Source organism: Lygodium microphyllum, chromosome 16 (assembly GCF_053477565.2).
Source record: "Lygodium microphyllum isolate KBCC chromosome 16, Lygodium_microphyllum_v1.1.10, whole genome shotgun sequence".
NCBI lineage: Eukaryota > Viridiplantae > Streptophyta > Polypodiopsida > Schizaeales > Lygodiaceae > Lygodium > Lygodium microphyllum.
Window position 1 is genome coordinate 144693012 of NC_141150.1, and position 72089 is coordinate 144765100.

The following is a 72089-nucleotide window of genomic DNA, read 5'->3' on the forward strand; positions in this document are numbered from 1 at the left end:
TTTGGCAAGTGATGTAGTAGTAGTAGTAGTAGTGTAGCATATATTTATTTGTCACAAACACATCACATTTGTTATGGACTATTTTATCTCATGTTTTCATTCTAGAATATTTTAATGATTTGATTTATTTGTTATTTGGCAAGTGATGTTGTAGTAGTAGTAGTAGTAGTAGTAGTAGTAGTAGTAGTAGTAGTAGTAGTAGTAGTAGTAGTAGTAGTAGTAGTAGTAGTAGTAGTAGTAGTAGTAGTAGTAGTAGTAGTAGTAGTGGTAGTAGTAGTGGTAGTAGTAGTGGTGGTAGTAGTGGTGGTAGTAGTGGTGGTAGTAGTGGTGGTAGTAGTGGTGGTAGTAGTGGTGGTAGTAGTGGTGGTAGTAGTAGTGGTAGTAGTCGTGGTAGTAGTCGTGGTAGTGGTAGTGGTAGTGGTAGGTAGTAGGTAGTAGGTAGTAGGTAGTAGGTAGTAAGTAGTAAGTAGTAAGTAGTAAGTAGTAAGTAGTAAGTAGTAAGTAGTAGTAGTAGTAGTAGTAGTAGTACAATAACACATTACTCTTGCTCAAAGTCAAATAGTATGTCAAAGTTTACCCAATTTCACCAGAAACACATGAATTTCTTAGTTTGTGAATTATGTTTTACTCTTAATTTGTGAACAATGTTTTATAGTAGAGCTCTCCATTCAGATTAAAGCTTTGTAATATTCAAGTTTTTCATGGTTATCATTGAATTAACCTCTACAACTCTACATTGTAAAATAATGAGGTTCCATCTATTAAAAGAACATAGCATTGCACATTAACATTGTTCAACACTCATCTTAAATAGACATGACAACGTTTTAAAAACTAGAGCTGACATAACACAATCTTCATGTGTGTGTGTGTGGATGGATCCATCATGAGAGCTTGCACATCGAGATGAAATACCTCCTTGAGCCACTTGCCTAGGAATCAAACTCATGGGCACACACAATCTACCCAATATTTGCACAAATTGAGTCTTCTTATCTTAAAGATGACCATTTGAATTTTAATGTCAATTCAAATCTTTTTAAGATAGGGACTAGACGCTTCGCGCCTAGCTTCTCTTGGTGCTTCACACTAGTACAATGCTTTGATAACATTACACCTGGAAAAAGGGAAAGGCCAAAGTGAGAGGCTTGAAGTCCCTTTTTGTTGGCTTTAGTTTGAAAAGAAAATCATACAAAACATATTGTAGCTTTAGGCTCATCTGATGAATGAACATGCACGTTATAAGAGAGAGAGAGAGAGAGAGAGAGAGAGAGAGAGAGAGAGAGAGAGAGAGAGAGAGAGAGAGAGAGAGCCTGTATGGGTCAAACCCTCACACGGTAGCAAGTAGTGGTGAATTAATGATAGAATCTAAACATCTACACTCCCAAATAGCATAATATATAACCAGATGGCTATTGTAGAGGAAGATAAATTGAAAACTACATTTATTATTGTCTTTAGTACCTTTGTGTATCATGTGATGGCCTTTGGTCTATGCAATGTGCCTAGGTCTTGGCAACGAATAGCTGATAAGACCTTTGGTGATTTCTTCCTAGAGGAATTAAAAGCCTTTATTGATGGTCTGGGGGCAACCACCACAAGGGGGCGGCAACTGATTATTTTGAGGAAATGTTTTGAGCATTGTAGACAATTCTACATTGCTCTTAACCCTAGAAAGTGTGTATTTGGAGTGCCCTATGTGGATATGGTATTTTATGAGCAATATTTTATGACCATTGCCTCATGATTGAAATAATTAGTGTCACTATTCAAGTTACCAATAATATGATTGCGCCTATTATTGATATTAAAACTTTATTTATAATGAAGCACGAATTCTCATTAAAGAAACTCAAATTAATAAGGCAAGACAAAAGATCCTCTCTCAATTGACATGCATGCATAAAATAGCAAAAATATTATTTGATAATGTCAACATGTAAAGTAAGTTCAACAAATTCACAATAAGCTAGGTATGTGCTTGAACTAACAGTTACTATCAACGATTGAATCTCTTTTGGTGTTCATTAATTACATGAACTACTCAAATGTTTAAATATTGTGTATGCGATACATATTCAACATTTTGCACACATTAATGTTAACACTTTGATGCATAAGCTAGGCAATTCACATTCCTTGGAAAGCAACACACGTATGGATTGGATGCACGAATCGCCCCTACATCCACATTATACTCTAAATATACTTTTCATTCGAAAATCTTTTAGCTTTTGCAAGATAGACTAGACCGCCTTTTCTTTTTGTTAGAATTATTGTGGTTAGTATGCATAAAGATGGAAAGATAAGGTGTATTAAGACCACACACACACACACACACACACACACACACACACACACACACACACACACACACACACACACGATAGTAAAGGAAAAAAAGTGAAATGGTAGCTACCCATGATGAATGAAACGTCTTTAGATAATGCCCAAAAATCTTGAAGACAAATATGTACATAAGCAATAGTATGAATGCATAAAATAAAAATACATTTGGAAGATGTGTGCGCATATTAGAGGAAGAGAAAAATTTGCAGGTTACAATATTTCACTTCCAAGCCCAAAATTCGTCTTGTGGACTTTGTAGGGCATGTTTTACCTTCTAATAATTAGAGAGGGGTGACATAGTTTTGATGTTAAAGATGGACCATCATCGACCATAGATTGATTGCCTTGTAGCAACCAGTTGAGCTCCTATTCCCCTCATGTTCCCCCTTTCCTTTTCATTAACAACACAAAGAGAGAGAGAGAGAGAGAGAGAGAGAGAGAGATGCATTTTTAAAGGGAAAAAAAAAACGTTTTCTTTAGTCTGAACACTATTTTTTTTTCTCAAGAGTGTTCTCCATTTAATTTCTAAATTTGGATAGAGTTATTGTGAGTATTAGAAAGTGCAATAAAAGTCGAGGGCATCCTTTTAGGTTTGGACTGAAATATGGAACTTTGTTGTAAGAATCTTTGGTTCGAGACAACCAAGCCAAACCTTCAAATCATATATATAGAAAAGATGTTATTTTCCTATCTTAAAGAGATAAGAGACATAAACCTTCAAATCATATAGAGAAAATATGTTATTTTCCTATCTTAAAGAGATAAGAGACATTTTAATTTGTCGGTTTGGCCATTTTAAGAAAGGCATGCTATTTTCCTATCGTAAACTGACAAGAGCCATTTTAATTCGTGTGTTTGTCGTGAGTCCTCTGTTTTCTCTGCCGTTTGTCCCTGATCGAGGAAGGCGCCCATCGATAAAACATTGCTCTTTGCCTCGCAAAAGTGCAGAGGGACTGCTGCCATCGCCAATGTATCGACCTCACCCGTAAGTTCACTTGATGATCGCGTGCTTTTTCCTTCTGTATAGTCGAAGCGGGTCAATTGCTGTCACAGACTCTGCCGTGCAGCCATTTATGCAGCTGTATTAGGGCCGATTGGGACCTCCCTGCTCTGCCTTTTGCTAGTTACACGTCGACCGGGACCATGTCATGCGTAAATGGCTAAATGAGCCGCCATTTCTGCAATCATGTGCAGAACGAGAAAGCTAATATGTGCTCCTTATCTGGGATGGATTACTAACTGCAGGCAGCTGCCTCAATATTTAGATAGTCTTTTGTAGCTCCAAGTGGCTTTAAGTCTGTTCTAGAAGGCCCAAATTACTTGTCTTCTTCTCGATGAAAGACGCCTGGATAAATATGGTGGGTACTAGGAACCCTCCCATATTCAAAAAGATCCGGTGTAAGAGCCAAATTGCTAGGGCACTTTGAAGTAGATCTAAATTTTTTTAAATCAGCAATAGGTGTTACTCAAGAGCAATTAATGATAGTTATGGCATCATATGGAGAAGTGGGTAGAGAGGGCTAGCTGATATGAAGGAAGGAAGGGAAGCCAATGGCGGTGAAAGTACAAGATAATCTATGTTTCTCCCTATAGACATTACTATTTCTGACATGGCATTTGAGCATACTATTTTGTCTCTTAACATGGTATCATAGTAGAGGTACTCAGAGAGCTAAAAAATCTCTTTATCAGTAAAAATAAAGTTTGTGGGATTGGCAATGCTTTTGAATTCTAGATTATTTTTGCAAGATTATTTGGGAGATACCATTATCTTATTCCCCCTTCCACCCTTCCTTTACAAGTTTGATACACCTATGCTATGGCTTCTCCAAAGACAAAAGCATGGATCATTGGGTGCTTCTACTATGGCAAGACAAGTCATTCCATTGGAGACTGTTGTTGTTATCGGTCTTTGCTCTCTATTCCATTCGTGTCATGGGCATGTGAAATTTTAATATGTTGTAATCTTACTAATAATATTTGATTAAGTTATTATTCAAATATGCAAGATTATTTAGCACATGTGATGCACATGGCAATTATTTCATGGTAACAGGCCAAGGACCTTGAGGATGCAGTGGATGCCACATGCAAAAGTTGTAATAAGTTATACTTGATAAGTACTAGGTGGTACTCGGTGTTAGATTTGGATCTAGACTAATTTATTGGCCACTAATGCCAGTGGTGATATTAGACACTAGGCATTAATTAATTAATTAGTTGGTATAGGATAATAATTGCTTAGGAATACTAGGAGGACAAATTAGTGTAGCTAATTTAATTACTCGCTAATAAAATTAAGTTTTGAGTATTAGAATAATTATTAAATTAAATTTTAGCGTTAATATTTTGAAAATGAATTTAATAAGTTGGATATTGTTGAAAAATAGAATTAGAAGGCTATCACTTGGTAAAATTTGCCCATGTAAGTGGAAAAAACGTTTTTAGGGCTAGTGAAAGACTATTCCAGCCATTGTGAGAGAGAATGAGATTGTTAGAGAGCAAGGAGAGGTTGTCAATGCGATTTAAGCCAACATGGACCAGTCCTGCAACAAGTGATAGCAATTTGGAGTCCTCTAGGAGTAGGTGACAGCAACCTACGGCCTTCCCGTGGAGGCGACAACATATAGGAGGGGGCACGTCTTTTCGATAGTCCTAAGTTGTAGATGATAGCTTCCATGGCTGTTTGAGCAAGGCAGCAACAAATTTTCAGCATTTCTCTTGATGAGACTTTGAAATTTCTCTATCTACAGCATTCTCTTACATACCCTAGCTATCTCTTAAGTTATCTCAACATTTTCTAGCAGTTTGAGCCATGAGAGGAAGAGATTTCAGTCCATCTCTGTTTAAATCCTAATTTACATAGCAGAAATTAGGGTTTCGATAGCTGCCACGGGATGCATGCTTAAAATTGAGGGCCTAGGACTTGAATTCTAGCAGTTGAAATCGAGGAATTCGAGGGGGATTTAAGAGGCTAGCCAAGCAATATTAGATTTGGAGATAAATTTGTTTTTCAAGGAGTAGAATGAAGGCCAATTCCCAAGCAAACCAAGGGACAAATTGGTTTGGAGGCTTGCTGGTTAGTTTTGACAGTAAGAGGCACTTGGATTAGTGGAGAAGATTAGAGGATCTTAGTTGTACTTTTTTCATTTGCAATATAAGATAAAGAAATACTGTAAGGGGTGTTGGTTTTGGGTACAACAGGTGTCCAAAGTTAAAGTAGTAAAGTGTGCATTTTTAGTTTATGTGAATTTTATGCTTGTTGTTAGTGTTAAATTAAGTTATTTAGCACTCTATCTAAAAAGGAAGACTGGTTTCATGGTTCCATCACTGAGATACCATCAATTCTCGTGACTTAGTAGGCGTGAGATACTTGATTGAAGGATAGAAGCTTTGCTCTAGTGCTAAAATTTTATTCAGCTGGTTTCATGATTCTATCATTGGGATACAATCAATTCCCTTGACTTGGTGGATATGAGACTCTTGATTGAAAGTCAGAATCTTTGCTCTAGTGCTGAAATTGTATTCAATTGAGTATTACAGCAAGAATGTCTTCAGATAGTGAGATTGGATTAAGTAGGAATGATGCTCTTGATCTGAAAATTCATAAAGTGTTGGGGAAAATGCAATGCCTGATCTTAAAGAAGGCACACAACATGGATAGCAAGCTGATAATGTTGGTTCGATTAAAATGTGGGTTCTTCTAGGCCTTTAAAAGTTAATGATTAGCAAGAGCAAGAGGAATTTGTTGATTAGTTTAAAGATCAGCTAAGAACAATAGCTGAAATGTTTATGTAATTGGCAAATGATCCTCAGTTCATGCGCTTTTGAAACGCTTTAAGGAGAGAAGCAAGGGCAAGAAAAATAAAGTTATCTTCTAAATCTTTAGAACAACAAGGTGCATTGAAGAAAATGCCAAAGCCTTCATTTAAAACTCCCAAAGATGCTATGGAAGGAAAACAATTAGTACGTTCGGGGCAAGGAATGTAAATACAAGGCCATCATGGAAGTGCTTATCCAATGGATTTTGGATAGCTGAGCATGCATGCTATGATGGGATAGTAGGATACTTTGGTGGTAGCACGATTTTTCATGCTACGGTTAGATAGGGATCGCATATGGAAATGCATGGCACAAATCCCTATGGTATGCAGCAGCCAATGTATGGCGCGCAAGATCCAATGTATTCGGGTATGATTGAAAATATGCAAAACCCTATGTATGACAACATTGGCTTGATGTGTGGGGCACAAAGTAGCATGTATGGTAATGTATTTGTACCTCTGAATGCTTATGGGACTCATGGTATTAATGTTGATTAAGAAAATGCTACATATAGTGTTTATATGAAGAAAAATGTAGCTAGTAATGTATGCAATGTATGGGAAAATATATATTGGTATAGTTGGTAGCATGCAAAGTCCCATGCATAGTCACATTGCAATGGTTGAAGGTATGCAAACAAGATTATTTCTTAATGTATCTGGTGCTACTAGCATGTGAGATAGGGCTAGTCAATTGGATGCAATGTTGCATATTAGTTAAGTTGAAATTGTAACAGTGTGAAAGTATAAAGCATCACAATGCTTAAGGGGAAGAAAGGCTATAACCTAGTGGAGGTTTTGAGGCAAGTAAAGTTAGAGGTAAAGTTTCCATATGCTTATTGGTGAAGCTTTAGCATTGTTTCACTAATAGATACAAAGTGGATGAAAGAGGATGACTTGGTAGATCATCCTCAGTTGTTGTAGCTTTATCTAGATGGCTTTCAATTAGAGTCAACTTTGGTTCAGACCGAGTCATGTTTAGTAGAGTAAGGATCCGGAGCATTATTTGATGCTCAGAGGGGGGGGGACTTCCACTCCTCCAGTTGTGGATAACTCGTATGTAGTGGATCTTAGATGTATTCAGTATACATCCAAGGTACTGTGTTGATAGTATGTTTGCCTTGGGGTCTCTAGGCAGTGTACTAGTCACTGTGAGATGTATGCAAATGAGTACGGTTGTTATTGTGGCTTTGAGACTATACTTTTGCATCGGTTTGGGATCAGTTCATGATCAATTGGGCATGAGATTTTGCCTTAGTTTTGAATTCAAAATTCTAATTAGTTTTAACTTGGTTTTTGATTAGTTTGAGAACCGTTATAGTCACTTTTGGGATTGTTTTTGCATTAGTTACTAATCAGTTTTGGGCAGTAGTATGTTAGTAAATGTGATTGATAGTTTTAGCCATGTTTTATACTAAGAATATGCTTTACTATGGTTCTGAAGCTAGAACATATGGATGTATCCAATGGGTTTCTAGCAACAGTTCTAGATTGTTTTTCAGATTTATGTAATGTTTATACGGGTTGGAAATTTTCAGCAAGGTTTGCGGCATGTGGCATTGTTAGTCAACAATGGCTAATATTGTGATTGTGATGCCTTATGAAAATTTCAGTGCATTATGCTTTTTCTTTGGCACAAATGCAATGTAATCGAGGATGATTGCAGGGTTTTCAAGGGGGAGGTCTGAAATGAGATGCTTTAATCTTGCCGATAACATTTGATTACGATTTATCAAATCTGTAAGGTTGTTTAGTACATGTGATGCACATGGTAGTTATTTCATGGTAATAGGCCAAGGATCCTGAGGATGTAGTGGGTATCAAGAGCAAAAGTTGTAATAAGTTATGCCTGATCGGTACTAGATGGTACTCGATGTCAGATTTGGGCCTAGTTTAATTTATTGGCCTTTAATGTCAGTGGTAACATCAGAGACTAGACATTAATTAATTAATTAATGCCGGTCTAGGGGCAATAACTACACAGGGACACTTTGAAAACAAATTGGCCTAGTCAATTTAATTATTCTATGTTGGTAAAATTAAATTTTTGAGCACTATAATAATTATTAAATTAATTTTCAGAATTAATGTTTTGAAAATAAATTTAATAAGCTGGATAATGTTGAAAAATAGAATGAGAAGGCTGTCACTTAGCAAAACTTGCCTATGTAAGTGGAAAAAATATTTTTAGGGATTTGTGGAAGTTTGTCTTAGCCATTGTGAGAGAGAAGACTGTTAGAGAGTAAGGAGAGGTTGTTGATGTGATTTGCAGCCACCATGGACCAGTCCTATAGCAAATGATATCAATTTGGAGCCTTCTAGGAGCAGGTGACAACAACCCAAGGTCCTTTTGGTATAGGTGATAACATACAGGAGAGATAGCAATCTTTTTGGTGGTCCTAAGCTGTAGGTCACAACTTCCATGGCTGTTTGAGCAATGTAGCAACGGTTTTTTAGCATTTCTCATAGTGAAACTCTAAAATTTCTCTCTCTACAGCATTCTCTTACATCCCCCAGCCATCTCTTAAGTTATCTTGGTATTATGCAGAAGTTTGAGCTATGAGAGGAAGAGATTTTAGTCAATCTCTATTGTAAATCCTAATTTACAACATAAATTAGGGTTTTAATAGCCGCCTTGGGATGGGTGCTTAAAATTGAGGGCTTAGGACTTGAATTCCAGCAGTTAAAGTTGAGGAATTCAGGGGGATTCGAGATTCCATTCAAGCAATATTAGATTGGGGGCTAAATTTGTCTTTTAAGGAGCAAGATGAAGGCCAATCCCCAAGCAAACCAAGGGGCAAATTGGTTTGGAGGCTTGCTAGTTAGTTTTGACAATAAGAGGCACTTGGATTAGTGGAGGAGATCGGAGGATCTTAGTTATACTCCTTGCATTTGGAATATAAGATAAAGAAATACCGCAAGGGATGCCGGTTTTTGGGCCAACTAGGTGTCCAATGTCCAATATTAAAGTAGTAAAGCGTGCATTTTCAATTTATGTGAATTTTATGCTTGCGGTAATTAGTGTTAAATTAGGTTATTTACAATCCTATTCGAGGAGGAAGGCTAGTTTCAACCAAAGTATATGCATCTAGCTCCCCACACTTGTTGTGCTACCTCATTGTTCTGGCGACAGAGATCAATCTGCACTGGCTATTAAAGCTTTATACTCAAGGCACTAAAATGTATACAATGTGTACTAAGCCCTTGTGAGTAGAGGGAGGCTCGAAGATCTCACAAGGCAATAAGCCCTTGTGGAGACTATCATAATGATTTACAGATGTTTTCTCACCTACTTTCGAGTCTAGTGGCTTCCATGGTCCATGGCTCCATAGTACATTCCATCGAGAGACAAAGGTTGTTGAATACTGTCTTTTCGACAATTTGCTCCGCCAAGAGATAGAGGCTGTTTGACTCCTTTGGCTCCGCACTTTGCTCCACCAAGAGACAAAGTGTTATTGCCCATCCATGGTTCCATAGGAGCTACACATTTCCACTTCTTCCTTATATGGTTTTAAAGACATTGATTTTAATGAGAACATCAAAGGAGATTATTTATAGTACATTTCCCTTCCATCCTTCTTCTACTAAGTTTTGGAAGGCCACCTGTGGGTGTTGTTTGGCCTTTGTTTCATTGCAACCTTAGATACCTTCTTCAACAATTGTGATGGTCCTTTCTTCATCATTAGATGCTTTGAAGGCCGTGATTCATGAGTCTTTAGATTCTCTATCTCCATCAGAGAAGAATTGAAAGGGGGCTTTAGAGGCGGATCCATGTTTCACTTTTAGATTGTGCATATAGATGGTAAGAAAAATGTGGTGGCTGATATACTGTCAGGGAAGCCCCAAATTTCAATGGTTACAATGATTAGCTTTGCAATGGCTAGAGACACGAGCATTATGCACTTTGTAACAGCTTTCGTATGATACATGGATGATTGTGTGTCACAAAGCAGTTGAGACCAAAGGTGATGATTGAATGCCATGCTTCTCCATATGCAAGGCATAGAGGGATTTGATGCAACAATCAAGATAGGGAAGCATTTCTTTTATCGGCCAGCTTTGTATCAGAGAAGAATTCAAAGGGGGCTTTAGAGGCAGATCCATGTTTCACTTTTAGATTGTGCATATAGATGGTAAGAAAAATGTGGTGGCTGATGTACTGTCAGGGAAGCCCCAAATTTCAATGGTTACAATGATTAGCTTTGCAATGGCTAGAGACACGAGCATTATGCACTTTGTAACAGCTTTCGTATGATACATGGATGATTGTGTGTCACAAAGCAGTTGAGACCAAAGGTGATGATTGAATGCCATGCTTCTCCATATGCAAGGCATAGAGGGATTTGATGCAACAATCAAGATAGGGAAGCATTTCTTTTATTGGCCAGCTTTGTGACATGATATAGAGGATTTCATTCAAAGAAGGTCAAGTATAAAAGGCAAAAGTTGTAAGATTGTTTGTACCCTTGCCTATTCTGGATAGATCTTGGTAGAGTATTGCAGCAAATTTCTTTTTTGATCTTCTATATACACCTACCATGAATGATGGGATATGGACTATCATAGATTCATATGCAGGTTCAACAAACATGCTCATTCTATATCTGTTCGCAAGAAGATCAAGGCTGATCATATGTTATAGATTTTTATGCAGCAAATCTTTAAGTATCGTGGCATTGTCAGAATCCAATGTAAGTGATATACTCGTATGGCCATTTTATTTGGGAAAGGGCTGTTTGGAAATATGGATATCGTGTCAAAATTTTCGGTGTCCTTTCATTTACAAAGTGATGGGTAATTAGAGGGAGCTAACTCCACAATATTGGATCTCTTGACGTGTTATTAGCTATCTATCAAATCATAAGTTGGAGTGAAACTAGTCTTCCTTTGGGAAAAGGGTGGTAATAGCTTGATTTAACTCTTAATCGTAGCAAGCAAATGAATTCATATAAACTAAAATGCAAATGTTACCACTTAATTTTGGACATTTAACACTCAATTGGCCCGAAAACATGGCACCCTTTGCGGCATTTCTTTAACTTGAATTGCAAATGGAGGGATCACACTAAGATTTTTTGATGTCTTTTTCAAATCCAAATGCCTCTTGTTGTCACAAATGACCAGCAAAACTTTAAACCAATTTGCCCATTGGTTTGCTTAGGAAATTAGCCTTTATTGTGGTGGATTTAGCCCCAAATTTAGTGTTGCTTGGCTGGCCTTCTCTTGAATCTCTTGAATTCGTCAATTTTACTTGAAAGTTCAAGTCCTAGGCTTGCAAATCTAGGCACACTTCTTGAGGTGGTTGTCAAACCCTAATCCCTGCTGTAAATTAGGGTTAATAGCAAGATTCTTCAAAATCTATGCCTCAAATGGTTGGAATTTGTTGAGGAAAGATGATAAATGGTGGAAGGATGAGAGAGAGTGCTGAAAAGAGAAAATTTTGACTTTTATTGTGAGGAAATGAAGATCAACAGTTGTGCTGTCTTGACAACCAGTGAGTTGCTATCAACTGCCAAGCACTCAAAATATGCTGTCGCTTGCTCCTACAAGGACTTGGGATGTAGTCACCTAGCTGCAAGTGTCTCTTGGTGGCTGCCAATGATCTCCCATAGTTGGTAGCTTGATCACACAGCCTCCTCTTAGCTTCTCCATTACTGTAGAATGACTCTTTCTCCCCTCTCCCAGCCTTCCACTAGTCTTTTCTCACTTGTATGGGCAAGTTTTGCCAAGTGGCAGTCTTCCTAATCCATTTTTCACCATTTCTTGCATTATCAAATTAATTTTCAAAATATTGATTTTGAAAATTAATTTAATAATGATTTCTTGCACAAAAATTTGATTTGACTAGCCAACAATTAAATTGGCTAGGCCAATTTATCACCAAGTATTCCTAAGTACTCATTAGCCCTTGGATTGGCATTAATTAATTAATTAATACCAAGTCTCTAGTGTTACCATTAACACTTATGGCTCATAAAGTGATTTAGGCCAATTTTTGACACTGGGTACTACCTGATGTCTATTAAATGTAGCTTGTTATAACTTTTGCCTTTGACACCCACTAATTGTGATTTAATTTACTTGTATGACACGCGCACCTCACATTTGCACATTTGATTAGTAACTTTATCAAATGCTAAGCAAAGCATAAAAAAGTCATGTCCTTGTGAGTGTTTCTACTGTTAATTGAGTTTACATACAATAATATGATACATAGTTCCATTGATAAGGCACCTTTTAAGATTGTGGAGGATGGAAAGAAAGTTCCACCAATTTTGCATACAAAGGATAAGATCTTTGAAGTTGGTAAGTATATTGAGAGCGTGGATGTAGCTTATCAAAAGGATAAGCAGGCACTCCAAAGGTTTCAAGAAAAGCAAAAGAGAGTAGGTAATTGCTATAGGCGTGCATTAGAGTTTGTTAAGACCGATTGGGAATTTCTTGGTTTTGAAAAGGCAAGGTTGATAAAGATGAAAGGCAAAGAGCATTTGCATTTTAAGATGAATGTGTGTTATTATGGGCTCCGTGTTGGAAAAGTTAAGTGATGTGACATATAGGTCGGAATTGCCTTCACAATGGAGGATACACAATGCCTTTTATGTGAGTCGTTAGGGTTTTTTCAAAGGATATATCTATTGAAATTCGGCCAAAGATTGAGGAGCTGGGTGAGATTTTGGTACTGGAGTAGATGTTGGCACATAAGAAAAAAAAAGGTAAGAGCTAAAGTTTCTAGATACTGCTTGTAAAAGTTTCGGAATTATTCACCAAGGGATAGAAAATGGATGGAAATGGGTGACTTGGCAATTCACCCTTGATTGTTGCAACTTTACCTTGACGCATTTCAGCTTTAGCCGATCTTAGATCGGACTCCTTCATGTTAAATAGAGTAGGAGGTCCAGAGTAGTGCCTGATACTCAAGGGGGAGGTAACACTTCCACTCCTCTACTGATGGACAGCTCATGTATGTAGTGGATCTCTGATGTACTCAGTTTGTATCCAAGGTACTATTTGTTGACAATGTCTCCTATGAGGTCACCATTTACTGTGTTAGTCATTATGGTTGGTATGCAGATGGGTATAGTTTTTACCATGGCTTTGAGACCATACATTTGCATTGGTTATCAGTAGTTTTCAGCTGATGTATGCTGCACGAGTATAATGAGATGCAACTTTTTGGACATGCATTGTTTATGCTTAGTTGATATAAATTATAACTTGGTATTGCTAGAAAATTTCAGTATTTGTGTTTGTCATGGAGTTGGTTATAAGCAATAGCTACAAGTATTGTTTAACTATATGATGCCATATGCTTAACTAGTAGAATACTTATGCTTTTGCCACAGAGGTGCAATTGGGGATGGTTGTGTTAGAGATATGGTCATCCCCAAGACAGGGACAGGCACGTACAGGGAAGTTTAGGGCAGTTTATGCACTAATATTTTGTTCTAGAGCAGGTTGAGGCAGCAGTTTTGCAATTGCCAGCATGTTGGGTAGGGTTTCAAGCAGGTTAGATAGGGTGGACAATCATTGCCACATGGCATGCAGCTGTTTGCTGCATTCCCTGCATTATTTTATTAATTTGTGTGCAATTGGCCATATTTGGCAGCAGTTGGCCAGATTTAGCTGGCCGACCTTGTCATTTTCTTATATTATTTTCTGCCAATATAGCCCACTGGTCACAATTGCTTGAGTTTCTTGTACTCTGGCTGGTGATACTCTGGCAGCCTGATGTGTATATTTGGTTAAGGCATGTGAAGGAGGAGCGGTGGAAGCCCTAGCAGGCCACCTTTTCGGAGTTAGAGGGGGCTACCCTTTGTTTGGTGCAGGATATTCAGGAGCCATGTTGCCAGAAATCAATGTGGAGTTCCATGCGATTATGGACCAAAAGGTCTTGGTGTTACCTGCTCTTCCACAGAATCAAAAGCTAGATGGGGCTACATTTGGTGGGTGATGATGCTTGCCATCTTGGGGTCTTATGATTTGGCAGAGCTCGTAATGGAGACCATTGATCGTCCATCGACCTAGGATCTTTCCAAACTTTCTTCTTTGAAGAAAGTGGAGTTGGTGAATGTACATGCACATTGGGACAAGTTAAATGCTTGCATCCGTTCTTTCTTATTTCTTTCCTGTACTCTAGCCGTGATAGCCCATATTAGGTATCTTACCAATGCTCGGGAGATATGGCTCGAACTGGATCAGCTCTATAATAGGATGATTATCATGAAGAGGGTCTCTTTGGAGGTGTAGATGCACACTTTGAATCCAACCAAGTCTACTTCCATGGGGGAGCATATGAACAAGCTTCGACAACTACAGATGCAAGTTTAGAATGCAAGCAAGGTGATTATCTCCAAGGATATGGCGACTCCTTTGTTGTCGTAGTTGCCTCCTAGATTTAGTGCATTCTATTTTGCCATGATTGCTTCAGGGTGGATGGAGACCCTTAAATGGAAGAGCTGATTCCTATGGTCTTGGACCAAGAGGAATAATTGAAGGATACAAATTCCTAGAAATTTGAGGCTTTATAGGTCAGGCTTCCCAAAAGAAGGGGAAGTAAAAGCAGAAGAAGGAAGACCAGAATAAAAAGGACCAGTGTCCACTTGGCACATCTGTGGAAAGAGATTTCATTGGAAGAAAGATTGTCTTGAGAAGGATAAGGGGGACACTAAGAAGGAGAAGAAGAAGACTACAACAAACTTAGGAGCAATGGCTGCTCCTTTATCAGTAGTGTTTTTACATTTGAAGGTTATTGAGCCTTTTTCACAGGATCCATTTGATGTAGCATTGATGGGCAATGGTCAAGAGTGGATTGTGGATAGTGGTGCTTTTCGCAACATGACTCCTCCAAATGGCATCATCCACATGCGTTTGATGCATGGGAATATTCTGATTGGTGATAGCCGTTTGCTCACTATACAAGGTAAGGTGATATGTAGTTGATTCCAGATGAGCATAGTGGTGCTCACACTTTGAAGGTTCTTTATGTTCTAGACTTGGGCTATCATCTTGTTTCGATGAGCAACATTTGTGGACTTAGCCTTGTTATGCTAAAAAATGCACTTAGCTACTTAAACAGTCCCAAAACATACTTATTTTAAGTTTATTTTAGCCAAAACCCTAAAATGGGGAGCAGATCGAGAGAGTTAAGTGGGAGAGGATCTAGAACCCTAATTTTCTATAAACAGGTAGGCAGCCCTCCACTCTTCTATAATCTCGTTTTTGCAGATTTCAGGTGTTTCAGCTTGCTGCCCACACCCCGTTCATGGAGAACATCTTAGCTGAAGCTGTCCATTGCTGTCTCCATCAGTTGGCGCCTAATTTCCAGCCCTCTTCACGTAGTTTGGAGCTGATTCTAGCCAGGCGACTACTGTTTCTGTGTAGACTTGTTGCCGTACAACTTGCCACATCATCACAGTCCTGCTGCTTGCGATTTTAGTCTTTCTCTCTCCTGCAGGCTGTTCTACCTACGTTTTTAGTATATCTCTCTCCTCAGGCTGTCTTGCTTGCGTTTTTAGTCTTTCTCTTACCTGCTACTAACGTTTTTAGTCTTTCTCTCTCTTGCAGGCTATCCTGCTTGCGTTTTTAGTCTCTCTCTCTCCTCACTGCTGTCTGTATGAGATCCAGCTTTTCACTGTTGCATTTGCTGGTGTTCGACATTCGAAGGCTGCCTTGCTGCGATTCGGGATCCGTTCGGAGTACGACACACTCTCCAGCTCATTATCCCTGCCTTGATCCTTGAGATACAGGAGTTCAAGGTTCAGTATTCATTTACTGCATAGTGTGTTTGCTGTATGAGCATCGTATTATTCAATAGTTATATCACTTCATTTATTTACTGTGTTCATTGTCTCTGAGTTACCCTAATCCTAACTGTGTTCTTTTATTAGTCTGTGCTTTGTCGTAGGGTTTCCGTTTATGTTTCTATGTTAGGGCATTTCTTTACATGGTATCAGAGCCTAGTACTCTCTGAGAAACCTAGGCCTTTCATTTGAAAGCTACACAAGAAGCAAGAACTACAGTAGGTTCAAATGACTTCAAACACAATGCCGATTCAATCTTCAAAACCAACTATGCCGAGAACCGAGTGAGAGTGGGCCGATCAACTTGCTCCACAAAGTTCGGACATGGTGGAAGACACTTCTGATTACATGGAAGAAAAGCTAGGCAAGTTGACCTCTGAAGAATATAAACTGATCATAGCTTATAGATGAAATAAGATTGAGGAGCTCGATCGAAGGATTGCCCTTCAAGAAAAGCTTCTGAATGAAGGTATGCATGAATTTCTCTCTTCAGATGTTGCACGTAAATCTGATGATGTTGCAGGGCCGTCGAGACCTCCATCAAGGATGGGCCCCCCTCTTGGAGAACAAGACTCTGAGTATGTTCCTTTCTTTCATCCTCTTCCGTCCACTCCAGTGCAAGGCACTTTAGATTCGTCTTTTGTTCCTTCTTCTTTTACCTCTTCTGCTTTGCAATATTATGGTAGAGATCATGTGGAAGAAAGAGTCCAGTCTGTTGACTACAGAAAAGGTCCTCTTGAGGACCATTTCCTGTATGTTAACACACGTTGTGGAGACTATAAGAAAAAGCCAAGTACCTCCTTTTCTACCCTTACTTCTTTTCCGTCTACTTCACAAAATCAGAATGAATTTGGTGTTCATTTTTCTTCATTGTATGATGCATCATCATCTTTACATTTTCATTTCCAATCATTAAATAATAAAAATGAACAAAATGCATCTGCATCTCTTACACCTCATTTTCAAAACCCACCCATCCCACCACATTCATTCGTTGCTTCTCCACTTTCATTCACACCATTCACTTTTTCATTTCAGACACCTTATGTCGCACTGCACATCACACCGGGGGGTTATGTAAACCGAGGTGCATTCGTTAGGACCTCATCCTTATCTCTGCCTAGTGGTGTTCCACCTATTTCACACACACTTTCAGGATCATTGCAGCTTGGGTATCCCCCCCAGTCTCTCCCAAGTGTGAATTAGTTAACTCCATAGTTTGCCTCCATGGTTTTATCTAGTGGACCTTCTGGTCATACTATTGTGCCCTAGCCTCACTTTGGACAAGGCTTCTGTGTCCCTGTGCCTCCACCTACACGGGCACCTTATGAAAACATTCATGTTCCAGTGCCTCCGCCTCAGTCAGTACTCATTGGTCACTCATAGTCTACTTCTGCCTACCCATCTTTGCTTCCTCTTTCTTCTTATCAGACACATCCACATCCACCTCCACCATCTTACCCTCCACAATCTTATCCCCCACATCTATCTTACTCTACCTACTTGACACCTCATGGTTTTAGTTCATCTTCTGCCAAGCATGCATTTAATGACAAGACTCGTTTTAACGGGTCAAACTTTACTACTTGGTCGAACTTGATGAGACATGTCCTTGACTCCTAGAACCTATGGGATCTTGTGCAGGGGTTGGAACCCCAACCCGATCCCGCACTTGTTCCATATGAGGTTGTCCGCTCATGGAAGGCTAGGAATGCCTCCGCTATTGTCGAGCTGATACAGGGCTTATTGCTTGAGTTTCATTCTCAGCTTCAATATTTTGACTTAGTGTCAGAGCGATGGGCACACTTGACTGACCACTATGCGGCTCGGGATAGGACCCGTCGTATTAATCTTGACCATGAGCTTCAACTTTTAAAAATCATTGACGGGGATGACTTGAAAGTCAAGTTGGCTGTGTATTGACGTCTCCTTGCTGAATTCTCCACTACGGGGACTTCTAAGTCCTCTGACGATCAGATCAGATTGTTCCTAAATAAACTCCACATGAAATACTTCAATTTTGTGGAAGACAGTTTCAAAACCTACCATGCCTACATTCTATGAATTTGAGTGTCAGCTGTTGCGTTACGCATAGTTGTTCAATCCATTTCATACGAATTCCTCTTCAGAGAGGGCTCTTATTGCTCATTCTCAAAAAAGGCAACAAGGGAAGGGCAAACAAAACTAAACCTCCACTCAAAATCAAAATGAAACTCAAAAGCAAAATCAATCAGGAGACTCACAAGGAACATCCCAATCCCTCAAACCTGGGTGGCAGAATATCCCTAAAAAGAATAAGTATTGTCAACATTGTCAAAAGGCTGGTCATTTTGACGACAAGTGTCGATCAAAGGCAAGAGGCACAGCACCAAAATCTAAGTCTCAAAACTGTCTCAGTCGAGCAACCCCCAGCAGGGGAGGTAGGGTGATGGCAAGGGGCAGTTTAAAGGTCAGACTCATACTGCCACTGCTCAGCCATCTCAGTCGACAACGTTCTCAACTCCAAAGGGCTTGTCTGACTGGTCTGCAGAGGCCCAGATAGTTTCCATAGAGACATTATATGCGAGTCTCGTCCACATCTGTGAGTTGCCTCCTGATGAGGTTACTGTAGAGGCCCACTCGTTACAGCCAAACACTTCAGCTCCTGTTTGGATTGTGGACAGTGGAGCTATACATCATATGACTTCTATACCAGACATTTTCCGTTTCCAAGCCCCTGCAGCCGTAAGGGTCCATGTAGGAAACAACTTCTCGGTCAAGATTCAAGCTCAAGGTTGCGTCAGTTTTGCCACTGACAAGGGTCCGGATCTAGCTACGCTGGACAATGTATATCATGTCCCTCAGCTTGGGGTGAACTTGTTATCTATTTAGCAGCTTTGCCGGTTGGGGCGAGCGGTTTTCTTTACAGCGACCACAGTCGAGATGCTTGACTCTCAAAGTGGTTTAGTGATTGCTCGCGGTGACAGCCGAATGGCCTATACTACGTGACTCACTTTCAGACCGAGCTGACAGTCTACGAACAATGAGAGTCTTTGGCATTTTCGCTTAGGGCATCTTGGTTATGACTCACTTTATGAGTTGTTACGTCGTGAGTTGGTTGAGGGCCTTTCATGCTTGAAGCTAGCTCAAGATGTCTATAAAGCTTGTTAGCTCGGGAAGCAGCACCGTACCCCATTTCCTCAGTAGAGCTCATATAGAACTGAGGCGCCTCTTAGATTGATTCATGTTAATCTTTGTGGGCCAATATCCACTGCCGCCTTGAACGGTGCGTTGTATTTCTTTTTAATTGTGGATGATCATTCTAGATACATGTGGATGTACTTCCTGAAGCATAAGTCGGATGCTTTCATATACTTTTCTTCTTGGATGTTGCTGGTTCATAACTAGACTGGTCGTCGTGTCGGTTGCATGAGGAGTGATACCAGTGGTGAGTTTATCTTTCACGAGTTTTCCGAGTTTCTATAGAAGTATGGCATCTCTTGCCAGTTCACCTCTACTAACTCCCCCTCTTAAAATGGAGTCGTAGAGTGTAGCTTATGGCCTGACATATGGTTTTGGTTTATGTTTGTAGGGGTACACTGATTCTGATTGGGCAGGAGATCTTGACACCTGGGGTTTCCATGGCGGCTACCTCTTTACCTTGGGCACGGCTCCCATTTCTTGGTCTAGCCGTAAGCAAGAGACGGTGGTAGCTTTCTCGGCCGAGGTTGAGTACCGGGCTCTCTTCGATGGCACCACTGAGGCCATCTATCTGAGGAGTTTACTGGCGGCACTTCATTTTCCTTGTATCTCTCCCATAATTGTCTACTGCGACACAACTAGAGCCATTGCCTTTGTGGGCAATCCGATTATCACACCACGAACGTGGCATATGGGAGTTCACTTTCACTTTTCCCGAGAGCAGGTTGAGCTAGGCACTATTCGCCTAGAGTTTGTACTTTCATCAGATAATTTTGTAGGCATTTTGACCTAAGCGGTCAACCGGCTGGTTCTTCAGTACGTGCTTCCCAGGATCGGCTTGGGTATACCCTTCCCTACTTCTTTAGCTTAATAGGGAGAGGGTGCTTCTCTCTTTCTTTCCCTTCCAGTTTGAGAGGGGGCGGTTTCTACTCTTGATCATGACAGTGATGATGCTTACAGTTTTTAGACATAACATTCATTTATTCTTTTGTATTGTATTATGGACATTTGTAACTTCATCCGCACTGTCAGGATGACCTGATTGTAAAAGGACACTTGGATAAGTGAACAATTCCCTTGCAAGGGCACTGTCGAAGTGGCACCATTGCATAGTATATTGCATGAGCATGACATCTTCCATCTCCCTTTGCATTACCCCATGCATTGGCATTCTGTTCATGTAAACATGCATCTGTGCACATTTATCCCTCTTCGGTCTTTTGAAGTGGTCGACTCTAGGATCCACCACATTCGTGGCATACACATGGCAGTTTTCCTAAAGAGAGTTTCTCTACCCTTGCTTGCTTTGCTTATCTTGCTAAGCTCACCATCATCTTTTTTACTTCTTCACATATTTACCACATGATTGGCACACACACACACACACACACACACACACACACACACACACACATTTATCATCCTTAGGCACTTATCCTAGTCAATGTGAGGGATTGGCTTGTTAGTTTTGTGAATGACTTGGGTTAAAATATTTTCCTATCTGTCACGTAATCGATCGTTGCCCCTACATTATTTATGTATTTTCAAAACACTTTTCAAACCACCACAAAAAAAAAAAGTTCATTATTGTTTCTATCCGCCTTTGTAGGACTTGGTAGGCCCTTGGGCAGTCGCCGAGCACCCTTGGTCCGATGCCTTGGCCTCTTTGGGATGATCACTTGGGCTCCCTTGGTAAGATAATCATCGCCTTTGTAGTCTTGGTAGGCCAATGGGCAACTGACGTGCATCCTTTGTCCGATGCCTTGGTTGCTTTGGGGTGGGACGCCTTGGGGTAAATTAACATTTAGACTGGCCTACTTTTCTAGCCCTATTTTGGGCGTGAGAGGGGGGGTTGTGCTAAGAAATGCACTTAGCCACTTATTCAGCCCCAAAACATGCTTATTTTAGGTTTATTTTAGCTAAAACCCTAAAATTGGGAGCGGATCGAGAGAGTTAAGTGGGAGAGGATCTAGAACCCTGATTTTCTATAAATAGGCAGCCAACCCTCTACTCTTCTATAATCTTGTTTTTGCAGATTGCCCTCTACACCCCATTCGCAGAGGACATCTCAGCCAAAGCTGTCCATTGCTGTCTCCATCAGTTGGCGCTTGATTTCCAGCCCTCTTCACGCAGTTTGGAGCTGATTCCAGCCAAGCGATTGCTGTTCCTATGCAGACCTGCTGCCGTACAACCTGCCAGGTCATCACAATCCTACTGCCTGCGTTTTTAGTTTTTTTCTCTCCTGTAGGCTATCCTGTCTACATTTTTCGTCTCTCTCTCTCCTGCAGGCTGTCTTGCTTGCGTTTTTAGTCTTTCTCTCACCTGTTGCCTGCTTTTTTAGTCTTTCTCTCTCCTCATTGTTGTCTGCATCAGATCCAGCTTCTCACTGTTGTGTTTGCTGGTGTTCGACTTTCGGAGGCTGCCTTGCTGTGATTCAGGATCCGTTCAGAGAACGACACACTCTCCAGCTCATTACCCCTGCCCTGATCCTTGAGATATAGGAGTTTGAGGTTCAGTATTCATTCACTGCATAGTGTGTTTGCTGCATGAGCATTGTATTATTTAGTAGTTATATCACTTCATTTATTTAGTGTGTTTATTGTCTCTGAGTTACCCTAACCCTAACTGTGTTCTTTTATTAGTGTGTGCTTTATCGTACGGTTTCCGTTTATGTTTCTATGTTAGCACATTTCTTTACAGGCCTCACGGTTTAGTTTGATAGGGACTCCTTTCGGGTTCTTGATGGAAAGACAAGATGGGTGTTTTGCCAAAGGGCACAAGGAGAATGATGTCTATAAGATGCGAAGATCTTTAGCCCTTACTTCTCAATCTTAGTCCGAGCTATGACATGCTTGGTACAACCACCTTAACTACAAGTACCTTAGGAAGGCAGCTCGTGACTAGCTCGTGTGTGGATTGCCAGATGTTGGGTTAAGTCATTTGCTGTGTATATCTTGTATCCGTGGTAAACACCATAGAGATGCGATTCTCAACAAGGCTTAGAGATGGGCAAAGTAGCCCTTGGAGCTTGTTTCTATAGATTTGTGTGGACTATTGAGGATGAAGTCCCTCAAGGGGAGTCTTTACTTAACGTTGATTGTGAATGATTACAATAGGATGACATGGGTGCCAAAGTGAAGCAGTGCGGAAGTGAATGACCAAGACAAAGAGTGAACAGAGAGAGAAGAGAGAGAGAGAGAAAGAGAATGAAATGCAGGAAATCTGCAGTAAAGAATGCTGTATAAGGATGCAGAAATATATAGGGTGCAGAGAGAATGTTTGCGTATGTCTCCACCTCGAAGATCTCAATCTCCATGAACCCCGAGGGCAATCTCCATGGTTTGCAACTTGAAAATTGGGAGCACAACTAACCAAGATTGTGAAGACTGAGGCCAATAAATAGGCTAGCAGGAAAATGCGAAAAATAATAGGTCGGCTGCATTTAATGCAGCCGACTGGACAACAAAAATGTTCGACCTGCCGTCGATTGCAGTTTGCCCGCTTGACATGTGGCTGTTGCCATGTGGCACTCTTGTTGTACCAATTGTTACCTGCTGTACCTGCTTGTGTCAGAGTGAAGCAATGCGGAAGCGAATGACCAAGACAAAGAGTGAACAGAGAGAAAACAAAGAGAGAGAGAAAGAGACAGTGAAGCCTAGAAAATCTGCAGTGAACAATGCTGAATAAGGATGCAGAAGTGGGTGCACAAGAATGTTTGTGTATGCCTCCACCTCGAAGATCTCAATCTCCATGAACCCTGAGGGCAGTCTCCATGGTCTGCATCTTGAAAACTAGGAGTACGACTAAGTGATACTGTGAAGATTGAGGCCAATAAATAGGTAAACAAGAAAATGCAAAAAATAATAGGTTGGCTGCAAACAGTGCAGCCAACTGGACAACAAAAATATTCGATCAGCTGTCCGTGCCCGCTTGATACGTGGCAGTTGCCACGTGGCACTCCTGCTATACCAATTGCCGCTTGTTGTACCTGTTGTACTTGCTGCACTTGCTTATCCAAGGCTTCGTTCCTCCGAGAACGCCGCAGCCCATCCTACAACTGCCACTCCTTAGGGATCCCCTCAATCCCTACATCACGAAGTGTGTCACGAGCCCAACGTGGAGGAGGTCGGAGCTTGCCTTGTTGCTCAACATTTGCCGAAGTTTTCAGGAGGTCCATTGATAGTTGGGGAGCAATTGGTGAATTGGCTGGTTGAGAACTAAGCTCCTCATCCGAAGAAGAGTCCTCAAGAGGCACAGGCCCAGAGGAACAGTTGCTGGCGCCTAGCTATCACTGGGATCTCCAAGATCAGGGTGTTTCTCACTCCCCTCTGAGGTGGAACTTCCATGAACCTAACATCACGGCTCGTGTAGACATTCTGCTTAAGGGGATCATACAATTGATAGCCTTGAGATTGCAAGCTATAGCCCACAAATACTTATCTTTTGGAAAGCGCTTCAAATTTGTCACGATATGTCTCCAGAATGTGAACATAGGCATCATACCCAAAAACCTTGAAGTACGAAACATCTAGCTTAGACCCAAAGTACGCCTCATAAGGGGTTATATCAACAACAACGAAAGTAGGGGAGCGATTAAGGATGTGAACGGTAGTAGGCATAGCCTCAGTCCATAGACACTGCTGATGATGCTCCATCATGGTATGGGCCATCTTGATCACATTGCGATTCTTCCGCTCCAATTTGCCATTCTCCTAAAGGGGTGTTTGTATTGGCGAACTCCTAGTGAATAGCATGATTTGCATAAAAACAAGCAAGCTCATTAGAAACAAATTCTCGGCCCTTATCGGATCGTAAGGTCTTCAGCTTTCGGTGGGATCAATTTTTCTCAAAGAGCAACCAATACTTAAATTTGGAGAAAGCCTCTGACTTCAGCTTCAGGAAACAAGCCATGTCATCCTTCTGTATCATCCACAATTAGCATGAAATACAAGCTCCCTCTAAGGGACTATGTCCTCATTGGTCCACAAAGGTCGGTAGAAACAAGCTCCAAGGGCTCTGAAGACTGTCTCATGCTGGGAACAACATCACAAGTTTGTTTCCCACGGATGCAGGATACACAAGGCTGCTGGCTCACTACAATATTCGGCAAACCTCAAACCAGCTGTTCTTTTGACGCCTTCCGAAGGTAATCATAGTTGAGGTGGCCAAACTGAGCATGCCAAAGCTCGGACTGAGTTTGTGAGATAAGAAGAAGAGAAGTCAAGGCAAAAGAAGATTGCAACTTATAGACTCCATTCTTCTCATAATTGAAAGAAAGGACTTGTCTCCATCCACAATCGAAAAGAATCCACATCAAATTCGATCAAGAGGCTGAGGGCACAAATCTTGTGCACCGAAAGTAGATGGTATCCCAAGGTTGGCACATAAAGCACCTCGAATGTATGGGCACCACTTCGCCCATTTGGAATAAGATGCAGGTCTCTCTATCCATGTATAGGAATAGAAGAACTATCACCAATGAGAATCTGGTCATGCAAAGGCCGCAAATGAGCAAACCCTATGGAAGGAGTCATGTGCCATGAGGCACCACTGTCAACAATCCACTCCCAAGTGTATGGGGCCGTCAACGCAGCATAAGAAGCTGTCAGGGTTGAATTCTCAACTACCTCCAAGTGGAGGAAAGCAGTTGATGAGGGAGCAACCATCACTTCGGAATCCTTTGAAGATTTCTCATTTTTCTCTTTGTCCTGCTTCTCCTTGTCGGGGCAATCCTTCTTCCATCCTTCTTCCATTGGCCTGTCTTGCCACAGATGTGACAAGTGGACTCCTTTTCTTTTTCCTTCTTGGATTTGTCCTTCTTTTGGTCCTTCCCCTTCTTTGAGAGGATAGACCAACCAATGCCTCAGATTTAGAAGCATTGGTCCCTTTCAATTGCTCCTCTTGGTCTAAGACTATAGAACCAACTCTTTCCACCAAAGAGTCTGAGACTGACTTGAAGCAATCAAGGCGGAATAAAAGCCACTGAAACGGGATAGTAACTGTGAAAGAAGGGTTATTGCCATGTCTTCAGAAGTGATCACCTTCCTTGCGTTTTGTACCTGCATCTGAAGTTGCCTTAGCTTGTTAATATGCTCCCGCACAGAAGATGACTTGTTGACACTCATGGTCCTCTTTTGCACTTCCAAAGAAACTCGTTTCATGACAGTCATATGATTGTAAGTGTGATCAAGCTCTAGCCATATCTCCCGGGCCACCGTCAAATGCTCAATATGAGAGATAATAGCTGTAGTACATGAGAGAAATAAAAACGAGTGGATGCGAGCATTGAGTTTATCCCGATGTGCTTGAGCCTTTGTCAACTCCACCTTATCACTGAAAGAGAGTTTGAACTCGTCTCGCGAAGAAGGACGATGAATAGCCTCCGTGACAAGCTCCACCAAATCATAGGACTCCAAAATGGCAAGCAAAAGAGCTGGTAGGTCCATGATCACTTGAAACTCTGTCTCAGCCTCAGAAGTCATCTTCACCTACAATGCTTGCATAAAACACAAAAGGAGCCCTCTCTAGTTGTGAGAATGCAGCCTGCTAGGGCTTTTCGCTGCTCGTCTCGCTCCTTCTTCACCCATCGGAGGTGATGAAAAGGTAAAATCTGCACTTGAAGGCCCAAAACGCAGCCTTCTTCCCTCCTTAACAGCAAAAACCAGCAGCAACTTCAGCAAATCTTCTCCTTTCTCGCATGCCCACACTCGCCTCAGCCTTGTTTTGATGCACAGCCCTCCTGCTCGCCCTTGAATACTGAAAATGCAGCCTTGTGTTGCGTTGAAATCTCCTCTTCAAATAGGTCCACCCTAGGTCAATCCTTCAATGCTCTGATACCATGTCAGAGTGAAGCACTGCGAAAGCGAATGACCGAGATAGAGTGAACAGAGAGAGAAGAGAGAGAGAGAAAGAGACAATGAAGTGCAGAAAATCTGTAGTGAAGAATGCTGTATAAGGATGCAGAAATATACATGGATGCAGAGAAAATATCTACTTATGTCTCCACCTCAAATTTCTCAATCTCCATGAACCCCTAGGGCAGTCTCCATGGTTTGTAGCTTGAAAACTGGGAGCACAACTAATTGAGATTGTGAAGACTGAGGCCAATAAATAGGTCAGCAAGAAAGTGCCAAAAATAACAATGCAGCTGACTGGATAGCAAAAATGTCGGACCAGCTATTCGACTACTCGCTTGACACGTGGCAGTTGCCACATGGCACTCCTGTTGTACCAGTCCCTGCTGCCTGCTGTACTTGCTGTACCTGCTGCACTTGCCTGTCCATGGAATGTCCAGCTTTCTCACACTTTTAAGGATTGGTTCACTTTCGAGGAAAATGGTTCCAGTAGGAGGCTAAATGTCAGATGACCCAGAAGAAGACGATGAAGCCAGAAGAAACAATCCCAATCGGTGAGCACGAGTGATTCCTTTCACCTCCCAGCCTTGCCTAGTATGTTGCTGGCCAGACCATCGTGATCCGATTGCCAGCCGTCAAACCTTGGTGAGTCCTACTATTCTTGGACTCTCTTTAGTTCTAGGCTCCCCTTAACCCTGTTCGGGCGCCCAAGAGCCCGGACGGTCATCCTCGTGCGTGTTCCCCTTGATTTACCTTAATGTCACATTCAATGTTTGTGACCTTAATGTCACATTAAATATCACATTAATGTCACATTAATGTCACATTTCCTTCCCCTTAAGAATCGGTTTCGTCCTCGAAAACGATACTTGGAAGGTCTAACTGTAAATCGGGAAACCTTTTCTTTAAAGTACTTACTCGCTCCCATGTTGAGCTTTCTTCTGAACAATCTTTCCACTTAACCAAACATTCTTGATAAATAGTATTCCTCGTTTGTCTATTACGAACATTTAATATTCTTTCTGGTTCATGTGGATTAGATTGGTCATTGAATAGCTCCTCAATGTCATCATTTAAGATTAGATTATCCAAATCACCCAGTTTTTTTCTTAATTTACTTACATGAAAAACTGGATGTATTTTACTACCAGCAGGTAGTTGGAGCTTGTAAGCCAATTCTCCCACCTTTTTAAGTATTATGAAAGGACCACAATACCTTGGTGAAAGCTTTGGACATTGTTCCTTTTTCATAGTTTTAGTTTGTTCATGCACCTTAAGATAGACCAATTCTCCTTCTTAAAAGGAAATGTCTCTTCGGTGAGGATCTGCATATGCTCTAGTTTGATTTTAAGCCTTTTTAATATTTTCTTGAGCAAATTTTAACATACTATTCATATCCTCCAAAAAGTCTTTAGATGCCTGAACCTTTTCCTTATGCAGTCCTACTGCAAAAGGAGCTTTGGGCTGAAACCCATACATTAACATAAATGGACTATATCCAGTGGAAGAGTGCTTGGCACTATTATATGCAAACTCTGCTATCGGTAGATACTCTTCCCAATCAGTTTGCCTTTTACTTACATATGCCCTAAGCATATCTTCAAGAATTTGGTTAACCCTTTCAGTTTGCCAATTTGTTTGCGGATGATCCGCCGTACTCATGCTAAGTTTAGTATTCAATTTCCTAAATACCGCACGCCAAAATTGGCTATCAAATTTTCTATCCCGATCAGAAACTATATTTGCCGGAAGGCCATACAATCGGTATATGTTTTCTACAAATAATCTAGCCAATTCTGGTGTTTTAACATCAGTTGAAGTTGGAATAAACCTAGCCATTTTGGTTAACCTATCCACAATCATCCACATAGAGTCGTGCCCCCTCTGTGTTCTGGGTAAAGCAACAATAAAGTCCATGGAGATACTCTCCCATTTTTCCGAAGAAATTTCTAGTGGATGGAGAAGTCCTTCCATTTTTAATCTTTCAGCTTTATTAACCTGGCATTTATTACATTTGACCACATAGTCAAGGACGTCCTTATTCATTCCAGGCCAATAGAATTGCCTTTTAATAAGACTATAAGTCTTATTAACTCCTGGATGTCCCGCGCTAGGGGTATCATGACACTCAAAGAGTATCTGGCGCCTTATTTCTGTATCTTTCGGGACACATATTAGGCCTACCCTTGTAGAGTAAATAACCATTATCAATGGTAAAATTCTTCCACTTGAAACGAGTTTGAGCAACCCCTGATGCTCCATTTCCTAGTCGAACATCCTCAGATATTCCTTCCTCAGTAGAAACACTTTCATTTGGATCCCCATTTTTTATTGCTTCCCATATGTTGGAATATGCCGGATCAACCTGGCATTTTCCTTTTAAAGATTCAAGCAAGTTGGAAGTGAACTGAGTAAAACTCAATTCATTAATGATAGGCATTCTGTTGAGTGCATCAGCTACTATATTATACTTTCCTTTTCTATATCTTATCTCATAGTCGAACTCTTGGAGGAGTTCGGCCCATCTGGCTTTACGCTCGTGTAAATCCGGTTGATCATTAAGCCACTTAATGCTTTCATGATCCGATAAAATCAAAAGTTTGGCACCATACAGATAGTGCCTCCATTTTTTCATTGCATGTACTATTGCATACAGCTCTCTCTCATAAACAGAATCATTCTGTTTTGCACGGTCTAATTTCTTGCTTTCAAAAGCAACTGGTCGACCTTCTTGTAATAAGACCGCGCCTATCGCCTTATCACTGGCATCAGCTTCAATCACAAACGGTTTATTGGGATCCACAATTAATAATACTGGAGCTGTAGCAATAGCTACCTTAAGTTTTTGAAAACTTTCATTTTGGTCTGTTCCCCAATTAAAACTTTTTCCTTTCCCTTTAAGTTGGTCTATCATTGGAACAACTATTTTGGCATAATCTCGAATGAATCTACGATAAAATCCAAATAAACCTAGGAAGATCTGCAGCTCTTTCAGGTTCCTTGGAGATGGCCATTCAATAATTGCCCTTATTTTTTCTGGATCCATGTTGATTCCCTCTTTCGAGATAATATGTCCCAAATATTTGACCTCTTGTGCAAAGAATTCACATTTAGTTTTCTTTGCATAAAGGGAATGTGTTCTTAACAGTTGGAATACTAATTGTAAGTGTTCCAAATGTTCTTCTCTTGATTTAGTAAAGATCAAGATATCATCCAAGAAGACTACTACAAAATGTCCTAGATAGGACCGTAAAATACTATTCATCAGCTTCATAAAGGTAGTTGGTGCATTAGTGAGGCCAAAGGCATCACCAAAAAATCATAATGCCCGTATCTAGTACGAAATGCTGTCTTGGGAACATCTTGTGTCTTAATTTTTACTTGGTGATAACCTGATCTTAAATCTATCTTTGTGAAGAATTTTGCCCCTTGCAATTGATCAAAAAGATCTTCCATTCTGGGCATAGGAAATTTATTCTTCACCGTTATTTTATTAAGTGCTCTATAGTCAACACAAAGTCGCATAGAACCATATTTTTTCTTTACCAATAAAATTGGTGAAGCCCAAGGTGAATTACTGGGTTGTAGAAACCCTTTATCAAGGTAATCCTTAATTTGTCTTTCAACTTCTTGATGCTGTGTTTCACTTAACCTATACGGTGGTTTAGAAATAGGGTGTGTATCCTTATTTATATCAATTGGGTGATTTATATCACCCCTATCTGGTGGAAGGCCACTTGGTAAATCAGAAGGAAACACATCTTTAAAATCATCTAACAAACTACTTAATTCATTATTAACATTCAACTCATAAACATAAGAAAATTGTTGTTTTATATTATAGAAAGTAAAAGTGTTCTGTATAGGAAGAGACCATAACATATATACCTCATAAACTTTCTTCTTTATCAGCTTCTGAACTTCAGTAGAACACATCAAAGGATTATCAGATACTTCATGTTCACCTTGAATGACAAAAGTTTTACCATCCCTTTCAAATTCCAGTGTATTATGGTGATAACTACGTTTTAAGGATGGTTCCAATCCCCATAGCTACTCCCTCCCTAGAGCAATATCAGCTCTTTCCATGTTAATAATTTGGAAATCAAGTTTATCTTTATATCCTTGAATCTCAATTTCCAAATTGGATACCATTGTATCCCATATTTTATTGTCTTGGCCTTGCATCATACGAACAACATATTGATGCCCACTCTTTTGTTGGGGAAGTTTCAATTTTGTGACAAGTGCATAATTTATAAAATTATGTGTGGCAGAGTCATCAATCATGACTCTAACCCTCTTTTCAGCTATCAATCCATGTACTCTAAGTAAATCATGTGGCCCAAAAGTAGGCTGCCACATAGAAGTTGACATACAACACTTATGTTGTACATCCATGTGCAAGACCTCTAAAGATTTGTACTTTTCATGCCCCTTTAATTCTAAGGTCTGCACTACATGGATTTGTTTTTCTTTTTCCTTACCCTTGTCCTTATCTTTTCCTTTGTCTTCTCCCTTTTTCTTTTGAGGGCAATTCCAAGCAGCATGGCTAGGGGATAGGCAATTGAAACACAACTTTTCTTTTTTGGCCTTATCAAAGTCATCAGGACTTAACTTTGGCCTCACATATGGTTTCTTTTCAAAAGGTTGTTTTTTACCCTTAAAGAACGATATTTTCCTTTTAAATTTGCCCACAAATTTTGAGGTTTCCAATTCCTTAGACTTGGGCTCCGTATCAGTGAGACTAGTGAGTGTACCTGGACGCATACTATCTTCATAAATTAATGCAAATTTAATTGTCTCTTCCAGCGTCTTAGGTGAACTCCTTTTTACTTCCTTTTTACAGGCTTTATCTAGTCCCCTAATGAATCCTCTTGTTTTTTGAAATTCATCTATTCCTTCCAATTTGAGGATTATCTCACGATATTCCTCCAAATATGTCAGCCGGGGTTTTCCCTTTTGTCTGACATAATCCCAATCTTCCCAATTTCTTTCCATTTCATTTTCAGGAAGGAATTCTTTCCAAAAGACGGATTCAAATTGAGCCCAAGTTTCAGGGATTTTATTTGCCTCCTTTAAAGTTCGCCACCACTTATATGCTTTGGGCCCCAAAGTTAAACTAGCCTCTAGTGCTTGGAGATGTGGTGGGGTATTCTTAAGTTTATGTAAATCTTCCCACTTTTGGAGGAAATTAAAGATTGTATCTTTATTCCTATCTTTTTCCTCCCCGTGAAATTGAGGGGGTTTCATATCCTTTAGAACTGGATTATCCCTCAATTTATGGTGGGGTTCTTTAGGATCTCGCATAGTCACATCTAAATCTTTCGATGAAGATGGGACATCCGAGGTTTCTATCTTATTTTTATCTCTTTCTAACAATAAAGTTAATTGAGATTTTATTTCAGTGAGTGTTTGGGTTAAAAATTCCATTTGAACCCTCTAAGCTTGCACACGAGCAGTAAGATCAGCAAATTGCTCTCGTGTAGCAAAAAATTCTTCCCACTGTTCTTCTTGCATTTCTAGTTCATGGGGATCTACCATAGGGTGGTCCCTAGAACTAGAACCTTCCATTACTCTCTCTTTCCCTTTTTCTGCCATTAATACACTGGAATTGGAAAGCAAAGATAAGAAATTTGCATACAAAGTAAAGTACTTCCCTGATTTTAATGGCAGTCAGTTGTTGCTTGTTTGTAAATAAACCCAAAGAGTAAGGAACAAATTTTATCGCCCGAACAAAGTCGGTCACGCAGGGAATGGAGCTTCTTTGCAGAAACGACTAGTATTCAGCCCCCTTCTTTAATAATCACGCAGGCCATCAATGCCCCTTTCTTGAACTTGCTCTCTGTTGAGCTTGTACTTGTGATGCAAGTGCAGTCGAGGCTGATAAGAAAAATTCCAAACGCGTAGTCAACTGATCAGACACACATCAGAAAATAGCTTCAGCTTCAGCCTGCGAAAAGGGAAAAGAATGTGTGATTCGTTGGTGCGTTCACGGACGGGCGTGAGCCAGGATTCGGCGGCCCACGATTCAGCCTATGGCGTTCTGTGTAAAAGGTAGCTTCCCCCTCCATAAGTTACGTGACGTAGATACATGTCACGTCAAATTTTATGTGACGTGTCACCCAGCGCTTTTGACCAGCGACTTCACGGATCCTTCACGGGTCGACGAGGCAAGACCCGTCGACTGAAATGGATAACGTGACGAATGAGACCCGTCGGCTGATCCGTCGACTGAATGAATAGCGGGATGACTGAAACCGTCGTTGAAAAACTCCACAAATCCACACGACTAAACCTGTCAGCTCTGATACCAATGTCAGATGACCCAGAAGAAGACGATGAAGCCAGAAAAAACAGTCCCAATCGGTGAGCACGAGTGATTCCTTTCACCTCCCAGCCTTGCCTAGTATGTTGCTGGCCAGACCATCGTGATCCGATTGCCAGCCGTCAAACCTTGGTGAGTCCTACTATTCTTGGACTCTCTTTAGTTCTAGGCTCCCCTTAACCCCGTTCGGGCGCCCAAGATCCCGGACGGTCATCCTCGTGCGTGTTCCCCTTGATTTACCTTAATGTCACATTAAATGTCACTTTAATGTCACATTCAATGTTTGTGACCTTAATGCCACATTAAATATCACATTAATGTCACACTAAAGATAGTTGAGATTTAGTAAGGGTGGAGAGTTGTCTCCAATGAATTAGCTCGGTTCTATGTGGATTGTGGGATTCATTGGGAGTTTACTAACACAAACACTCCTCAAGAGAATGCCATTTTGGAGTGGAAGAACAGAGTGTGATTGAGATGGCTCGAAGTATGAGGGAGCAACAACACACACCTCCATGTCTTTGGGCCAAAGCAATGGCCATTGCATTGGATAGGGTGGTAAAGATCATTGAGCACTAATTACAGCAAGCTGAAAATTCACATAAACTGAAAATGCAAAGGTTACCACTTCATCTTGGACATTGGATGCTGGGTTGGCCGCAAAATTGGCGCCCCTTGTTGTATTTCTTTAACTTGTATTTCTAAGGATTGAAATACACCGAGATCCAGCTTGATCTCCTTCAATCTTCAATATCCCTTGCAGTCCATAGCAACTGCAAGCGGCAAGTTTCAAAACAATTTATCCCTTGGTTTGCTTGGGAATTGGCCTTCAATTTGCTCCTTGGATGACAAACTTTGCCCCACTTAATGTTGGCTGACTGGAAATTGGGGTTAGCAGTAAATCTTCAATTGCACCTTCTTGCGATTGAATTTGGCTGAGATCTCGAGGGAAGCTATGAATTGGCTGAGAGATTAAAGAGGAAGTTGGAGAGAGAGAAATTGCAGAGTTTCAGATGCTGCCCGCTATAAGTGGCTGATTGACTGCAGCCCACTATCAATAGGAGCCTCTGTAAACGCCCCGAACAACGTAGTATGCTTAACAATTATGATATTCGCTTGTTTTCGAGATTTAATAAAAAAGAGAATGAACACTTAAAGCTGAAAATGAAAATTACTCACAAAATTACAGCCATGAAAAATGTAAAAGTAATGGAGACAAGATTGAGGGTTGAGGATGGGCAACCCCCCCCGAAGGAATGTATTTCTGCTCAACCCAAGTCCCTTAGGGAAGAGCTCAGTTACAATCAACCTGAGAGTGAGGAGAAGTAATTCTCACTCTCACAAGATCATGCAAAGATGTACAAACACACATGCATTATCTATTATGCAATGATAAGAAGTGATTTCTTTACAGTATGAGAGAAGAAAGAGGGGAAATCAGCCTTTCTCCATCGTTGAACAGTAGTACATGGATAGGGCTTGCTTCTTGTTGCTAAAATGGAAGAAAGAGCTTGAGAAGGAGGTGCTGTAATGAATTTACAGGCTTGCTGTCCTGTAAAACAGCAGTGATAGAAGAGGGAATATGGAGGAATTTGATAATGGAGAAGTGGGGGATGATGATGGGGATGGATGGGGCCAGTTTCTGGCTATCTGTGGGTGTTGTACATGAGTTTACAGCAAAGAAAAATGATGCTAAATGAAGAAAAACGAGCTCTTATTTATAGGAGAGGGAAGAGCTAGTACAAAAGGGAAAAGTGGAGTAGCACAAGACAAGTGTCCAGCCACATGTCATGAGATGTGACAAGTGGTGGGACACTTGGAAACTTGTGTGACAAGTGTCTTGACACTTGTCTCTTCTCTATGGCCTTTCTTTTTGGGCTGAATACTGTCAAGAATAGAAACAACCAAATTTAGTAAGCACAGTCAGAGTACAAAACTTACTATTTTTAGAATGACATCCCTATTTTTTAGGACTAGCATTTTTAGGTTAATTCGAGGCTCCTAAAATTTAGGGATCTCCTAAAATTTAGGGACCCCCCCAATATGGGTGTCATATGAAAGCTTTTTTCGTGTACATCGCAAAAACGGTATCAAAATCTTCATGTGACTTTCCTATGCAAAGAAATGTGCATTTCAAGCTTTCAGTCCACACATGCACATTATATAAGCATTTCATGATCATGCCATCTTGTTGATTGTAACTGTTTGTTCTAGTGGATCTAGCCCACACTTCAAGGCATCAATCTTTTCTGTGTGCGAGTCTAACCCTGATATGCGTGAGTTCTGGTCATAGGCGCCCAATCGAGCCATATAGATGGAAGTGTGAACTATCTTTTCTCTAACCCACCGCGTGGGTCCACCATAACCTGTGACTACTCATCAGTGGCCAGCTCCAATGCACTTTTCTTTATATCTAATTAGTGCAAAGGAAATAAATTTAATAAATCATTATATACACAAATTAATGAAAAAGGATACAAATTCTGTTTCTATAGAGTTGTGACAGCCTCACATGTAGTCACTTGCCCTTGTGGGCCCCAAACTTGTTGTCACTTGCCTGTAGACAACTGATAGGGGCTGTCACTTGCCTTCAATCCAATTGTGATTAGTTGGGGGAAGCTCTTTGACAGCTCCAATGTCTGGGTTGATCACCAATGGCTGGAATATTGTAGCAACAACTCTCTCTCTTCCTCTCCCAACTTCCACAATATTGGAATGAAGCCTTAACAATCTCTAATAGTCTTTTCGTCACTTGTATGGGTGAGTTTTGCTAGGGTGGCAGCTTTCTAATTGTATTTTTCAGCAATTTTCAGCCCAACTAAATTAATTTTCAGAATTAAAATTTCAAAAATTAATTTCATTATTAATTCTTGCTCAAAACATTAACTATACAAGCCAACAATTAAATTGACCAAGCGGTGTTTGGATGTGATGCCTATGTTCTCATTCCAGAGAAGTAGAGGGATAAGTTTGAGCTGGCTCCCAAGAAACAAGTGTTTGTTGGCTATAGTTCTCAGTCACAGAGGTATAAGATTTATGATCCCATCCCATGGGATGTCTATATGAGCCAAGATGTGCGGTTCATAGAGTTTCCAGTTGGAGAGGGGGTTGAGGTGCTATAGTTTGATCATTGGTGGAAGACCATGGAGCAAGAGTTGGAGTCTCTTGAGCAGATTGAAGTCAAGTTGGTCTTTAAGGACAAGTATCTCGGTGATGGCACACTCAACAAGCACAAGGCACAGTTGGTTGCTAAGGGTTTTGTGTAGAGGCTAGGAGTTGACTTCCATGATACTTTTGCACCCACAACTCGTATGGCCACCATTTGGATAGTACTTGCTCTAGCTGGCCATAGGAGTAGTCAGTTTAGTTGTTGGATGTCAAGCTTGTGTTCTTGAATGATGACTTAAAGAAGGAGATCTATGTTGAGCAGTCTCTTGGCTTTTCCTCCTTAGATGGTAAGCTATATAGGTCAAAGAAGGCCCTCTATAGTCTCAATCATGCTCTTCGTGCTTGGAATGAGAAGATAGACTCATTCCTTCAAGTTAGATTAGGACATTAGAGATCTACATCCGATTTGAATTTGTAGATTCACATGTCAACTGGAGGGCACCCAATGTTTGTGTTCTATGTGGACGATCTCATCTTGACAGTTGATTGTGTCTAGATAGTCAAGTAGACTAAGGAAGCACTCCATGAGAAGTTTGAGATGATGGATATGGATCTTTTTCATTTCTTTCTAGGCTATGAGATATGGTAGATTGGGAGGGGGATCTCTCTCTCCCAACAACAGCAAGTGTAGGAGCTCTTGAGCACTTTTGAGATGTAGGATTGTTGGGCCATTTCTAAGTAGGTCCATTGGGTTTTAGTTGGTTTGCTTGCGGGCTTTATGAGTGAACCTAAGTAGGTTCATTGGTAGGCTGCCTTATGGATATTGAGGGTCTTGAGGGGACCCTTGACCTTAGCCGATTTTATCCAGCAGGTGTAGACATTTGAGCTTTGGTGTGATGAGGTTGGATGGGCTCAGATTGGGTTGGAGATGTTTATTAGTGGAGATAGACTGCAAGAAATTATTTTCTTGGAGGAGCAAGAAGCAACCTACAATTGCCCTTTTATGTATAGAGGCCAAGTATTGAGTGGCTTTTATCTATAGAGGCCGAGTATTGAGTGGCTTGTACTACCACTTGTGAGACTATTTGGCTTTAGAGGTTGTTGGAGAAGCTTGGTTGTTTACATACAGGAGCTATTGCACTTTTGTGCGACAATGAGAGTTACATAGCCTTGGTATGGAATCTTGTTTTCCATGCTAGGACAAAGCACATAGAGATCTAGTATACATTTGTGAGAAGCTCTTGGATGGGACTATTGATGTGGAGTATTGCAAGACAGAATAATGTGGCAAATTTGTTTACCGAAGTACTTCCTCAAGCTGTTCTTTGTTAGTATTCCAGATCCCCTAGCCTTATAACGTGTCTAGGATCTAAGAGGGGGTGGCAGAGATATAGTCATCCCTAGGACCGGGGCATAGGCATGTACAGGGTGGTTTGTGTAGTTGCATCTTGTTTTGGAGCAGGTTGGGCAGCAGTTTTCCAGTCACCAGCATATTGGGTAGGGTTTCAGGCAGTTTTGCAGTTGCTAGCATATTATTTTTGAGCAGGTTAGGCAGTAGTTTTGCAGTCACTAGCATATTGGGTAGGGTTTCGGACAGAGGTCAAACAGGGTGGGCAGTCATTGCCAGGTGGCATGCAGCTGTTCGCTGCATTTCCTGCATTATTTTATTCAATTGTGTGCAGTTGGCCATATTTGGCAGCAATTGGCCTGGTCATTTTCTTGTATTATTTTTTGCCTATACAGGCAGCTGTGCCCACTGGTCACAGTCACTTCAATTTCTTGCAAGGTGAGAGAGAGCTCTGGTTGGTGATACTCCAACAACCCATTGTATATATCTGCCTTGAGCATTCAGCATTTGTACTTTGCAGTCTTCAACGTTCTGTTGTCTCTTTCTCACTCTCTCTTCTCTCCGTGTTCACTTGTTTCTTTTAGTCTGGTCATACACTTCCGCATTTGTTGCACTCTGATAGATTGTAAGGATTTAAGGGGAGGCCTATCACGAGGACATGTATTTTAACTTACTGCTTTGGCAGTTGTGTGAAGTGAAAGTTATTTTTAGACACGGTGATAGTACAAAATCCAAGCTGGGCAGTTGGGCATGGTGACAACCTAAGCTTTAAGCATTAAATGAGCCCTTGGAAATGACCTTTGGTGTTGACAGGCTAACAAAAAATTAAACGTTTAATGCCTAAGACTAAGGTTGATAGCTTGAAGACTTTCAAGTTCAAAGGGCTTAGCCCATCAAATTGTGGATGTGCAGTTGACCAATTTGTGGTCAAGACAAGAGGATTTTTGATTTTCCACAAAATTTAATTGCTGGAAATTCATTTCTAGAGGTTGAATCTTGCATTAGGTGTGCCACTTGTCAGAAGGTGAGGGAACTTGCCATGCAAGGATGCTTGAGACCATGGGAGGCTGGCTAAGACACATGGATGCCCATTTCAAGCAGGGTGGTTGCTGCAATAGAGGTTTCCAGCTATCGACAGAGTGCTGGACAGTAGGTGAAAGCTCGATAGCTGATCTGGGCTTAGTTGAATCTTAGTAGACCTGAAGTAGACAACATTGAATTTCCCATAGTAATAGGAAATGGCTGTCCTGGGCCCTTGGAACGTGGGAATGTTGTCTCAGACAGATCTGCCGAAGGGGACATCGAAATGGGATGGGGGATGTCCCCTATCCCATCCTGGACAGCTGTCCCCCTGTCCTGACCGTCCCCTACCCTGTCCCCTTGTTAGGGGCGATGACGTTTTTGAGAAGGACCTTTTTTTTGTGAGGGGGTTTGGGAGTCTCGAGGTGTTTGTGGAGTTTTCGGCCTTCTTCCAAGGAGTTTAATGTGCTAGTTATCTTTATTGCTTCCCCTTTTGTCTCTCATACACACATGCGCGTGTGCATGCACATGCACATAGAGAGCATTTCTACAATGGAAAATTGCATATATGCGTGCATGGAAATGCATATGTTCTTTGATGGAACTCATTCATCTAGATCTCCACCTATCACATCACATGCATACATTTGGTAACTATGGCATTGAAAGTGTCATTTATGTATGTCATCCCCTCCCCCGTCCCACCCCCCATCATTGTCCCTTGATTTTGGCTGTCCCGTGTCCCACGTCCCATGTCCCCATCCCTGACCCCATCTTCGTCTCCGTTCCCATCCCCAATCCCATGTCACTATGGAATTCATTGTCAAAAGCCCTAATTTTTACTGAATTTAGGATTTTCTCTTCCATATTGTGAAGCATGCCCACAGATTGAAGCCTGATGATTAGAAGCATTGCTGTAATTTTACGAATTTACAGCAGATTTGAAAGGGATTGCTCATCTACAATTTGGTGGGCCCGCATGCAAGTGTTCTTGGTCCATTTGTGCCTACTTGTACTTGAAATCAAGGGGCATATTGAGACTTGATGCTGTCGTCATTTATGACAGCTCATAGTTCCGAAGTTTATAGAGAGATTAATCAAAATCTCCATGTATTAAAGATTTGGTGAATGCAAGTGAAAGAAATACTGCAAGCGGTGCCAGTTTTGGTTGAGTGTTGGCTGCCTATAATTTAAGTGGTAAAGTACTTTTTTCAGGTTTTTAAATTTATTGCTTGCTGTAATTGCTGGTTAATCAAGTGAATCACCAACCTATCAGATAAGGAAGGCTGGTTTCAGCTGAACCACTTGGTGTGAGCGACCTTAAAGACTAGAAAAGGGACTTCAGGGCTCATTTTTGGAATGTTTTTGGTGATAACCACACTTAGACTCCAGGTGTTAAGGGAGTTCTACAAAGAGTGGGATGGTGTGCATAGTTACAAGCAAACTTGTTTCCTAAAATGGGATTCAGGAAAAGTACTTGATGTCTCCAAAAGGTTTCCTATGTATGAAACCAGTTTCTTATCCACCCAAGCTCTGCCCCCAACAAAATCCAAGAACATAGGGAGGCTATCAAGAGTGGCTCTTGAGTCTTACTGAGGAAGAAAACAAATTGTGTGTTTGAAGTTTGGAGTGTGGATCCACAGTCTAGTACCTACTAATAGGACTCTAGTACTTGCTACTAATGTGTGGTGGATGTTCAAACTTTGAAGTCACTAGTAGCCACTTTGAATAATATATTTGAACTTTCCACTATCATTTAGAATTTTATGACGTTTTGAAGTTGTTCTTTGAATACCCTGTCTTGATGTTGTCATGAATTGTGAGAATTTTGAGATGTTAATCATAATATCTATATTCTTCGAGTTTGACATTATTCGGACTGTTATGTAGCCGATATTTGTCATTTCTTGTATAGGTAATGGATGGATGGGGTTCGACATTTCCTAAATGTTATACTGTAGGAAACTTGTATGGAACTCGTTTTTTATGTGGATGCTTTTGAATCTTTTGGCTATTCTGATGGTGTGGGCTGATGATATGGAAACATCGGGCCTTGCGGTAGGAGCTAGGCCAAACACGTTTATGGTCCTAGGCTCAAGGTAAGTGTGTTTTGGTTCTATGGCCAGGAGGTAATGCTGATGTTGATTGTTTAAGTTTGCTTGTTGTCCAGAATTGTTTGTGTCATCTGATGTGTGCAGGGGGATAGATGTGGGTGTTTCATTATGAGGTCGTAGGTACGTGGCAGTGTGGCTTGTCCAGCAAGCGGCTTTGTTTGCTAGTCTAGTCACTCCATTGGTCTAGGTAAATTGCACAAGGCCATTATCAATTGTTCCATTACATACTTGTGTGAACCATCATGATTTGACTGCGACTGAGTGCTTCCCTCTTTCCACAGGGTTGTTTACCTTATGTTGCAATTAATTATGTTAAAATAGTCATTTTGGGGATTTTTCTAACAAATACTTCAGGACTATGAAGAAATGACATATTGACAAATGTAATGGAGCACATATCTCATCTCGTTTAATGCAGGAATGGGTATTATCCACATTTTCCAACCCAATCATGGTATCCACCTGGTGAAATAGCAATTGAATCGCCTCCATCTATGCAGCAGAATTCAGCAAATGCTACCGATGTATTCATTGCTCTAAAAGATAAGAGGTAACATTTTCTTTTCTCAAGGGATTTTGATTGCAAATCTGAATCTTCAAGAACATTCTTTTATTTATTTAATGATTGTATACATGTGAAAATAATGAACGTTTCATGAGTAATCACAAGTGCTTTATAATGAGTACAATCGAATTTTGCACTAGAAAAAGTAGTCTTTAATGTCTTTATTTTTGACAGCCTGAGTTTCATTACCCATAGACAGAAAACTTGCAATCCACAAGGGATCAAGGAATGCCCTACAAACCTAAGAATGCAACCTGGTCAAGTAGTGGGATGACTGATTCTTAGCCTCTTCAAAATGGAAAAAGCCACATAAACCATGAATTCACTGGAAGACCTATAGGTATCCCAGCCATCCTGCTAGGGGAATTTAACCTGCATCCTGATGTTCATGAATTCAAGTTGTAAAACCTAGGCCATCACTCAGGGGACTTGGTTTCACAAGATTATGCACTTGTGTTTGCTGAAAATTAGCTTTTAGTTACAATCTGAAAATTGTGATAGGCTTGAAATTAAAATGAGGCAGAATGAGTCCAGAAGAACTTAGCTTTCAGTGCAAAGCTTCTTGGCAGTAACCTTTAATAATTCAGGCCAGGAATATAAGGAAATTCTAGATGTTTGCCTTTATAAAAGGACCCACTGCCCCATCTCATGTCTTGGTGGGGGTTTATTGGAAGGAACACTCCTGTCAATCTAAGTGTTTTGGAGCAAGAGCATCAAGTTACAGCCGTAAAGTCTCAAGTTGCTAAACTTGTGCTCCAAATGATGGGACTGATGATGGAGGTCCTTTTTCAGACCATCAGCTTCATACACACAGTACGTGACATGCACCCATTTAGACTACCTAGGACAGCCTTTGAGGCCTCTAGGCAGCTAGTTGAGGCAGGACATCAGACTTCATGGTATGCACAGGTTGAGCAATGGCATATAGGATATGGGATCAACATGAAACATCTTCTAAACGAAAGAAGAATAGCCACTAAACCTGCTTAACAAAACAGAAACGCTCCCCTCCTTTTAGTACGATCCACTCCCCCTTCATATACCTCTCCCACATAGAGAGGAACTTGGTCATGTGGCAGGACCTTTCCAATTGTACATATAGCATACATGGATTTTGCCCAGGCAGCCCCTTCCCCCAAAGATGTTGTACTATGGAGACCACTTCATGAAGACTATAGTGGATGGCTTCATCTAGAGACCTGGATACCTAGATGTATACATGCCACAGGAGAGGCAAGTAGCCATTGGCTAAATCAAGGTATCCTCTCACCAGCTTGAGATTGAGACCGGGAGGGCAACCCACATTTCCTGAGCTGAGTGGATTTGCAGGCTATTCCAGGAGGAGGTGGCGAGTATGAGGAGCACTACATCTGTAGATGCAGAGCCCATAGCACAATCTAAGCTAGGTACCCCTTGCTATTCGGAGGAGGCACCTCCCTTAGACTAGTCATGGAATTTGCAACCCACCTTTCTCCTCGGATGAAAATGCACACTTTACCACTTTAATCTTGGACATTGGACACCCTGTTGGCCCCAAAATTGCCCCCCCTTGTGGTATTTCGTTAACTTCAATTACCAATGGATCAATTACAAGTCAAGATTCTTCAATCTCCTTGGCTAATCCAAACACCCCTTGTTGTACAAACAATCAGCAAGCAATTTGGGCCAATTGCCCCTTGATTTTCACTCAGGACTTGCTCAAATGGAACCACCAATTGGTCAAATGTTGCCCCAATTCACAATGGATGGCTTGGAATCTAAAATCCCTATCAATACAACAAATTGTAGGTGCTGATTTCAGTGTATGATGCCTTGTCTTGTTGGCACAGATCCTGAGGTGGCTGTTAAACTCTAAATTTTGTAGAAATTTAGGGTTTACAATAGAGATTTCTCTGCTGTCCACCAAATTTGGCTAAGATATACTCAAAATGATTGAGAAATGTTGAGATCTCTTGAGATTGGATTGGAAAAAGTGAGAGAAGGCCAAGATGAGAGAGAAATTTGATTTTCTTCGCGAGGAAATCCTAAAATCTGCTAGTTGCATGCTCCAACCTGCATTTAATGTAGTCATCCTACTGCCACACACCTCCAAAATGCTGTCACCTGATTAGCAATGTTGTTGCTAGCCCTTGAAAGGTGTCTCCTTGCTATCCCTTGCTTGTTGAAGCCCCTCGATGGTTGTCTTCTTCAGCAAATTGCTGTTCTCTGATGAGATAATAGACCGGCAGCTCCCTCCCCCCCCCCTCTCTCTCTCTCTCTCTCTCTCTCTCAAGTTGTAAACTATTTGAATGGTCGAGACCTAGCCCCCAAAAACGTTTTCTCAGTTTGCATGGGCATTTTTGCCAAGTAGCAGCCTTTTAAACCCATTTTTCAGCATTATCCAACCATTTAATTAATTTTTAGAATTAAAGAATCTTAAAAATTAGTTTTAGTTCTTCTAACCTTGCCCAAAATTAAATGTGCCAATCTATAATTAAATTGGTTAGGCCATTTGCAACTTGGAGTGGTCCCTAACCTTTGTTGATCCTTAGACCGGTATTAATTAATTAATTAATACCAATCCCTCGTGTCACCACTGACACTAATGTTGAGAAACCACTTCTTTAGTTTACACACTTCATTCAGGTTTTTGCTTTGACGGCCCCAAAAATGGTTGGTGTCTATATTTTGGCCACTTTTTTAGTGGGTGCTCATAGAGTGGTGCGCCACCCTAGACGACTTATGCCTATAAATAGTCAATCACTTCATTAATTCTTCATCACCCCACACCACCTCACTACTCTTTAGTCATTCTTCATTCCTCTTCCTTCATCAGACACCCTTCACTTCTCTCACCAATCCCTTGCATTGCCCTCACACCCCTTCAGGAGGACATTGCGGTTCGTGGCTCTTGGCTGCCTTCACCCTTCGTCTTCTGCTTTAGGCGCCATGTTCTAGTGTCAGGCCTTGCATTTGGAGCGTCTTCCACTTGGCATCACCATCATCTACTTTGCATCAACACCCTTCTTCTTCAGGCTCCACCTTCACCTGCGTTTTTTAGTGTGGAGATCTCCTTGCCTGATGTCATCATCTCCAGCTTAGCATTAGTATCCTAGCCTCTGGTGATAGTCTACATCATCGAGTGTTAGTAATTTCATCACTTGTTTATCACAGGGGCTGTTGGGGCCTACATTTTTGCAGCGTGGCTTCTCCTTCATCACCTGACGTCATTCCTCTATCACAGGGGCTGCTGGGACTTGCGTTTTTGCAGCCTAGCTTCTCCTCCATCACTTGGCATCATTCGTCTGTCGGAGAGGTTGCTGGGACTTGTATTTTTGCAGCCTAGCTCATTCTCCATTATCTTATGTCATCATTATCCACTTGGTGTCAGCGTCTGGGCTGCTTTTCCTGCGTTTGACAGCTTCGACAATTTGGGATTTGCGTTTCGCTACATAGGTCACTCCTTGGTATTAGAGGACTTCGGTTTACTCCCTCCACAATTGGTGATCATCTATCACATATCCGACAACATCAGAGGACGGCGGTTTACTCCCTCAATAGTTGTCCTTCACCTTCTAGTGATTATTTCGATAGCCCACTACCCAGAGGACTGCGTTTCACTCCTTTCACTGTGCAGATTCCCCATAGGTGCTGCCTCATGTAAACTCAAGATGCTATGTGTCAGGTGATATGCTGCAAACTGTCACATATCACCAGCCACATGTGGCATCAACAAGATCAAGTTTTGTTTCTAGAAAGTTCTTCCAATGTCTGTCCTTTTCTGTATGCATCAAGCAAAGACAAACTATTGCAGCATCTCCTCTTGTAAATATGATAGCATTTTCCCATAGGAAGAGAAAAGTTTATAAAAATCACGTCAGTGAAAATTATCACCAAGGTAGGTTATGAAGTACAAGGTCCCATATCATAGAGTACGGTTAGGGAAGGGAAACGACATCTCCTTGGCTATCTGCACCAAAGAGGTGCGAAGTACAAGGCGAATGAAATAATCACTTAATGTGTGCTTTAATATTGAATCATGAGGAGGCTCTTGGGTGAAAGAAAGTGCCTGTCTCCTAGATGCAATCACTTAATGTGCTTTAATATTGAATCATGTGGAGGGCTCCTAGGTGAAAGAAAGTGCCTGTCTCCTAGATGCTAAGGCAAGCCTCTTGTCTCTTATGTGATCAGAGTCTTCCTGTGGTCTCTCCCATCCACCTCTGAGATTATGAATCTCCTTCCATGTTTTCTTTTAAAGATGTTAACACAAGTACTTGGCTACAATGGCACATCTAATTGGAGAAATGTGTGAATGGTTGAATTATCTACTTTTGTTGTTTCCATTTTTGTTTTGAATCAATGTGTGGCTTGATTCAAGTTTCAATTTTCAAGAAATCATCGTTTCCCAAAGAAGATTCCCAATTTTAAGATCTTCAAAAGCAGATCATTGACTCTCTTTTACATTTAAAACAAAAACAGTGTGGAGGATCTTCGAAGACTTCTATCGGATAAAGACGAATATGCATCATTTCTACAATCTTTAGACTCTGTCAAACAGATTCATTCTGTAAGACTCTTATATTTTAAATATCAGGTTTTATCATGTTTCGCTATGGTTTTGCTAATCTTGTCATCAGTCTTGTATCATCCTAAAGAAACTGATGTTATTTTTGTTGGTTCGGATACCAGGTATGGACTGAGTTGCAGAAAAGAAATGTAGAACTTGCCAGTAAGCAGTTAGCATATTGGACATGCTTTCTTTTTGTTATTGAAATCGAATGGAGCTTCTGTAAGGATGGAACAATCTCTTATGTGTAGTGTAGATGTTATATGAACACATCTGTTTTTGTTTTTGCAGAACAAAATCTAGAAAAAGAATCTGAGATTTTTGAGCTCAGAAATCAGGTAACACACTTCTGGTTTTTCATAAACTGTGCATCTCTGATACTTTTAAGAAAGTTGCTGACAGAATTTTGGAAGATTTCTGTTATGGTAATGTGAGTGCCTGGCTCAAACAGGAAACTGATACTCCGGAAGACATGTAGGAGTTCTGGAGCTTTGTAAGCATTGCCTTGGGGCATCCCATTCTAATGGTTGAGGTGCACTCTTGGTTAGAGGGATTAAATTGCTCCGAATTAACTGGAGTGCACCAGCAAACCTGTTATACCTCTCTCTCTCTCTCTCTCTGTGGCCGCCCCTCCCCCAACAACACACCCCCCCCCCCCCCCCCCCCCCCCCCCCCCCCCCCCCCGTGGGGGGCAAAAAACAAAGAAAAAAAAAAGAAGAAAACAAGAAAAACACAAAACACACACCCATCCGTGCATGTGCACACACACACACACAGAGAGCCAATAGAGAAATGAGCCAATAGGTGTTCCTTTAACGGCTATGCTCGAGCGGTGATGTGCACACTGGTTCTTATTGTAATTATTATATGCGTTGTCTCACATAGTATTACACATGCATTTTGTGTGGAAACAGTGTAGTAGTTATCTATGTGCATAGTGGCTGACAAAGAGTGCAAAGGCTCAAAAACACTCATGAAAAAGATCATATTGAGGTCTATCCTATCCTTTAGGGATGGGCTATTAGAAAGATATTTGGTGTCGAGATCTTTTGAAACAAGTGTAGCCACTAGAAATAGTAGGCTCAAATGTAGCTTGATTGTAGAGTTGATATTGTCTAGAGTGTCCAAAAGTGCAAGCAGGAAAGCAAGCGAGCATAGGGCTTTGATCTGATGCGAGGAAAGATTCAAAGAGGTAAAAGACTTGCCAAATCCCAAAGTGGGAAAACGGAGTTTGAGAGAAGAAGACTCTTGCTAAATAAACTCCTATGAACACGAACAATGCCAAAATATTGGAGATGTCTCATGCAAAACACCATATTCATGACAAATAGGAATATTGATCCTTGTGCTGGCAAGCTTAGAACCCAAAGGAACAACACCAAGCATGCATCTTCATAGGAAAGTTTCCTCTGAAGTGGCAATTTGTTGGTCCAAAGTTGAGAACGTCTCCAATGCCATCTAACAAGGGAATTAGTACGATGCTACCTTGAAGAGTAAGAACAAAGAACATCGGCCACTGAAGAAATGCTTCTCTTGGCCAAAGAAAGAGCCTTTATTGGTTAAGCAACAACTAAAGGATCAAAAACTTCGCTTCAATCTTAATTGTCCATGTGAAGCGAATTACCTGCAGGGTTAGTCCTACCCATCCATTTGTTGTGCAAACTGATTTCTTTTCAATTGACAACAAGCTTTGTGACAAAATGATACACAAGGATGGAACCTTTGAAATTTTCCAAAATCCATAAAGAGAGACCTCTCTCCCTCGCTCAACACCAGATTGGCCCCAAAGACCGACGCCCTCTCGGTATTTCTTTATCAATTAAAAGATAGAAAATTACAAAAATGGTAATGTTCCAAAATACATAACCTGTGAACAGTTGGTTTTCATCTCTTCTAAGTAAATCCCAGCTGCATTGGAACAATACAGCATGTCCGGATCAACATCCCTTACTGTCCAGCATGTGCAGAATTCACTGTTCTTACTGTCCAGCACATTGTTCTCACTGTTTAGCATGTGCAGAGTTCACTGTTTTTACGATTCAGCATGAATAGAGTTCACTGTTCTTTCGATTCAGCATGTGCAGAGTTCACTGTTCTTACAATTCAGCATGTGCAGAAATAAACACAGAATTGTATCTTTGATGGAATCAATCCATCATGCAAAGCATTTCTTCTGAAAATAGAGAGAGATGAGATGAGAGGGAGCAAGCTCTATCTCCGTTCTGGAGTCAGAGACGTAGAAGTACTCTCCATGACTGGTTTTCTTGTAGCAATATGCCCTCAACTCCTCCAAACTTCATTCTCCCATGCCCCCCTTATGCCTATTACGTTTTTTTTTTAATGCTCTCTCTCTCTCTCTCTCTTTTGGGAATTTGTGCCACATGGCATACATGTAACAATTTTCCCGTTTAAACCTTCCGGTCTAAAATTCTCCATGATCGGTGCAAATTTTGATCTCAGCACAGACCAGAGAATTAATCCTCCTGTAAAAACAAAGACAATGACGCGAACAGATTCTGGGGTCCAAAAATAGTGACTCCCTAAATTTTAGGGATGGTGACCCCTGCATTCCTCAAGTTGTTCTGTGCAACTTTTGTCATTGCGACCACATCAAAAGTGTAATGTGGCTCAGTTACAGTGACTTTTATTCCGTGAGCATTCTCACATGTGCATCTTCTATCTTGGCCAGGCTCATTGTCTTGCACCATCTCCAGTGGCTAAGCACACAGTCCCAAACTAGTGGCATTCTATTCTTCAGTGCCCATTCAATATGGAACTGGTCCTAAGGCTCAAACAAACCATTAGTGCAATTTGTTCCAATGCTTGCCTCTTTTGGCCATGCAATGATCCCGGTTATTCCAAGAGAACTCTGGTGGTAAAAAGCAATAGCAACAAAAGAAAAGAAAAATAAAATATTTATATAAGTAAATAAGAAAAGCAACTGTAAAAAGTATCACCATCTGGTGACATAGCCTTTGCCTCCGGATGGTTTTTCCACTTGACCAAATACTCAGGATAAACGGTTTGACAGAATCATTTAGTCCTAAGATCAAGAACCAATTCGGGTTCAAGTGGAACATAACGAGTAATATTCTCAAGCCACGAGACTTTCTCAATAAGAACAATTTGCTCACCTTGTCCTAGTTGTTCTTTCAAATGACTCATGTGGAACACAGAGTGAACTCGATTTTTCGAAGATATGTCTAACTCATAGGATACACTATTTATCTTCTTGGTAATTTGGAAAGGATCACAATATCTTGAAGACAATTTATAGCACTTGTTGGTTGCCATTGAATTGGAGTCCTTTGAGACTTTAAGGTAAATCCACATGCCTTCCTAGAGCTCCTTAAGAGTAGGATGTTGATTAGCATAAAATGTAGCACGATCTTGGGCCGTTTTAATCCTTTTCCTCGCAATCACCAACATCTCTTGCATATCATGTAGAAAGTTGACTACGGACTGCATTTTCACCCCCTTGAGCTCTATGGCAATCAATGGTTTCGGTTCATAACCATACATAAGAATAAACGGGCTATAACCAGTAGTGGAATGCTTAGCATCATTATAAGCAAACTTATTCTGAGGGAGATAATGCTCCCAATCAAATTGTCTATGGGAGACAAATGCATGAAGCATATCCTCCATGGTTTGATTTGTTTGTTTGGTTTGCCCATCGGTTTTTGGATGTTTCGAGGATGACATGGAGAATTGAGTTTCCAGTTTTTGGAAGACCGTTTTGTGAGAAGTGGCCAATGAACTTAAGATTCCGGTCACTAACTATTTCATCGGGCAAACCATAAAGTCTATTTAGGTGTTTGACAAAGAGACTAGCCAGCTCATGGTTTTTCACGATCGTCTTTGTAGGAATGAATCGAGCTATTTTTGTCAATCAGTCAACCACACCCTAGATTGCGCCATGACATCAATTCGCATGAGGCAATCCTACTACAAAATCCATAGAGATGCTAGTTCATTTCCTATTAGGGATTTGTAAAGGATGCAACATCCCCGCTTGTCTCTATCGTTTAGATTTGTCAAGCTAACACTGTGGGGCACTCACACACATAGGACTCAACTATAGTCTTATTATGTGGACAATAAGAATAAGAGGTAACCAAGGCCAAACTTAGTGCATTGTGACACTCATATAAAATTTTCTGGCGGATATCTTGATCATTGGGCACACACATTTTGTCTTGTTTAAAAAGCAATCTATTTTGAATGGAATACTTTTCTGCCGTCTTTCTCTCCATAGCCAACCTTTGGGTGTTTAGATCGTTGAAGCTTCTTGAGATACTAGGTCCCTCTTGAACTATTTGCCAGATCTTACCAAAGTGAAGATTGTTTTGGCTATGCCCTTTGAGAGAAAGATAGAAATCAGTTGAAATTTTGGAAAGGGACAAGGCATTGACTTCAAGAATTCGACTAAGAGTATCAGCAACCAAATTAGTTGCATCCTTTGTATGGCAAAATTTGAAGTCAAACTCTTGCATAAGCTCTTTATAGGACTTGGATGCCCTAATCCAAAGTGCCCTTAGTGCATTCGCACTAAGTCACTTCACAACAACTGTAACTGATGCTACTAGCACCCATTCGGATGCCCAGGGACATAACATTCCATCCTTTTATGTTTTTGCTTTCTTCACTATTGATCTTGATTCTCTTGACTTTGGGATGTTCTCATTGCTTCCTCATTAGAGGTGGTTGGACTTCCGCTCTTGGAGTTTGAGGGTTTTGGGGAGTAGTCTTCTCTTGGTGTACTTGGCCTCTTCTGGGCAGATTGGTTTTCTTGGGCTGACTTAATTGGCGAGGGAGTATTAGGCCTATTCAAGGCCATTTGGATGACCTTTGATAAAGCGTTGCCACAATGAATCATGACTCACTTTAAATCTTTGAAGCTTGGGAAGACACGATGGCTTTCCATGAGCAAGTATGTCAATTGTTGTGAGTTGATTACATGTTGCTTGTGTATCTTGCACAAACCAAGCATTCATGATAGCCTCAAGATATTGTTTTAGTAGAGCATTGATATCGATACCATGTGAAGATATGCTAGTGTTTGCATTGAGAAAACACAAATTGTATGAATATGACTAAAACACAAGTCTCAGTCTTCGCATCATTGGTATTACTGCTTGGTTAATTTGGACCGTGAGGTGCAGCCATGTGAAAGACCTTTAGGATGTCTACACAGTAAAGACTCTTTTGAGGATTTGGACAGAGATTATCTACACTCTTTGTGGGGTCATTGTGAGAGGATGCAGAGGAGAGATACTTTCTTGTGGCCTAGGACTTTGGCACCTTTCTTCATATAGCCCCTTAGATAGTTTGGCATTATAGCCCGCCAAATTTGTTGTTCACACAAACATTGTGTTTGTAATGTAGGGCTACTCTTTATGGGGTTCTTTGTACTTAGTATTTCACCTTAGGGGGATTTTATCCGAGGTGTTATTGATAGAATTTTCTCTTCCTTGAAAAAAGAAAATGCAAAATGCGAAAGTAGGGAGAAGATGATGAAACCAAATGAATAATGGAAGCTGAATGAATGAATGAATGAATGTACCCAATGCTTAAAGGTAGAGCAGTCAAATACTTGATGGCTCTTTTGGGAGTGGGCTGAGGTTGGAGTATATCACTCACTGGAGATGGATCGTGAGTGCAGTAATGACCAGTTGGAGTAGAGGATGATATAGAAAAGTGCTAAAGCTCATAAATGAGTTGCTGCAGATGCAAGCACGGATCGGGCTGATGCAAAGAAGAGCTGAAAAACTGAAAATGCAGCAGCTGATTGTATGCATGATGATAAACTACCAACCCCCACAATTAATTAAAGGAAAATAGCAGGACAGTCAGGGTGGCCTGATAGTCAGCGGGAGCAGACCAGCAGCTAGGTGATGATGAGGGAATGGTGTAAACAGTGAAATACCATTGTGGGAGGTGATGTCAGCAGTGGGGATGGCCTCCACACAATGAACAATAACAGGGTGGCCTGTTTTGACATTAACCAGAAGTCCACCAAGTTGTGATGAGCAGGGTGGCTGCTGGAAACTCTGTGACGGCGGGCTGGAGCTGCTGCAAAGGCAGCTGAAGTGATGGTGACTGCAGCTGGACCCAAACACAGCAGCTGAAGATGATGGGTAGACGAGAGAGATTGGGGATGCAAAAGCATGCAAGTGACCTAGTACACACTATTTATAGAGATGGAAACAACCAAAGTTTAGGGTTTTGCTTACGGGACATGAAGGTCACGTGTGCATTTCAGATTTGGGGCTGTTTAATGGGCTAAATGAAAGGTTTAATGTCAATGCACTTTTTTTGCTTAACAGACCTACCATGGGAGCACCATGTATCTAGGTATGCGGCTTAGTGAGAGGATGACTTCCTGCAATATTGGTCCTCCATTGGAATGCCAACTAAATATACCACCAAGAGATCTTATGACACGTTTATCACTACTCTAGTGAGATCCTATTGGGTACATTACAACAACTTCTTGGGATGAGAGATCAGCTAACTTATCCAAGCCAAATGAGAGTTCCCACTACTAAATGGTAGGTGAGCTTACAAGGTGGTCTAGGAAAGTAAGATCAAAATAGTGTAGCACAGAATGAAGGATAGACTTGAGCATGCCTTGTTGTGTATGGAGAGAGTGTGGAGAAGCATAGCTTCTGAAGTCGTGCAAGCAGGAATGGGATTTGAGGGCATGTGATAGGTGCATAGCTGGGAGGAACAGGGAATAGGAATGGGGAACGCGATAGGAATAGAGAGGCTTCATTCCGAAAACGAGACATTAAAAAACAAGTAAACTAAGGAGAATTTCACTCGCTTGAGGTAAACAACTTCACAAGTATTCAAAGACACTCTAAATTCACTCTTAACATCATATTGGAATTCGGATTGTAAAAAGCAAAATGAATGGTGCATTGCATAGTAAGACCCATCAATGCTGCAAAATTAGTATATCCTATAAAAAATTCTAAAGGCTCAAGAACTATAAATGTTTGAAGGTTGACGTACATATCACAAAAGATCCAAGGACCAAATGGCAAGGCCAATAGTGGATACAAACATCAAGTCAAGACAATGCTCATAGATGGTAGCTATAGACGGCGGACATGAAGGCTAGATGGGGCATCAGCAGCTGAAGAGATGAATGGTACCAAATGGAAGGCAAAAAGGTAACTTTGTGGCCAGGCAGGTTGACTGACCTGATCCACTTGCCCAAATTGCTGCCCAAATTTGGTGACTGCATGAAATTGCTGTCTGACCTGCTTCTGTATATGGTAAAACTGCCTAAACTGTGCAGAATATGCCTGTCCCTGTCCTGGAGATGATCAAATCTTGTGCAGGGATGATGTGTGCTGCTGAACTGGCAGCAGCTGGTGGAGGATTGGGAGGATGGCTTGCAGGAGGGTGGTTTCCTATTCAAGCAGTTGGCAGGGTGGCAGGTGAGGCAGGGGGATGGCGAAGAAGTGAGGAAAGGCTAGCGTCAAAGGTGAAGGCATATGGGAAGGCAGCAAAGAGTGTGCAGACTGGCAGTTGCTGTGATGAAGGTGGCGGGTGCAGTAATGTAGGTGGCAGTTGCATGCATAAGTTTGCCTTCTTACTTTAATGCAAATCCCTAGCAATAGTGGCTTGTGCATGAGGGTCGAAATTAGCAGTAGGCTATCATCAGGAGTGGTATTATAAAGGATGCTATTTAATTTTAATTTTTTGTTCAAATTTAGCAGCTCTGTAGTTTAGGTTTCCTGAACACTGGTTTCTTTCAGTGCACTATCATCAGGACTACAGAACTTGCAGCAGCTCAAGAAAGGTTCAATGAGGTCCGACATCGTGAGAAGGAAGTCAGGGCTGTATATTCTCCTGCCGTGCTTTTGGAGAGGCTTCAAGGTGGTATTATGGCTATCTGAGCTGAGAGTTTTGGGTTGGATTATAATATTTATTGTGGTGCATTTGCTTCATGTGTTTTTTGGAGATTCTAGCTGCAGATTTTTAATGACTAGTTTTACTTGATCTTATGTTCTGGTGCCACTAGATGTTGCCTCAAAGGTGGATGATGAATCAGAGAACATGTGCCTGCATCTGCTTTCTGGGAATATGAACTTAGTGGAATTCTTATCCGACTATCGAAAAAAACGGCTCCTTTATCATAAACGAGTACTCACTCGCCTTGCAGCAAAAACATCAGTGCTTACCCCAGGCTGATTCAAATGCTTATCACTTAATTCTAGCTCCACCATGCTGTGGTGATTCTTTATTGTGCTACATCTATGTGTCTTAAGTGTGTAAATAAAGTTCGTTTTGTCAGTGCCACTACATGCTGTAATGGATAGTGTTCAAGATATTCTTGCTGGAATGTTAATTTTGTTCATGATGCTGAACACAATGTCAACATATATCTGCCCATCTTTGCTATCTTAATAATTATGTTCATATTTATGTACTAGGGGCGTCCCTTCTCATTTCATAAGCATGGTGTAATCTTTCTAGTGCATACTGATTAAAACACTTGACATATTGAAAATGAGTGCTACGCAGGAAAGCTACGTTCGTGTAGGCTTTACATAACAAGGTCATGACATCCATTAAAGGCTTTAAACCCTTGCAGGATGCTTCTGCAGTTAAAAATTGACTTGAGAAGCATTTTGGGTGCTGGTAGGTGTTGGATGAGATCAGTACAGCTTCTCAAAATGTCAAGAGCTTTCCATAGAGGCTGCCTGGTTGTTTACACAAGGTCTTTCACATGAGATGCTCAGATTGGACTTCAGCCTCTGAGCAAGTGGGGCTTCTTGTATGTGTGTGTGTGGGAAAGGATCATTGGCAATTCAAGAGCCGCTTAAGCTTGTAATCTTCTATAATTGGAAATTCGATACATTGATGATGTTGATGATGGGGGCCATTTGTGACCTTTTCCGGCTGTGTGTTGCACTCATGTATCACATCAATTTGGAGAAAGTTCAAACCTATGTTTCAGTGTTTTTTGCTGGTGCCTTCCGAAACTCTCGTCGATTGGAAACTTGAGCTAATACCCCGGTTGGTTGCTCTATTTGTTTGCAAGTAATGTTGTCCATGAAGGTATACATGCACATGTTACCTGCATCTTGGGTTTGACAAGCATGCAATGTACTATGGCATGTGGATGAATCCCAGTGGAAAAACAAATTGCCCTTAGAAGAGGTTCTTTTGGAGATGTGTGATTGGAGTTCCTTGTGGGATACAAATTGGTGAAATGATTATAGCATGTAAATGAGATGGTACGGCATCTACTTTGGTACTACATAGTGAGTCGGTTTTTGTATGTACCCTTTCTCGACACATGCGTGCTTGATTTCGAGGCTAGGTTTTAAGGAATTCTTCGAGTTGTTTGGAAGCTTTTCTCAAGGGCTTTCACAACGTTTCCTCCTTTCATCGGGTCCCATTAGGCTTTGTGAACTTTGTTAATTATTGGCTTAGTGGGAGCTTGATTCCAGTAAAATGTCTATATCCATGTGCATAATTCAATTGTGCTTGTATTCCACAAGATGGTGTTAGGCATGACATGCTATATCTTTAAACATAGACATGGGATATGGCTCGATGATTAAGTAATAACGTGAGCTAGTTTTGAGCAGAAGCAACTGGTAGACCTTTTACTCTTAAGAAATGAGAAGAGAGAATAAGTCATGTATTTGGACAAACAAATAAGTCAAATAGCATATGATTATGCTATATTTGCTAAAGTTATATTGGCATTTGAGGATGATAGGTTTGCAATTAATCGAAGTCTCAAGGAAGATTTTGTGTCTCTCTCTCTCCCTCTCTCTTGCCATTAACTTCCACCATAGTCATTACCTTGCTACCCTTGACATCACTTTATTTGAGAGACGTATACCGATATTGTTGCCAAGCGTATTCCATTGGAGGACTTTTTAGTATAGCTAGTTGCATTATTACATGCATCCATAGCCATTACTTTTTCACACACTAGATTGTTCCAAACAAAAATTGGTACGACAATGTGTTACCTCTGGATAAAAATCATCTTTAAGGTCTTTGCAAGGAAAGAACAAAGCATATCTAGAAAAGGAGAAAGGGTTATACCAATTATCCTTGGGATACGATTGTATAAAGGCATGGGTAATCTTTCTAAGTTTCTAGCCATTGTCTACCTCATTAGAGACTCCTACTTTTGTATCTAGTCTCTAGCATGCTTTTGACATGTGAACCAAGTTTTTATGCAGTCACCCCTTCCCCGTTTGAGCCATGCCTATTATCCTCCACATCCTTCATAGTAGGGATGGCATGAGGCACTATAGATAGACTTCAGAATAAGAGATACCAAGGTCACGATGGTTTGGTTGCAAAGTGCTTTTCCCATGCACTTGAGATCTTGACACCTTTATTGGTGCATGTTTAAGTGGGCCATGTGCGAGGGTTTTCTAGCTACATGGGGAATCATCAGCATTGTACATGTCTTGAAGGTAGGCAATGTGATGGAGCCAAGTAATTATATGAATATCATGATTGACATGACCTTAGATGTATGGCTCACTCTTGGAGCATGAGTTGAGCTGTTGGGTAGAGACATGGGCTCAAGTGCTTGGGGACATGCAAGTTTTTAGAGAGGATACTCCATGGTGGATCATGCCTTTGTACTATGGGCCATCATTGAGAAGGGGAGAGCACGAGTGCACGATATATTGTTGCTTTTTAGACAAGTCTAAATCCTTCTACACTATTACAAAGGCTAATTGACTAGGATCACCCATGATATAGTAGTAAACATGATATTGGGAGTAGTTGCTATGTATGGATCAATCTTATATCAAGGTCAAGCCACCTCTGGGTCTGTCAATGATTATATTATTTAGTATAGGAGTGAAGATGCAGTGCTCTCTATCACCAATCATCTTTGTATAAGTACATTGATGGGATGCTAGATTACATAGACATGCTTGGAGGGCTAGTCACGCTTGTTATCAATGCTGATTTTTGTTCTTTATCTAGATAACATTGATGTCCTATGAGATGCATTGGAAGGGTTACAACATCACCTATATGCCCTACAAAATTTATGAGGATAGGGACCTTATTGCGAACCTTGATGGTTCATGGCCACGTTGTTTATCTAGCAATTAGTTTTACAAGGCTCTAATTCTCCATAGGGAGAGTTGTAGTGGTGCAATTGACGAGAGGGTACATGCCCAAGGAGAAGTAGAGATATTGGCCATATAATAAGTCTTCTAAATAGATTTTAGGGACTCTTTCATCCAAGACACCCTTGACTTGCTTTAGGCTTTATCATTGTAGCTAGTGCTAGATGGTTGTAACAAGCACAATTGGTATCCACAAGTTAAGTATCCATCTCATTTGGAATATACGATGGAGGCTACTTCCTTCCACAAAAGTGGAATAGGGTGATTTGAGCAAACAACAAGCTATATACACTTATGAGGACATGGAGCACACCAATGGACCCACTAGGAACAATGAGGATTTTTTACAAAGATGATTTTCTCCACCTCACACACTGTGGGTTTGGTTAGGTCCACACATCATACCAATGTTTGGTGGTGGCAATAACAAAATGTGGAGAAAGAGCAATAGCCCTAGTTGATTGGACATGCCAACTATGACAACTAGGGTTCGAGATAGAGAGAAGTACACCTACAAATGCCTAGCTTGAGATCCGAGAGAGATTTCAATACCTCTTTTGAGAGGGATTTGGACCACTCTCTTGGACCATGGAGTTCCTTGACAAATATATATTGGGCCCTTTCTTTAGAGAGCTCCTTAGATATGAGGAATCCTTGTTGAGATAGCCAACACCATAACACATTGAGAGTAGCATCATATGAGCTATTACACACTTCTCTAGACCTCAAACCACATGTTCCTTTTTGAAATCCCCTCACATGATTTAGTGGAGGTGATACTCAATCCAACTCTAGTATCCATTGTAGCAAGTGCTCCTTATCATAGCCCATTTTAGGAGCCAAACACCATGCTACTTTAACTTGGAATTCTTGTTTTCTATGTCATTGCTTGGTGAGAAACATTATTCGATTACATTGATATGATAAAGAAAAATATTATCCCCCACTCCCTACATTTTCTTCTTTTCGTTGTAGCCTTGGATAGTCATAGATATTTCTTTTCATGTTCATTTTCCTTTCCATTATGTATGATTGATGAAGATATTATTCATAAACATACATATGATGATGACATTATAGGTTATATTCACTTTTTGAAGATTTCCATATTGTTTACTTAATTACTCACACCCACACACACACAAACACGACATGTGTGCGCACACGCATGCATATGCGTGCATGCACAAAATCTCTACCAATTCCACTAGTAGTTGTGCCCTTGTTTGTAGAAACCTTGTGGAGAATTCACGTTGGGTCTTGAATGTTGTTTAGGTTCCTAATTTGGACATTAAATGAGGTTTTCATGTGATCCTTGATAGATGAGTTAACAAGTAAATGATTTTGATTTGAATAGTGTTTGGGGAACTCAAACTAGCAAATGCATGTACGACTTTCCCTCTGATTTGTGAAAATGTTGCACCTTAAATAGAAGGGCTAGACATTAGCAAAATGTTGCTTAGGGATGTTTTGAACATAGCACATGGGTCTTTGTGTACAATTGTTTTTGGCACTTTTTTGGTTTCTTATAAAATTGGGCTGAAGTATTGTTGTTACCTTAAGGGCACCTGAGTTGTTTCTTGTAAGAGTATTTAGTTCGCCCTTTTTCGATGCACTAAGGGAAGTCTCCTGTTTGATGGGAAAAAGGGCATTTTCCTCACCTCGTAGGTGCATGTAGCATGTGCACACATGATATAATAGACATATAATGGCTTGCATAGTCCTACAGACATGCAAGTACTTTAACTATCCTTATCACATAGCAATTTCGAAATTCATATTACCTACTAGCCTTCATCATGCATGACGCCCTTCATGTTGACGTGGGAATTTTCATTTCTTCTTCTTCTTTAAGATACATATTTAAACTTGAATTTAGATGTTCCCTACATCTATCCTTTGTAGTTGACGAGACAAAGTAAGGGTTGAAAATATAAGTACCATATAATATACATGCTATGGTAAATATTGTACTTGCTTTAATGGACCCTTAGCAGGGTTAGGATTGTATTAAATAGCATTCTTTTCCATAGTAACATATTGTGATTTATATTTTTCACCAATACTTGAATGGACCCTTGTCAGACTGATGATTGTAACCAAATAACATTATTTTCCATTATATCATATCAGGCAATCATTCTTTATCATGATTATAATTTGTTTCCTAGTTCCTCCATTGCTTGGCAATATTGATTGCTATTGTTCACCAGGCTTTAGATAATCACAAATCTATGCACACAATTAAATCATGGTGTGTGCAATTGTTGCATAATTTACGCTCGAAAGCTTCTAAACTATTTTGTTGAGCTTGATTAGTTGTTGTCTCGTATGCTAGACATTCCATTCTGTGCATGTGTGCGTGCATGGAAAATATTTTGGATTGCCTTTGGAAAGCATTGGTTGATTAGTTTATTTTTTCCCACTATTTATTAAAAAGAACTATTGGATGGAAAAAGTACATTTTGAACTTTTGGTAGATAATGATTCATGGATCAGCTGAATCTTTGTTCATGGAGTTGATGAAGAGGGAGGGAGGGAGGGAGAGAGTGTGTGTGTGCGTGGAGGAATGCATTGAAGAGGCATTACTGCTGATATTTGAGAATGCCACTATTGCCGCGCATTGCATGGAGGGGTCAGGGTGGCGATTCATGTTTGGTGTTGAGCATGTGACGCTCCTCCGAGTACATTCCCAGCCAACATGATACGCACGTGTGTTCTGTGGATGATGTCACATCAATGGAGTCCTTTCATGGCAAGTGGCAAGGGTGGGTGTGTGCCATGTGGCTAGGGCGCGCCTTGATGAAGGGAGCATCCATCGCCCGAAAGCCAATGAAGAAGAAGACAAAATCGCTTTGCTATTTTAGATTGCGAAGGAGGAGAGGGATGCCTTACTGACCGAGTATGTGGAGACTCGAGAGTCCGGGTAGAAGAACTATATCCCCATTGTCGGGAGTGGAATGCCAACCAGGGTCGCTTGCCTTCATTTACTAAGAGGACATAGGTCTAGGTGGTGTAAGTCGCCTTTTGGTTTTTCTTTTCGTATTCTTTTCTAGGGTACATACAATCTGCTCTAATGTTTCAATGTAACAAGTGATGGAGATGCAATGTAACAAGTGGTGGAGATGAAGTTGCAAGGGGTGATGAAAGTAGTCTTTTTCGATCTCGCATCGTGTGGGGTATGAACTCTAGACCCCTAGTATATAAAGGCCCTTGACCCTAGCACTATTAATGGCCAGTCTTGTATTGGCAACACAGAAATCAACATTATAACACTATAATTTGAGATTTCTTTTTTCTTGTTTTACAGATATAGGCCCCAGTTTGGCTCGAAGCCTTCTATGTTCTCATCATGACATCCAAGACCACTTGGGTTTTGAGATTAGAAAAAGTAATCTCGTTCACTTTTTGAGTCCATATCTCCGGTAATGTATATTATGTGGTCTTAGGGTTAATGGTTTATTCTTAGGGGATATATGGATTAAAGGTATGCTGTCTTTAACGGGTTGTGGTTCTCTCCTATGGTTTTAGGTTGAATGCTTTATGCTTAAGGGTTGTGATTTTATGCTATATGGTATGAGGGTTAGTGGTATATCCTTATTGGATCTATGGATTAATGGTTTCTTAGTTTTTACGAGTTATAGCTCTACATTTTTTGGTTTTGGGAGGGTGAATGGTTCATGCTTTAGGGTATTGGTTTTCTGCTAATGGTTTTATGTTTTACAGTATTGTTTATGCCTATGGATTTATGTTTCATGATTATGGTTTAATGATCATTGGTTTTGGGTTCTGTTTAAGGGTTTGTTGAAGGCTTATGTACTAGTTATGATTTGCAGGTCAATGATTCATGCAATACAATATCATTAATACTAAGGTATTATAAGTACTATAAATTATATGCATAATGAAATGCAATACTATAAGCACAATGGTATTATATAACTATGATACTATAAGCACTACAGATATATAACAATGGTATTACAAGTGGTGTGGTATCAAAAGCAATAAGGTCTATGATTTATAAGCGCTTTGGTATTGAAAAAACTAAGGTCTATCAATTATAAACACTCTAGTTAGAATGTTAAAGGTCTAAAAATTAAAACGACAATGCACTAGTATAAAATGATAAACAATGTCACAGCCAAAACACAACAATCTTTATGTGCTATGTTTATCAATTAGACAGTGATAGTTACATTTGAAGACATGGGTTAGAGGTAAATCTTTTCATTAGGCAGTGATAATGAAGATTATAGAATAGTGTTAGGATTTTGACATAAGTGCCCTTGTTGCTAGGAGAAGATACATTCTATAATGCTTATAGTTTTGGAGTTGGCAGTTAATGATTGGTATGGAAGTTAGTAATAATGATGCTAGTACTTGTGACTTTACCTTTAATGGTTGACTTATTCAAGGTAGGAAGATCGGATAAAATATAACTTATGTATTGAAGCGCATGAGGTTGCATTGAAGAATTCCTTGTGAAGCCTTGATGGGTACTACAAAATAAATTAAGACATAAATCATCTAGATTAAACATAATGCTCATTACTTTCTTTTACTATGGGTTTCTAACCTACTCTATTCGAAGCTTTCACCTTAAGAAGTGCTCTCAATAGCCATATTTGGTACATGCATACATGACGTACTAAAGATCCCAATACTCTAATGGAATACATGGCATACTAGAGACCCCAACATTCTAATGGAAAGAGTTGACTCTGTAAGTATTTGAGATATCTTGAATACTCGTGGTAACTTTGCAAGCATACCTACATCTATTGGAAACAAAACACATGATGATACAAAAATTATGAAGAATTACTAGCTCCAACATTCGAGACCAATATATATAAAACATTTTTTCAATGTAGAATGAAAATCCTTTAATTGTGCATCCAATCACATCCTTAAAATGCTGATTTAATTTAATTTATAAATGATCATTCTCTTGGATTCCAAGTTCCAATAGTATGGATGATTACTTCAACTTCAATTGACATCCAATCCCCCACGGATAGCCCTTTGAGGATCATCCATGTTTAGACTCGGGAAGAACCTATCCAAAAAGGCATAATTTTTAAGGTTAGTTTTGATTAAAGAAAATCCAAACATGTCCCTCTTTATACTAGTAAGAACAATGGGTACCAACACAATACAATAAACAATTACTAGGATGTCATACATATAGGATGCATGTTTGTGATTAAAGAATATGAATTTGTTAATAAGAACTTTGATACAAAACATAATAACATTAAGAGACAAAGTTGAACATTACTATTTGATAGATTCTACTATCAAATGAGTGGACATTGTAAATGAATTTCAAAAAGATCAATTAGTGGCATGATTAGCTTGGGTATACCTTGTAGCTTTCCAAGAAGAGTAAATGGATGAAGATAATGTGTATGGAGTTATCAACATATACCTAGCCACAATGAAATGACAAGAGCAAACGAGTAGCAACTTGAATTAGAAAAATCAACACAACAAGACAAACTACTTTACTATTGAGGTAGCAAAAAACTCGAGAAACATAATTGGAAATAGTTAGCAATGATCTGGTGCTAATCATGGCAACATGTAACAGGACTAATGTGAAGAATCTGTTACTTAGTAGTAAAATAATTTTAAAATCTAACCTAGGGATAGGGTATGGATTTGAGTATTTCAGCATACCCCCATTTACTATCTGAGCATATGTAAAGAGCAACCTGGCAGTAGAGTCATGCATTCAGGGTGAGTGGAGGTAGTGTAGTTCATGCCCTTCTAGTGCTCCATGATTGTGGTTGAAGCATAGTCGGTAGCCAATTGAACCTGGAGAGAGAGAGAGAGAGAGAGAGAGAGAGAGAGAGAGAGAGAGAGAGAGAGAGAGAGAGAGAGAGAGAGAGAGAGAGAGAGAGAGAGAGAGAGAGAGAGAGAGAGAGAGAGAGAGAGAGAGAGAGAGAGAGAGAGAGAGAGAGAGAGAGAGAGAGAGAGAGAGAGAGAGAGAGAACGACTGAAGACAAATAAAAAAATTACTGTAAAATTTAGAATCACTTTTCTTTCAATGAGTCCCCCTTCCACATGGATTGAAGCAAGGGGTCCATACTAATGAGTATCCTCAGCTGCATCAACATTGACCAGAATCATTTACCCTTGCTTTTCTATCACAACTTTGATTTTTCCTTGAGCCACCATTTGGAAGTCCTTGATAGCATGCTACTACCTCCATAGCAACAACAATAGTGCCATCACTCGCTTGATGTCTACTAACTATTCATTGTCATTACATCACCTCAACAACATGCCAATTTCTCTACATACATAAGCTCTAGATAATTCTCATCACATAGTTCTTCTCTCCTTGAAAAGTTAGTTTTCATTACACACCACTCTTTTCATATATCTTTGAGTGTTCATGTGAGACATTTCATCATGGTCAAACTATAGAAATGTCAAAATCTAAAGCCTTCACAACATGATTTTGGGAACTCATTCTAGAAAAATGGGGTTGTGGTAAACTTCTATCAAAATTTCAATGCTTGGATATTATTCTTCCCTCTTCACCACCTGGAAGTAATGGAATGATTGCCATTATATTCAGCGTGTTCCTTTCATGCATTTAGGGTGCTGCTCTCCATGTTTGTCCGCAACCATCATTGTTGTAACCATGTGTGTCTAGAAGAGTGGTGTCTTTTGTCCTTTGCATGGGTTCACCCAAGTCCTCTCAGTATCCAATCTCATAATGTCCACTCAATTTACTTTTGGGTGATTGAGTCCAAGTGCAGGACAATTAAGGTTGTATTTAAAAAGTGGGAGCGCATCTATCCTTATCCCATCCATGCTTAGCCACGTGCATATTTGAGCATACTAACAACATGTATCTCCCTCTATTGCTAGCCACTTGGAGGATAATGAGTGCTAGACAAGGTTATCTCATTTATGGGATCTCCCATAGCCTCTGAAGGAATATCAATGTCTTGAAGAGAGCCTCTATGTGACTAAAGATGCAATGCCTAGCTCTTCTCTAATGATCTCATGGGGTGTTGATGGCTTGGTCTTGATCATACATGCTATCATAATTATTGATGGTCTCTCCATGGGCTACCATCCATCATAGAAGTCTTTCTTTGGTCCTTCCTATCTTGCAAGTGGGTCTCTCCTTATGTGGTAGAGGCTAGGCTCTCAAATCTCTACTCTCTAGGGAAGCGTTGTGGTGATCAATGTCTCAAAAAGCCATAGTTTGGTGCATGGTCCCTGTAATCGTACATGTCCACATTGTCTCTTTAGTGCTCGAAGTACTAGAAAGCTCATGTTAGCTTGGCTTTTGTTGCCTCTTGCATAGAAAAATGTGGTCCTTTGAAGGTCATGCCTAAGTATACATAAGATCTGAAAAATGAATTGATACTTTGAGTGGGTCACCCAAGCTAGTGTGGCGTTAAACACCATAACCTTGGTTTTTCCAAGGTTCATTGAGTCTTAGTCTTTATTTGTACAAAACATTTGTAGTGCATCCAAATGTTGTTGCAAGCCCTTAGGGGAGTTTGAGATAAGCATAGTACCATTTTCATACAATAGGACGAGTATCATCACCCCTGTAAGTTGTACACACTAGTGCCTCTTGATCTATCTATATAGTCTTCTATCTTATCAATATAAATACCAAACAAAGCTAATGACAATGAACATCCATGTTTCACCCTAGTGGTGTTGGTAACTCTATCTAATAGTCCCCTTGGTTTTCTACTCTACATCCTATTTACTCATATAAGGCATAAATCTCTAATTGTAAACTGGTATGGCACTCCAATATCATGTAGGCTCCTCATAAGGCTGGCTTGTGGGATAATTTCAAAGGCTTTACAAAAGTCTACAGAGTAGCAATATATTCTCCTCCCTCATACACATCCCTCCTCTATGATAGCCTTGAATGTGAATATATGATCTAATATCATGTATCCCCTTCTAAAGCAAGCCCACCCTATGACTCTATGAATGTGTTTCTCTACCCAACTACTCAGCTCATGCTCAAGGATGGAGCCATAGATCTTGGTTAGAAAGTGTCCAATCATTATGGTTCTATATTTGCTAGGGACCATGGGATCCCTCTCCACCCTTAAAAAGTGGTAAAATGGTGTGATCTATCCAACTATTTGCAAATCCCTCATGCAAAGCTCTATCAAACATGTGTACTAAGAGCGGAGCCAACATATCACATGCATGCAAAAAGTTTTTGGCTACTAAGCCATCATGATCGTGGGCTCTCCTTAGTTGCAATATATAAATGGCATCTCTGACCATTATACATGTGAAAAAAGTGCTCTTTTCTAGCCTTCCTATCATTGGGTGGGGTATTTGTGACTATCTTGGTACATAATAAAGAGCTCTCATATAGTCCTGCCATGTCTTTGGTCTAGTGATCAAGGTGGGTAAATCTCTTTCTTGGAACATCCTCCAAGCCCTCTTGCTTTCTTTTCCTAGGAGTCACTTGTAAATTTGTACCTCAAGTCTAGCCAGACAATTGTGCTTCTTTTTATACACTAGGCATCAGAAGATTGTATATATCTTTAGGTTTGCGTTGAAAGGTGAGAAGGATCGAAGCTTGCACTCGAGAGCTATGGTGGGAGAGCAAGAGCAAGAAAGAGAGAGACAAGAAATGGGAACTCCAACAGTCACAATGTGTGACCGGGCCTTCCTTTATTCAAACTGTCACTAAAAGAATAAAGAATAAAGTGATGGTGATGGGCGCCCGCCACCTGCAGTGTGCAGTGGTGGTGACTATCAGTGTAGTAATACACAGGCGGCTAGGCGGAGGCGCCTTTACCCCCAACAACCTCCCATTTAAAGGTGAATATGCCCTAGTGAGGAGTGAAAAGAAAAAGAAAAAATACAGTACAACATGTACACATATACAACACGATGAGGAAAGATGTCGTCTCATCCCATGCCCATCAACCTCTTGAGGAAGGCAAAGCACTCTGTAGAGAGGCTTTTCGTGAGTAGATTTGCAGGATTCTGGTCAGTCGAGATCTTGACAAGATCAACAAACTTATCCTCAACGACCCCACATACGAAGTGATACCTCACCTCAATGTGTTTAGTCTTCGCATGGAAAACCAGATTCTTGGCTAACTGAATAGCACTCATAGAATCTGAATGTAGTGTAGGGATAGCATCAATACCAAGGTCAGCAAACCAAACGACCCAACCAAATGGCCTCCTTGGAAGCCTCAGTGGCTGCAGCATACTCGGCCTTTGTAGTAGAAAGGGCCCTGCATTTCTGCACCCTGGACATCCAAGAAACAACACCTTTAGCATAGGTGAATACATAGCCGGAAGTGGACTTCCTACTATTTGCATGTCCTACATAATCAGAGTCAGTGTACCCCACGACTCCTGTATCCTGTGGCTGCCATAGCATATGCACATATCTGCAGTGCCCTTCAGGTATCTCATGATACTCTTCATGGCATCCCAATGCTTCTTGCTAGGTGTAGCCATATAGCGTGCCACAACACCAACTGCAAAGGAAATATCTGGACAAGTGGCGATCATAGCATACATAAGAATGCCCACTGCGGATGCATAGGGAATCTTGGCCATCTCAGCCCTCTGCTCATCTGTCTGCAGACAATCAGCTTGTGATACCTTCACATAAAAAGGCAATGGACAGCCAATAGGCTTTACGTCGTCCTGTATGCGGAAGCGCTCAAGGACTTTATGAATGTACTCCCTCTGTGACAAGTAGAGGAGTCCCTGATGCCTGTCGCATCTAATGCGCATACCAAGTATGTGAGCAGCCTGTCCCAGGTCTTTCATCTCAAAGCTCTTCTTGAGCTGAGCCTTAAGAGCATCTAGCTCATCATGAGCTTTCCCTGCTCTATCAGCATATCATCCACATAGAGTACTAAAATCAATAAAGAACCATCATAGTCTTTCTTCATGTAAAGACACAGATCCATAGCACTCATGCTGTAGCCCTGTGACTGCGTAAATGCATCAAACTTATGATACCACTCCCTAGGTGCCTGCTTCAAGCCATAAAGACTTTTCTTTAATTTGCACACTAGGTGCTTCCTGCCAGGTTTTGCAAAGCCCTTAGGCTGCTCCATATAAATCTCATCATGCAAGTCCCCATGTAAGAAAGCCGTCTTGACATCCATCTGGTATAAATCCAAGTCAAGCTGAGCAACCAAAGCCAAGTCTAAGTGCAGGGTGGTCATCTTAACCTCAGGAGAAAAGACCTCATCAAAGTCCACACCATGCTCCTGCTTAAAACCCTTTGCTACCAATCTAGCCTTGTATGCCGGCTTGGGGTGTCCAAGGGTACTTTTCAGCTTGTATACCCACTTGCATGGCAAAGCCTTCTTGCCCATAGGCAAGGAAACCAAATCCCAAGTCTCATTCTTATGCAAGGAGTCTATCTCAGAGTGCATAGCCCTCTCCCAGGAGTGACTGTCACCCCTGCCCATAGCCTCATCAGAAGTGAAAGGCTCTCATGTATCTGTAACCAAGACATAATGCATTGAGGGCTGAAATCTATCAGGTGGACATCTGTCGCTAGTAGACCATCTCACGGTAGGCTCTCTTGCCGAGCTGCCTGTCCAACACCCTGACCATGAGCATCTGTTGTAGATGTAGGCTGTCCAAGTGGATGTGCGGGAGCTCTTGGCTCCTCCTGAAATATGATCCTTCGGATCTCAACAACTCTCTCAGGCTACCAATGCATCTTGTCTTCATGGAAGACTACATCATGACTGCGGATGACTTTCCGTAGGTGCGGATCCCAGAGACGTCTTTCCCATCTCACCTGCATCCCCATAACCAAGGAAAATGCATTTGACACTCTTAGGATCCAGCTTACTTCTCTTGTCCTTGGGCACATGGCAAAGTGCCTCACATCCAAAGACACGGATATGCGCATAAGAGGGAGGTTTTCCAGTCCATATCTCCTCTGCAACCTGGAAATCCAAACCACTAGAAGGTGATCTGTTTATGACATACACAACTGTACTAACTGCCTTAGCCCAAAAGCTCTATGGTAGGCCTGCATGGCTAAGCATACTATATACACGCTCCTGGATGGTTCTATTCATCCGCTCAAACAAACCATTCTGGGGGGGGTGTAGGGGGCAGTCAATTGATGCTTAATACCCCTCTCATCACATAACTGCTCAAAAGCACGTGAGACATACTCACCCCCATTATCTGTTCTTAGGCATTTTAGCCTATACCCAGACTGGTTCTCAACCAATGCAAGCCATCTCTGAAACACAGCCAAGATATCGAATTTCAGCTTAATGGGATAAGCCCAAAATTTTTGTGAAAAATCATCTATGAAAGTAAAAAAATACTTGGCACCACCCATAGATTGATAAGGCATGGGCCCACTGACATCCAAATGTACCAATGCCAAGGGTTCACTCATGCGTGGCCTACCAGACTTCTTATGCGTAGACCTAGTCTGCTCGCCATAAAGACAATGCTCACATGAATCAAAACATGTATAATCAAGGGGCGGTATAAGTACTGCAAACTAGAAAGAATTTTCATTCCCTTCAAAGACATATGGCCCAAACGGGCATGCCAAAGAGATACATGTGGGATAGAACCCACAGACAAAACATGATCAAGGGAAGAAGCCGATACAATCAAGGGATAGAGGCTGCTAGCCTTGGCACCTCTCGCAATCACAAGTCTGCCATGAGTGATCTTCCATGCAGAGTCTCCAAAAGATACATGATAATTTGCGTCATCAAGGTGTCTAGCTGACATGAGACTGCATGTCAAAGCAGGTACATGACGTACATCTTGCATAACAAAAATACTGCCAGAAGGAAACTGCAGCCTAACATCACCAATGCCCACAATATAAAGAGAGCTGTCATCACCCAAGCGCACAGAACCCGAAACAGTACGGTATGAATGAAACTACTCTCAACAAGGTGTCACATGAAAGGACGCACCTGAGTCCAAGAGCCAACACTGTGCATACATAGAGTGTATCTTTGTCATCTGCAAAGCACTGCGTCTTACCTCTAGAGATCGAGTTGTCGACGATAAGATTCACAATCAATCATTCTTTGGATGATGGGGATGCCCTCTTAGAGCGCTTTATGACTTTGGCACACCTCGATGAGATTAAATTGTAGAGCTTGCTACATCAGGAGGTGACCAAGCGTCGGATGAAGCAGCTCCATGACCTAAAAGCAAAGAAATACACTTTTAAGAAAGGACAGCTAGTGTTGTACTATGATGTGTGTAGAGAATTATTTCCAGGAAAAGCTAGAGCCCAAATGGGTCGGTCCTTATAGGATTGTTAAGATTGGGAAGAATAAATCCACAGCATTATTGGTAGATCTTGAGGGTGTGGACTTTAAGAATAAGGTTAACCTTAATAAGATTAAACCTTACTATTTCTGACTGTGCTAATGACATAAGTGCCTTGTAGGTCGATGCGCGTTCGATCAGACATCTGGAAGGAAACAACGATAGAGGTTGATGGGTCGACTGATTCCTTATTTGGAGCACCCATACTTAGAGCAGCGATATCATCAGGGAAAGCTCATCTGATGGAGTAAAGGCAATAAAGTGACTGAGCAAGACAATGGGACATTCATTTGGGAGATTAAGGTTTTTTTCATCACTGTTTGCATATTTTGACGAGCGTCCCTGTAGTCTTTAATGAAGAAGGTGGGATGGAGCTGTCAGTTCATCCTCTCAATATGTTGAATTTTGACTATCATAATTACGAATAGGAGAGGTCTGGATGGCTGGATGTGTAAACCCATTGTGGACGTACACATTATATTTTGATGGGGCATCCAGGGCCCTAATAAAAAAGGGAGTGTTGGAGTAGTTATCTGAGATCCCCGATGTAGAGTTACAATGAAATTATCTACTTATCTCGGTGTAGGATTCACTAACAAGATGGCAGAATATAAAGCCTTGATTATGGGACTGAATATTGCCAAGAAAGGTGGTATTTGGCAGTTGTTAGTAAAAGGGGATTCCTAGTTGATCTTAAATTAACTCAATGAGACATATAAAGTTTGAAATCCTATCCTTCGTATGTATCATCGAACTACTATAACCCTACTTGATGAATTTGAGAGCGTATCTCTTCAACTGTGGTCCTAGTTCAGATGTTGCTCTTGATAATGAGACAAGACCTAGTCGCTTGTGGGGAATGTTATCAGACCACATGTTATATGGCAGGCGATGGTTGATTTGGGCATGCGAAGAGTAGCCGAGACCCATCACTATTATCTTGGACCCATAGGTTGGTCAGACGACATGTTATGCGTACGCCTCTTGCTATATATGTAGGAGGTATGGGTCACAACTTGATGAATTTATTTTAGGGTTGAGAGCCCTATTTTTCCCCTTGGAAAAGAGCGTATTTTTGTATATCTGCCTTCTTCCAAGGAGGGATCTATATGAGCTGGGTTGTTTGATTCCTTTAGGCCAAGAGGGCTAGTTGTCTTAAGGTTTTAATGTTTGATTTCTTTAGGCCAAGAGGGCCAGTTAGTTTGCAGTACAAATGTACTATTTCTTTAGGCCAAGAGGGCCCTATGTCTATTTGGTGCATGTACGTTTAATGGTTTGTTATTTTAGTGATTGCATCATTTAGGATGATGAACTTGCTAGAGGGAGCCTTTGCTGCAAAGGAGCTTCTTGTGGCCATTCCAGGTGGTTTCGTCCCCTTTCCGAGTCTTTTTTCCCTTAAGCAAATAACGATACATGTGTAAGAGGGTACTTTCTTTTTGTTTGTTGGGGACCAACAATCAAGGCATGAAGTTCCAGATTTAGGTTCGGTATGTCTGTGGGAGGTCTAACAAGTCATTGCCTCTTGCAAAGGCATTGTCAGGCATTGAAAGACCTGTTTTCAAAGGGAGTTCTAGTGACCTTGTTCTACTGACTTGCTAGGCGGATGTTCTAGGAGTTTTTGTTAGTTGTGAGACAGTTAGAGAAGCCTACACTTAAATATCAAGAGAAGAACAAGTTCTAAATCTAGCTAAAAATACATATACAAAGGTGTGTAAAAAGGGGTCTAACCCCTATAAAAAAATATATAGAAAAGGGAAGAAAGAAAAATCCTTGAGCAGTTGGTTATCGCCTTGCGAATGCTTGGTAGGTTCCTAGGGACGAGACAAGACCCGGGGCCGATGCCGTGTCTTCTGAAGGGGTGGCAAATAGCTGAAAAGCAAAGCAAATAAAATAAGGTTGGCCTGAGGCCGATGCCTTGTTCTCTTTGGGTCACTATGCTCATCTCCCTCCTTTTGACACGCCCGAATATGGAAAATAAGAGGCTAAAGGACCAATGTGCTAAAAGATAGGAGTCCTTGCCTAGTAGGAGCTCCTAATTGAGTTGTCCTTAGGTAGGTAGTTTAGACCACCACTTAGGATGGCCTCTTTGCTAGGTCTTTTTAGCTTGGCTGTGTTGGAACAGCTGGTTAGTGACTAGCTTTAGGCTTTTTATCAGATTATGCTAGGCCTACTCCTCATGGATCTCATGCCTTGGTTTTGTCAAGGGGTAGAAGAGAGCTATGATGTGTTTTGATGCGTATCTATTTTGTATCAACTTGATGTTTCCTTTGGTTGTTTTTGTGCAAATTTGTTTGTGGGATTCAACGGGCTGAGTCACCCTATCCCGTGGTCACCAATGACTGTCAGACAAGACTCTCGAAAGATGGATTGCTAGAAATTTCCAAACCTCAAATTGGACGCCAGATAGTCAAATGGTAGTGTCCGAGAGATGCCAAAGAGCGAATTTTCATGAAAAAATCAATGGTGACGAATGGCCAAGTTGGAGTTTTCCTAGATGTACTTCAATGCTAGGAATCCGACGCAAGTCTCGGTTCGTCGATTCGAGCCCGTTTGACCTCCCATTTAATCCCCGCAAGGTTTGGGGTTGTGAAGTGGCTACTAGATTTGGAAGCTAGGAAGAACATGACGAGGCCTAGATTTGTATATTTTGACTTCACGAATCCACCCATCTAGACGGATCTGAATTCCGACGTTGGTTGGCTCCTCAAAACTGAAAAAAACCACTTGCAGGACTGTGAAATCAAGAAGCCATGAATTAGATAATTTGGTTAAAAGCTTAAAAGCTCTAGACAAAGAGCTTAATAACCAAAAAATGAAATGCCATGGGGCAGGGGGGGGGGGGGGGGAGAGGGGGCGTCAGTTTTTCGGCACCTCCAAATCCTCCAATGATTGGCCATTTTTGATGTGATAGAGAGAGAGAGAATCCTCTTGGGCCTGCACTACATCCAACCTTTGCTCTCCATCGGGAAAATCTAATCGAGAAACTATGTACTATGCTGAGAGATAAAAAAACTAATATTTCTCTCTCCTCACTCTCTCTCCCCTTAAGAGGCTGTTCATGCCTATGAAGAAGAATGAAGACTGGGTGGTGAACACTTGTTCGTCATGGTACTGGATCACTCCCGAATCAATGGAGGGCTAGAGTTGGCTATTCGGAGGTGGATTGAGCCTTGAATGAGGGCTGATTTGCAGTCTCGCATCACATTTAAAACCCGCAAATAAGGAAAAAAACCAGTAATGCTATTTTACAAAGAAAAATTGCTTAATTTTGATATTTGATTAAGCCAATGTTGTTCTTATGGAGTGAAAATTGGTAGACATGTTGTTTACTGTTTGTTCTATGCTTGCATAGTAAAAAAATTAAAAAACATAAAGTCAAAATACCGGAAATAATTTTTAGAAACCCGTAAAAATGTTTTTTATGAGAAAAATGGGGTTTTTGGTGTTTTCGAGTGGGATAAACCAATACACATGGGATATAATGCCAACAAAATCTATATTTCTATTGTTCAAAGAATCAAGAGCCACAGATTTGAAATTATATCAATTTTTAATTAGAAAAATAGAAAAATAAAAGAAAAAAGAATATACCTTAGA

At 40.7% G+C, this 72089-nt stretch overlaps 1 protein-coding gene across 3 annotated transcripts; it reads left to right on the plus strand.

Annotated features, from left to right (window-relative positions):
- Positions 1-3168: 3168 nt before the first annotated feature.
- Positions 3169-53413, plus strand: LOC148023543 (vacuolar protein-sorting-associated protein 37 homolog 1-like). Of its 3 annotated transcripts, none has more exons than XM_087696528.1 (8): positions 3169-3334; positions 39727-40112; positions 40344-40475; positions 44949-45036; positions 45159-45198; positions 45328-45374; positions 52809-52929; positions 53075-53413. In XM_087696528.1, exons 3-8 carry the CDS (start codon positions 40420-40422, stop codon positions 53242-53244), a joined length of 522 nt encoding a protein of 173 aa, XP_087552654.1. In that variant the 5' UTR covers positions 3169-3334; positions 39727-40112; positions 40344-40419; the 3' UTR covers positions 53245-53413. The 3 variants fall into 3 exon arrangements, with proteins under 3 accessions (XP_087552654.1, XP_087552655.1, XP_087552653.1); XM_087696529.1 differs by having other exon boundaries at positions 39773-40112; XM_087696527.1 differs by lacking the exon at positions 39727-40112.
- Positions 53414-72089: the final 18676 nt, after the last annotated feature.

Coding starts and splice junctions, on each gene's coding strand:
- LOC148023543 (XM_087696527.1), top strand. Junction 45,037..45,158: donor CTGTCAAACAGATTCATTCT/GTAAGACTCTTA, acceptor TTCGGATACCAG/GTATGGACTGAGTTGCAGAA. Junction 45,375..52,808: donor TTTTTGAGCTCAGAAATCAG/GTAACACACTTC, acceptor GGTTTCTTTCAG/TGCACTATCATCAGGACTAC.